The sequence below is a fragment of the Muscardinus avellanarius genome, assembly GCF_963383645.1.
Source record: "Muscardinus avellanarius genome assembly, chromosome: 11".
In the NCBI taxonomy this organism is placed as follows: domain Eukaryota; kingdom Metazoa; phylum Chordata; class Mammalia; order Rodentia; family Gliridae; genus Muscardinus; species Muscardinus avellanarius.
In genome coordinates, this window is record NC_137797.1 from 101,369,762 (window position 1) to 101,441,850 (window position 72,089).

At 44.2% G+C, this 72,089-nt stretch overlaps 1 protein-coding gene across 1 annotated transcript; it reads right to left on the reverse strand.

Annotated features, from left to right (window-relative positions):
* Positions 1-6,329: 6,329 nt before the first annotated feature.
* Positions 6,330-58,240, reverse strand: LOC308270312 (alpha-2-macroglobulin-like; the record flags this gene model as incomplete). The annotated part of the gene is made up of 34 exons (XM_080706116.1): positions 58,096-58,240; positions 57,881-57,933; positions 55,531-55,551; positions 55,098-55,266; positions 54,128-54,212; positions 51,392-51,512; positions 50,337-50,451; positions 49,882-49,991; positions 47,308-47,469; positions 42,738-42,965; positions 41,996-42,059; positions 38,511-38,653; positions 37,790-37,939; positions 34,097-34,261; positions 33,087-33,180; positions 32,232-32,355; positions 29,452-29,680; positions 28,483-28,609; positions 27,042-27,163; positions 26,420-26,471; positions 22,767-22,850; positions 22,092-22,268; positions 21,011-21,098; positions 19,479-19,635; positions 18,612-18,686; positions 17,789-17,969; positions 14,399-14,622; positions 13,437-13,655; positions 12,960-13,087; positions 11,371-11,461; positions 9,921-9,989; positions 7,676-7,778; positions 6,456-6,497; positions 6,330-6,400 (listed from the first exon to the last, which is right to left on the reverse strand). The coding sequence occupies exons 1-34, from the start codon at positions 58,223-58,225 to the stop codon at positions 6,330-6,332; spliced, it is 4,173 nt and encodes a 1,390-aa protein (XP_080562242.1). The 5' UTR covers positions 58,226-58,240.
* Positions 58,241-72,089: the final 13,849 nt, after the last annotated feature.

Here is a 72,089-nt window from a genome sequence, read left to right on the forward strand (position 1 = left end):
GATGGCGACTGCGTAACGTCACATGGTGTAATGTCACAAGATGGCGACCAAGATGGCGACTGTGATGTCATCAGGGAGCGACTATGCGCCATCACAAAATGGTGGCTGGCAGGAAAATGGCAGCTGATGGGGGGGAGCATTTGGAGGGATGGAATGCAGGGGGAAAAAGCCTGGACTTAAAGACTTCCGACCTAGCCGGGTGTAGTGGCGCACGCTTGTAATCCCAGCATTCAGGAGGCTGAGACCTGGAGGATCGCGGTTCGCAGACAGCCTCAGCTACTTAGTGAGGCCCTCTGCAACTCAGTGAGACCCGGTTTCAAAATAAAGAATAAAAAAAAGGGCAGGGGGTATAGCTTGGGGGTCATAAGCCCCTGGGTTCCATCCCCAGACCTGCAAAAAAAAAAAAAAAAAAAAAAAAAAAAGACTTCCGACCATTTACCAGACCACTTACAAAGTTGTTAACCATTCTTGGGCCACCTCAACCCATTACCCAACTCGTATCAAGGCCAGACAGATGCTCAGGGCAGAAGTCCTCTGCTAGTTTGGAGGTTTGACTTCCCATAATTAGTTCGTGGGTGAAAACAAAGAACAGAAAACAGGCGTCCCCATTTTCCTGATCAATCGTTTGGAAACGGAGGTTAAGAGATTGGAAAAGACGTCTCCATCCCTTCTCAAAAACCGGAGGATGACCTGGTCATCTGGAGGGTGGTCCCAGTGGACCGGGGGACAGTGGGTCACCAAGCGCTTGGATTTTGGGGTCCTAGTGGACCGGAAGACCCAAGTCCGGAACCCGCTAACCAAGGGAAGGAGAGGGAGCTTAAGGGAGTGAAGTGTTGCTGGCCAGTGCTGGCTGCGGCAGAAGTGCTGAGAAGCTGCTGGGGGCGTAGTGGAGCCAGGGCACGCGGCGCCTGTGCCTGGTGTGGGTGGCACTGGTGGCTGGCACAGGCGGAATCAAACGGTGGCATGCAGGTGGCGTGGCTTGCCGGGCCCGCGGTGTGTAAACAAAATGGTTTCCAGGCACATGGCAGATGCTGAGGCCGGGCCATGGGGCACACCGCCCAGCAAACTGGCTTTGGGGCAGGTAGAATGGAGCGGTGGCAGTGAGTGTTGCTACGCCTGCAAGTCAAGCCTAGCCAGGGTGACTGTGGTGGACGCCGAGGCCGGGCCGTGAACCAGAGGTTCTGGTGGTGACCAGAGCCGAGCTGGAATGGTGGTTGTGGGAGGTCCAAGTGGCAGCTGGAGGTCCTGGCCTGCGCAGGCGGTCGGCAGGCAGAGCAGGTGCCAGCACCCCTCAAAGAGCCTGGCTTGGGGTGGGTAGAACTGGCGGCCTGGCAGCCGGTAGAGCCTGCATGCTGTGGCAGTGGTGGCTGTGGTGGTGGCAGTGGGCGCAGCCACAGCTGCAAGTTGAGCACCAGTGCAGGACCTCACGGTCAAGCTGCTGGCGGGTCAGAGAGTCCAGGGCTCAAAAAGAGAGAAAAAAAGGGGGGCCCTAAACTGCTCCTGGGGTCGGTACCAGAATGTTAGGTTGAAAATAGAATTTGGGGGTTTAGGAGGGAGGTAAAAACACCACCCGGGTTATCAGAGACTGCTGCTTTATTCGGACCCGGCACCCTCCGGAGAGTCAGCCGGCTGTGGGGGTAGAGACCGACGGGCCACGCGTCTGGACAGTTGCGCATAGTCTTGATCGGCTGGCTGAGTCACGTGGCGGATTGGAGGCACTGATGTTTTATAGGCATGCCGATTCTCTCGCGACATCTCCAGCATCGCGATGTTTGGAGTCTCCAGGCACCTGGAGTCTCGCGATATCTCCGCTTCTGGCTTCCGGGCTTCTGCTGCGAGATCACTCGGGGGAGGGACCCAACTTATCAACGGGGTCTTGTAGCCGGGCGTGGTTGTGCACGCTCGTACTCCCAGTATTTGGGAGGCTGAGACAGGAGGATCACACAGGTTTGAAGTTAGCCTCAGTTACTTAATAAGGCTCTCAGCAATTTAGTGAAATCCTGTTTCCAAATAAAATATAAAAAAGGTCTGGGAGTGTAGCCCAGAGGGAGAAGGCCCCTGGGTTCCATCCCCAGGAACGTGTGCGCACACACACACAAGTAGCTGAGGCTGTCTGCAAAGAATGATCCTCCTGTCACAGCCTCCCAAATGCTGGCTGGTTCCGTTCTTTTTTTTTTTTTTTTTTTGGTGACACTGAGGGTGGAATTTAGGGGCTTTTCTACCTCTGGGCTATACTCCCAGACCTATTTTACACTTTATTTGGAAACAGAGTCTCACTAAGTTACTGAGAGCCTCACTAAGTAGCTGAGGCTGGCTTTGAGCCTGCGCGATCCTCCTGTGTCAGCCTCCCAAGCGCTGGGATTACAGGCATGCACCACCACGCCCGGCAGGCTTCATTCTTGAAGAATAGTATTTTTTTTGCAATACTGGGGATGGAATCCAGGGCATTCTACCTCTGAGATACACCTCTAGCCTGATTTTTTTATTCTTTATTTTGAAACAGAGTCTCACTAAGTTGCTGAGGGCCTCACTAAGTATCTGAGGCTGGTGGTGAACCTGGATCCTCCGGTTTCAGCCTCCCAATTACTGGGATTACAAGCCTGCGCCACCACACCCGGTTTGAAGAGTAGTATTGAGTTTGCCTAGGGGCAGGCATCTCAGCTTCTTCACACCGGAGGTCTCTGAGGTGAAAGGCTCTTGCTAGGAAGGAACTTGCTCTCACAGCAGCAATTTGAGGGCAATAAAGGGCTTTATTTGCATAACAGTGCTGAGATGGAGATGGCTGTGTTTGGGAGGGGAGGAAGCTTCTGGCATCCAGGCCAGAGCGTTAAAATAAAAGCTAGGGGGAAGTGATGTTCAAGGTGGAAGAAGCTCTCATTGCATATACAAACCTAGAGAGCTAATAATAATAATGCAAGAAAACTGCTCAGCGCCTTTGGCAATATGGAGGTCATGGCTCTATTCTTCACTGGTGTGAGGATGACAGACAGGAGGTCTCTGCAGGCTGACAGATGAAATAGGAGTTAAAGAAGTGGAAACGATTTAGAAGATTCTTTTACATGGTTTGGTTGGCAGGAAGGAAGAAGATAATATCGAAACAGTTATAGGTAGGGTCACTATGTTTTCAAATTTGCATAGGAGAGAGCAGCCATATTCATAACTGGGGGCAAAGAAATTAGTTGAAAGAGGTAAGTTAAAAATGCATGCAGGCCGGGCGAGGTGGTGCACTCCTGTAATCCCAGTATTTTGGGGGCTTGAGACAGGAGGATCACAGGTTCAGGGCCAGCCTCAGGAACTTCCTGAGACCCTCTGCAACTTAATGAGACCTGTTTCAAAATAACAAATGAAATAGAGAGGGGGGTGTAGCTTGGAGGTAGAATATCCCCAGTTTCAATCCCCAGTAACACACACACACACACACACACACACACACACACACACACACACAAAGGCAGGAGAGAGGATGTTTCATATACCAAAAGCCTCGAGGCCGCAGGTAAATATGAAACTCAACATACAACTGGAAGAGATACCTTGAGGAGATGGAGGAAGAACAGGTGTTGATTCTATGTAAGTGACAGGGAAGAAAAAGTGGGTGAACTTCATTTTCTCAAGGGAATGAAAGACAAGGTCCTGTGCTAAGAATAAGAAAGAAAGTGTTAGGTTGCGGGGTCAATAGAGAGCAGAATTTCGGGGTCATCGCGCAGGGAAGAGAGGTCAGGCACTGTAGGAGGCCACGTGCAGCGTGGTGTCTGGGACTGTGCGGCTGGCGTGGTTGAGTCCATGCTGCCGAAGCCCCACCCAGCCTGTGCGTCACGGACACCTCGAGGGGCGGGGCTGATGACGCAAACGTGCGCAATCCTAGGAGACGGAAGTAGATGAGAAGCCCAGGGAGTAGGGCCCCCAGGCGAGGAGCGCGTGGTGGGTGGGACAGGAGGGAAGAGACCCAAGCCCTGAGCATCTTTGTGCCTACATCCTCTTTCTCCACAGTAGATCTCAATTTTCCTTTCCTTTCCTTTCCTCTCCTTTCCTTTCTTCTCCTCCTCCTCCTCCTCCTCCTCCTCCTCCTCCTCCTCCTCCTCCTCCTCCTCCTCCTCCTTTTTTTTTTTGTGGTACTAGGGGTTGAATCCAGAGATGTTCTACCTCTGAGTTACTGTCTCATCCCTATTTTATTTTATATTTGGAGACAGGGACTTGCTAAGTGGCTGAGGGTGTCACTGAATGGCTGAGGCTAGTCCCAAATCTGCAATCCTTCTGTCTCAGGCTCCCGAGTCCTGGGATTCCAGCCCTACCAGGACCGGCTTCACTCTGTCATTCTTTATGGTACCACACTGCTGCAGACTGGGTGTGACCTCATGAAATGTATATGGCAGCATATTGAGAACTGGGCTTTATTAGGAATATATATATATATATATATATATATATATATATATATATATATGAATATATATTTGGAATATGTAGAGAATATTTGGAATGTATATAAAATATGTTATTGGGAATATATATGTGTGTGTATATATATAATTTTTTTTTCTAGTACTGGAAATTGTTGAACCCAGGGGCGTTTTACCACTGAGCTACACCCCAGCCCTATTTTTTATTCTTTACTTTATTTTACTTTTTTGCAGTACTGGGAATGGAACCCAGGGGCATTCTACCTCTGAGCAACACTTCCAACCCTATTTTTTATTCTTTATTTTGAAACAGGGTCTCACTGAGTTGCAGAGGGCCTCATTAAGTATCTGAAGCTTTCCATGAACCATCATCCTCCTGTCTCAGCCTCCCAAGTACTGGGATTACAAGTGTATGACACCACTCCCAGTTGAACCCAGTGGCACTAGAGATTGAACCCAGTGGCATTCTACCTCCGAGCTACCCCCACCCCCAGCCTTTTTTTTTAATTTTGAAAAAGGATCTCACTAACTTTCTGAGGCTGGCCTCAAACCTATGATCCTCCTGTTTTAGCCTCCGGAGTACTGGGATTATAGGTATTCTCCAGTGAATCTTTGGGAAGTAATTAGGTCATGGGAGTGGAACCCTATGAATGGGATTAGTGTCGTGTGTGTGTGTGTGTGTGTGTGTGTGTGTGTGTGTGTGTGTGTGTTACTAGGGGTGGAACCCAGTGGCTTGGAAACAGAGCCTCACTAAGTAGCTGAGGCTGGCTTCGAACCTGAGTGATCCTTCTGTCTCAGCCTCCCAAGTACTGGTATTGTAAGTGTGCACCACTATGCCTGGCTCAAGTTCCTTTCCTTCCTTCCTCCTTCCTCTTTCTCTCTCTCTCTCTCTCTTTCTTTCTTTCTCTTTCTTTCTTTTTCTTTCTTCTCTTTCATTTTTTTGTGGGTCTAAGGATGGAACCCAGGAGCATTCTACCTTTGAGCTACACCCCCTGCCCTATTTTTTATTCTTTATTTTGAAACAGGGTTTCACTAAGTTGCAGAGGGCCTCACTATATTTAGCTGAGGCTGGCTGCGAACCACAATCCTCCTGTCTCAGCCTCCCAAGTGCTGGGATAACAAGCATGTGCCACCACGCCCGGCTTCAAGGTTCTTTAATAAAGTAGCAGCACTCAGACTTTTTTACCCTCTGCTGCCACCATGTGGTGTTTTTTCTTAGTGCACACAAAAAGGTACCAGAGCTTCTGATAAAGGACCATGTCTGGGGACAAATGGAGGGGACCCACGGGCGGCCTACCTCCTTTTTTTTTGTGGTTCTGTGGGTGGAACCCAGGGGCTTTCTACCTCCGGGCTATACTCCAAGACCTATTTTTATATTTTATTTTGAAACAGGGTCTCACTAAGTTGCTGAGAGCCTCACTAAGTAGCCGAGGCTGGCTTCGAACCTGCGCCATCCTCCTGTTTCAGCCTCCCAAGCACAGGGATTACAAGCGTGCACCACCAGGCCCTGATTACCATTACTTTTTATCACAAGATTCTACTTGAGCTCATATGGAAACATAAAAAAAAATTGAATGAACGAGGAAAACGATAAAGATTGGTAAGAAATTGTTTATTAAGTTTTTAGAGATACAAAACCAGGTTTTTTCTTCTTTTTTCTGTGAAGTCCTGAGAAAAGGAACTGAACAAAGCATCTATGTGGGCCTCAGGCGTTTCCATGATCTGTAACAGAAAAAAAATAAAATTAAGATGGATCTGAACCTCCATGATGGAGATATTTCTTCCCTTCCGCCCGGGTAGAACAGTGTCTAGAAAACTCGATCAGCGTAGGCAGAAATGGGGTCTATTCCTGGTCATCGTCCGCTAAGCAGCTCTATGAACTGTGTGGGGTTGGACAGAGTCATGGGTCCCCCAGACACGCGTGTTCCCCTACGCTAAGATGCAGCCTGAGCAACCGGTCACTGCTGAAGAACATTCGATCAGAATTTGACGAAGGGGCCCTGCGGCACAGAGCAGAGGAATTCGGTGCATTCTGGAGGGTGCAAAGTGGCTTACCCCTGCTGCACGGAGCACTGTACTCAGCAACTGCAAAGTCATCTGAAAAGACAAAGATCACGGGGTGAAGTCCAGGAAGGAGTCTGTTGGGGGGAGAGCTGCTTCGGGCTGGAGACGCCAGCGGCGTTCACCGGACGCCTTGCTCGCTGACCCCCATCATGCAGGAGGTTGCGTTTTCTTTTGCCCCAAACATCCCTAAAGACAGTTCAGATGTCGTACTTGCTTAATTCCCATATTATTTTATGGTTGGTTTATCTGACAAAAAGAAAGCTAAATTCCTATAGCCGTCTTTTTTTTTTTTTTTTTTGTGGTACTGAGGATTGAACCTGGGGGAATTCTATTCCATGTCACACCCCCCAGACATATTTTATTTTTATTTGGGAACAGGGAGGGTCTCTCATTAAGTTGCAGAGGGTCTGCTAAGTAGCTGAGGCTGGCCTAGACCTGTGATCCCACGTCTCAGCCTCCCAAGTACTGGGATTACAGGCATGCACCACACCCAGTTTACAGCTGCCTTTTTAAAGCAGTTGATTTGTTTAAAATGCAGGTAGTTTCTACTACATAGGTAGAGAAGACAGATATATATATATATATATGCATATATATGCATGCATATATGTCTGATATATATATTGCATGCATATATGTCTGATATATATATTGCATGCATATATGTCTGATATATATATTGCATGTATATATAGCAGTACTGGGGATTAAACCCAGGGTCATTTGACCTCCAAGCTATACTCCCTGCCCTATTTTTTTATTCTTTATTTTGAAACAGGGTCTCATTAAGTTGCAGAGGGCCTCCCTAAGTAGCTGAGGCTGTCTGCAAACCGTGATCCTCCAGTCTCAACCTCCTGAATGCTGGGATTGCAAGCATGCGCCACCACGCCAGGTTTATTCTTTGTTTTTGAAATAGAAATAGTCTATAATAGTGTAGAAATAGTCTAATATTCTATTCTATAGAATAGTCTCACTGACTTTCAGAGGGCCTCACTAAGTAGCTGAGGCTGGCCGCGAACCCCGATCCTCCTGTCTCAGCCTCCCAAGTGCTGGGATGACAAGTGTGCGCCACCACGCCCGGCTGAGAATCAGATTTGACAGAGACAAAATGGAGTGATAGGAGAATTGAGTGCAATATCCCACGCCCATCTCTCCTCTCTGAGTTTCTGCCATGGGGGTTTATTTTCCGCGTGTAAGTCGCGGGCACTCACCCGTCTCGTAGTAATCGTAGACTTTCACAATGGCTGACTTCAGGTCTCTTACTGGAATATCTTGCACAACCGTGAAGGACAAGCTCAGAGGCTGCTCTGACACCTAGAGAAAAGAAAAGTTAGGTGACCTTCCAGGGAGCCTTCTTTTGTTTCGAATAGATGCAAATTAACATTTGGCTGGTTATTTTTTGGGGGGGAAGGAGAACTTTATCAACAGCATACTTCAGGGGTCTGAAGTTGTAAGAGAAAGCCCTCAGGATAGAAGTGAATTTCTCCACATTCTTTCTTCCTTTTTTGTTTTGGTACTTGGGATTCAACTCAGGGGCATTCTACCTTTAAGCTACACCCCAGCCCTTAAAAAAAAATTTTTTTTTTAAAGACAGGGTCTTGCTAAGTTGCTGAGAGCCTTGTTGAACTGCTGAGGCCAGCCTCTAACCTACAATCTTCATGTCTCGGCCTCTCAAGGACTGGGATTACATGCATGTGCCACCATGCCTGGTCCCAAATCATTTTTGTTTTTTTGCAGTACTGGGGATGGAACCCAGGGGCTTTCTACCTCCAAGATACACCCCCAGCCTGCCTCCCTCCCTTCCTTCCTTCCTTCCTTCTCTCCTTCCCTCCCTCCCTCCCTCCCTCTCTCTCTTTCTTTTTCTTTCTTTCTTTCTGGTACTGGGGGTAGAACCCAGAGGCTTTCTACCTCTGGGTTACACCCCCAGATCTATTTTATATTTTATTTGGAAACAGGGTCTCACTAAGTTGCTGAGAGCCTCGCTAAGTAGCTGAGGCTGGCTTCGAATGTGTGTGATCCTCCTGTCTCAGACACCTCCCAAGTGCTGGAATTACAAGTGTGCGCCACCATGCCCGGCTATTTTTTATTTTGAAACAGGGTCTCTTTGAGTTGCTAAGGGCCTCACTAAGTAGTAGCTATCGCTGGCCTAGAACTGCGATCCTCCTGTCTCAGCCTCCCACATGCTGGGATTACAAGCGTGAACTGCCATGCCCGGCAAAATAATTTCTTAAATAAATAACACAATCAATACCAGCTCATGGCTCTTTTTACTATATGCTTTTTTGTGGGATAACCAGCTGTGTCATTTTTAAAATAAAAATGGGGCTAAGGTGGAAAAAAACCCATGTAGACTGAAAAAAATAATCAGAGATTTGGTACAATTCTGCTTCTCCTTCTTACAAAAGTAGTTGTGTAGACTCTAAGTGGTATATAAAAGATGGTTCACTGCCCTTTTAAGTTTTGTAAAAATTTTAAACTTTATTTCCTATCAATATAGGTGTGAAATAAACCAGGCCACAATATTTATCTACAAAATCATATTTGTTTATTGGTGGACTGGCTTTTATTACTTTGGGGTTCAAGTTTTTGCTGAAATCATCAGTATCCCCCCCCCCCCTTTTTTTTTAACTGCTAAGAGGGAAGCTGATAGAAGACTTGATTAATCCCAATGGTTGCTTCTCTACATTATTTAGTGTCTTCTAAATAACTTACAGACACAATAAAAACATTTTGTGGAGAATCACTTGCTTATAGGGTCACAGAAATATTCATGTCCAAATACTACCCTAAGACAATTTTTTTGTGTGTGTGGCACTGGAGATTGAGCTCAGGGGCATTCTACCTCCAAGCTACACCTTCAGCCCTATTTTTTTTTTTTTTAAATTTTGAAACAGCATCTCTCTAGGTTGACAAGAGTCTCACTACTTGCTGAGGCTGTCCTAGAATATACAATCCTCCTGCCTCAGCCTCCTAAGTACTGGGATTACAGGTGTGCATCACTGTGCCAGACCGTCATAATCCATTTCTACTCATAATTTCAGATGAACTACAAAGGGGAAGAGAACATTCAGTGAAATTAGTATTAGAATTATCAAATTCCAAGCCGGGGTGTGGTGGCGCAGGTTTGTAATCTCGGCATTTGGGAGGAGGAGACAGGAAGATCGCAGGTTCAAGGCCAGCCTCAGCTACTACTTAGTGAGGCCCTTTGCAACTCAGTGAGACCCTGTTGCAAAAAAAAAAAAAAAAAAAGAATAAAAAATAGGGGTTGGGGAGATAGCTTGGAGGTAGAAGTCCCCTGGGTTCCAGCCCCAGTACCACAAAAAGGAAAAAAAAAGAAAAAAAGAAAAGGAATTTTCAAATTCCTAGTTGAGAGAACACATCCCTGCAGGGAGTGCGCTTTACCTCCCTGCAAGATCACCATCGGTGTCCTTGGCACCTAGCCTGCAGGCTTCTTACCTCATCCAGGTAAATCAGGATGTGGTTGTTGCTGACTTCGGTCCGGTTCACATGGCTGTGTCTTTCAAGCTGTAGACAATTAAAATACCATGAATGTTAAGAAAGAGATGAAAGCCCTGGGTGATCCAGAAAAATCATATAAATAATTCTTTTATTTAAGTAATTCTTTTAAACACTTTTTAAGAAAAATGAGTAAAAATACGGATACAGTAAAACTAAAAATGAAAAGCAATTTGGATGAAGAGTTTAATATTTGTATGGTGTCCGACCCCTGTGCGAAGTTGATTTATATGAAGAAAATGGAATTGAATGTCATAAACTTGGGAATACTCAGACTTCAAGATTCAATTCTTTTCTTTTCTTTTTGGTCCTGGGGCTTGAACTCAGGGATAGGATATTTTACCTCCGAGCTACACCCCCCCAGCCCATCTTATGTTTTGTTTTGAAACAGGGTCTCATTAGGTTGCTGATGTCTCTAGCTGGGTTGCTGAGGCTGGTCTGGAACCTGTGAGCCTCCTGTCTCAACCTCTTGAGAACTGGGTACAGGCATGTGCCACCACGTCTGGCAAGATTCAGTCCTTTATGGCATATGAAGGTATCACTACCAGGTTTTCTAGCATGTTTTTTCTCCTCTTTTAGAAGAAGAAATAGGATGGAGTAGGGAGGAAACCAAGAGATGCTGTACGCATAGATGAATAAATCACTTTGAATCTCACTATGATATATATGTTATATTATATATGTGATATATATAATCACATTGGACTAATACAATTCTAAGAAAGAATACAAAGAAATAATTCAATTCTTATTCAAAACCTTATGAAGGAGCTTTTTTTTTGGCTTGATCTGACTTCAGAACCACCTTATTTTCTCTTAACTCCTGTAACGGCAGTCTGTGCCAATACACACTTTTCCTATTTTCTTTGTTTTTTTTTTTTTTTTTTTTTCAATACTGGGAATGGAACCCAGGGACATTCGACCTCTGAGTTACACCCTCTGCCTTATTTTTTTATTCTTTATTTTGAAACAGGGTCTCACTGAGTTGCAGAGGGCCACACTAAGTAGCTGAGGCTGTCCGCAAACCGCGATCCTCCGGTCTCAGCCTCCCGAATGCTGGGATTCCAAGCATGCGCCACCACGCCCGGCTCCTATATTCTTAAGGCTTCATGTTCATGTGCTTTATCTTCCTGAGAGTCTAAGCTCTATGCAAGCAGGAGCCTGCTAGTGTATCTCCGGCTATCTCTGCTATTCCCCCAGTAATACTTGCTTCTAGCAAATGGCATATACATGCAAACATGTTAAATTATATTTCTGAGTTTGAAGAAAGTGTACATCTATAACAGAGATTGATTTCATAATGTTTCAATAGTTGTACTGTCTTATCTGGGGAGACATAACCTAGTAAATAAAATAAGGAATCCTGTTTTAGGGCTATAAACGGACCTACCGTCTTCACTGTTGGTTTCAGGGGGATGAAGCCAGACACCATCTTCACATCCACGATTGCCATATTGGAAGCAGGACGGCTCCCTGTGTAACTGAGGAGTCAGGGAAGGCAGGCGTCAGGGTTTTCTGTGTTGTTAAATATTTTCTTTTCTATGCCCTCATTAAGTACTTATATAAGGTACATATAGTTCTTTCAAATGCTTCAGAGAAATGGCTGTGTATAGAATTTTTCTTTTTTTTTTTTTTGCAGTCTGGGGATGGAACCCAGGGGCATTCGACCTCCGAGCTACACCCCCAGCCCTATTTTTTATTCTTTATTTTGAAACAAGCTCTCACTGAGTTGCAGAGGGCTTCACTAAGTAGTTGAGGCTGTCCGTGAACCACCATCTTCCTGTCTCAGCCTCCTAAATGCTGGGATTACAAGTTGCACCACCGCGCCTGGTTTATGTATTAGAATTTTTACGGAACCCGTTAAAGCCATAGAGGTTACCCTTCTCCAGTCAGAATTTGAATGTGTGGACTTGAAGGCTCTGCTCTTTAGAGATACTCTCCAACTGAAGGCCTCTGAACTGTTCCGATTGTTTCTTACAGATCCTTATTTATCCTTTTTCCCCCCTGAAAAGTACCCCTGAGCAAGCTATACTATTTTCATGAATAGATACTTGTTTTTGGTAAGGTGTGAAGCTACGTAAATATTACTGCATATGAATGCATTTTTCTTTAAAACTGATTTTATTGTGTTTAAGTCGAGATTCATTTATTACTATTATTTATTATTATTACTAAGAGTCACTACTTCTTTCTCTCCAAAAGTTTCAAGGTTTTTTTTTTTTTCTTCTCTGTCCTGAATGGACCAAGAATAATATTTTATCACCCTGGAAGGAATTAGGTCATAGTGATGGGGTCATACTTTTATTTTTATTTTATTTTTTTAATTTTTGGTATTGAGGGTTGAACCCAGAGACATTTCACTTGTGGGCTACACCCCCAGCCATATTTTTTATTCTTTATTTTGAAAAAAGGTATCACTAAATTGCAGAGAGCCTCACTAAGTAGCTGGGGCTGCCCCCCCACCCCCGAACTTTCAATCCTCCTGTCTCAGCCTCCCAAGTACTGGGATCACTACACCTGGCTAAATTCTGTTTTTATTGAGAGGTGGTATTAACCTTTAAATAATGAGGTTGGATTAGGCGGGAATGGAAGATGTAAACCCCATCACTGAAAAATTCTATTGCATCAACTTAAAATAATACATTGTATTTATTTATTTATTTATTTATTTGCACTGGGAATTGAACCTTGTGGCATTCTACCTCCAAGGTACACTCCCAGCCCTTTTTATTTTTATCTTTTTATTTTGAACAGGGTCTTGCTAAGTTGCTGAGCCTAGCTTCGAACCTGTGATCCTCCTGTCTCAGCCTCTTGAGTACTGAAACTACAGGCATGTGTCATCCCACCCAGAAAGTACACTGCCTTTTAAATAAATGCAGTGCGGCCAGTCACGGTTACACCATTCAACATACTGAGTCATCTCCGAGAGGAGATGGGTTGTTACTCCCAGAACTAGGTCTCTGAATCAGAAGGTCTCACCTGACATTCAGCCAGACCTGGAAAGTCTTGTGGGCTTTGGTTCCATCACAAATTCTGGGCAGAGTCCGCACCTCTAAAGCAAATGGGAACTCTTCCTTTTCTGGGAGAATATTGTATTTCAAGGATGTCTGTGAAACATGAAAGATAATAATCTGTTTTTCATCCTTCCTCTGAATTACTCTCGAGCTCCTAGACTTTGCTTTTCCTTTGCTTACGGAGTTGGGAACATTTATTTATTTATTTATTTGCGGTACTGGGGATGGAACCCAGGGGCATTCTACCTCCGAGCTACACCCCCAGCCCTATTTTTTAGTCTTTATTTTGAAACAGGGTCTCACTGAGTTGCAAAGAGCCTCACTTATTAGTTGAAGCTGTCCACGAACCGCGATCCTCCCGTCTCAGCCTCCCCAATGCTGGGATTTCCAAGTGAGAACGGCCGGCCCGGCAGACTCCTGTCTGCTTCCCCCGGGGCCTCACCTGGAGGTAGACGCAGCCTCCGCCGGTCACCCTGGCGCTGTACTCGCCGGGCACCCTGGGCAAGGACAGCCGCTGCAGCAGCAGGCGGTTGCCGCTGTCCACCTGGAATTCCCGGGAAAACGTGTCCGCAGCCTGGATGGTCACCTGCGCCGCCTTCCCAGATCTGGTAAAAGTAGCCGCTCCGTATTCGGACAGCGCATGGAGCGCCACCACTGTGTCCTGAAGGAGAGGATGGACGGAGAAAGCCCTTTAAACTCCTGATGAGCCAGGGCGAGGGCACGGGGCGGTGAGAGGGAGTGTGGCCTGTGTCCGCTTGATAAGGATGCCAACGTGGCTCTGTGATTGCTGGGTTTGGGGTAGAGGTCCTGTGAACTTTTTATTATTATTATTATTAATTATTATTATTATTATTATTATTATTTTGTGGGGTCTGGGGATAGAACCCAGGGGCATTCTACCTCTGAGCTACGCCCCCAGCCATATTTTTTATTCTTTTTTTTTTTTTTGAAACAGGGTCTTACTAAGTTGCAGAGGGCCTCACTAAGTAGCTGAGGCTGTTTTCGAACCACGATCCTCCTGTCTCAGCTTCCCGAATGCTGGGATTACAAGCCTGTGCCACCGCGCCTGCCTCCTTCCTTCCTTCCTTCGTCTAACCTTCTCTTCCTTCCTAATCGAACCCACAGGCATTCTACCTCTGTGCTACACTCCCAGCCCTATTTAATTTTTTTAAAATTTGGAAACAGGGGCTCCATAAATTGCGGAATCTAGCCTCAACCCTGTGAGCCTCCCGTCTCGTCCTCCCAAGTCCTGGGATTATAAGCGTGCGCCAACTTGCCCAGTTGGTGTTTCCTTTCGCCCTCCTTGAGGTCTCATTATCCCCGTGTGCTAATGACCTTCCAAGCTATTATCTTCTTCATTTACTTTTCTCTCGTGTTTGTGGTCTATTTAGACCTTTTTTCTACCTGGGTGGACGCGAACCCGCCGCGGGCGTTCTGTTGCTTTATGAGCCATTTGACAATGCGCACGGCGGACGCGAGGTCCTCAGAGGTCGGGGCGGGCTGGGCGGTGAGGTACGCCAGGAGCACGTAGGCCGTCATCTCCACCTCCGCAGAGGGCGCCTGCGGTTGGTACCAAAGCCCTCCTGGGGCCTTGGGTTTCTGAGGTCGTGTCCAGTGGACAGAATCATCTGGGTGCAAGAAAAAAATATTTATAAGCGAGTACGTATTCATATTTAGCTTAAGACAAATCACCCAGGCTGCATCTGAAGTGAGGGGTGTATTCTAATCATATATATAATTTTGTGGTACTGGGTATGAAACCCAGGGGCATTCTACCCCCGAGCTATATCCCTGGCCCTATTTTTTATTCTTTATTTTGAAACAGGATCTGATTGAGTTGCAAAGGGCCTAAGTAGCTGAGGCTGTTCACGAACTGCGATCCTCCTGTCTCAGCCTCCTGAATGCTGGGATTACAAGCGTGCGCCACCACGCCCGGCTTCATCATAGTAGATCAAGCCTTATGGGGATGCCTCCTTGATCATAAATCTGACCTTGGAGTGTTTCCACCCACCTAAGGCAGTGATGTTGCCCGAATCAGAAGCCCTTGACAGCCCGTGACCGTCTTTTTGTGTGTGTTTATGTGGTCCTGGGGATGTAATCTACTCTGGGTTTACCTCCAAGCTACACTCCCAGACCTTTTAAACTTTCTTATTTTATTATTATTTTTTGGAAACAGGGTTTTGGTAAGTTGCTAAGGACCTTGCTAAGTTTTCTCGGGCTGGCTTTGCACCTCTGACCCCCGTCTCACCCTCTCATGGACTGGGATTTCAAGCGTGCCCCGCCATGCCGGCTGGCTGCTCTGTTTTCTAACCCTTGCTGAGTTGGGCTGGGGAGGAAGTGGTGTTTGGGCAAGTCCTCCCCTTGCTGGTGGCTACTCTCTGTTTGGGATGTTATTTTGGCCCTGTCTGGAATGCCTTCGATTTCCTGTGAAGCCCGGCCTTAGTGGTTTCTCATGAGGATCCCAGACGACATGAAATAACGGAGTTCACGCTCACTAGATGAATCAACACCGTAGCAACCCTTTAAGGTATCCAAAGCCAACATGGCGTGAGACAGTGGGGACTGATAGTCACTGCCGGCCCAAGTCGACTTCCCATTGGGAGCAATCTGGCAGTAGTCAGAGGAGACGCTGCGTCCCCTGTTATCAGTCATCTGACTTCTCAGAGAATAAGTTCAAGAACTCAGCCATTGGGAGACAGGCACAGGGATGGATACTCAACGGTAGCCAAGTTACCAATAGCAAAGGATGCCAAGAGCCAGGAGGAGGAGCTAGGCATGTAAATTACGGCCTTGTTCTCTATTGTACAACCGTGAACACGAATGGACCGCAGATACGGCGCGTGCACGGCGCGTGCACGGACACGCTCCTTAGCACCATGTCGAACGTGGAGGAGACCAGGACGAGTACAAGAGCCAAGCGGCTGACACAGCTCCGGATACCGCGTATCCAAAGCTAAAAACTGGGTGCCCCGTGAAACCCGTGGGAATGTTGAACGCCACTGAGGGATGGACAACAAAAATATAAGGAAATCCATAGAAGTTGTAATAGTAAGTTCAGGACAGTGATTGCCTCTGGGGGTAGAAATGGAACTGGGGGTGATACCGAGGGTCGAACCCTTGGGTGCTCTATCACGGAGCTTTATCTCCAGACCAATTGTACTTTTTTCTTTCGAGTCAGGGGTCTTGATAAGTTGAGGCTGGCCTCGAACTTGTGATCCTCCTGCTTCAGCCTTCAAGGTCTCTGGGATTACAGGCACGTGACGCCGTGCCCAGCCACGGGGGATTTTATTCTATTTTCCTGACTTGGTCATATTTTATTTCTTATACTGGGGGGGGGGAGTTATATAGATCTAATTATTCTTTCTGCTTCTTTTTGTCTATCTGAAACATTTTCCCAATACATCTAAAATATTTAAGGGCACTGTCAAAGAATAAAGGTAGAATATATATGTATATATATACAAATATGTATATACATATATACATATATATATATAAAACCCACGTATACATACATATTACACACATATATTCCATTTGTTTCTACATTTCATATAGAGAGTACAGAATATGTATACACATATATATGTATATTACATATATATTCTAAAATGTGTGTGTGTGTGTGTGTGTGTGTGTGTGTGTGTGTGTGTGTGTTGGCCCTGGAGGTTGATACCAGGGGCATTCCGTCTCTGTTCTACACCGACAGATCTATTTTATTTTTACTTGAAACAGGGTCTTGATAGCTTAATGATAGTCTCACTACTTGCTGAGGCTGTCCTCCAGCCTGTGATCCTCCTGCCTCAGCCTCCCAAGTACTGGAATTAAGGGTGTGTGTCACCATGACTAGTGAATATATTTTACTGGACATTTTATTGTCTGTATTCTATTTTCTATTTCTTTGACCCCTCCTCCAGACCAGAGCATAGGTAGAAGTATTTTACAAACATGAGTAGACTGGGCAGCGTTATCAGTCTCATCAAACATGTTAAAATACCATAATTTACTCATATGGTTACTTCATCTTTCCCATGTTTAAGATGAAATGATGCCTTGAGTCAGGGTTGGATATGTGTTAGCAACTGATGTCTTAATAATAATAGCAAGAACTTTTATATTTATTTATTTATTTTTGAGGAGCTGGCAGTGGAACCCATGGCCATTCTACCTCCAAGCTACATACCCAATTCTATTTTTTATTCTTCATTTTGAAACAGACTCTCCCTAAGTTGCACAGGATCTCACTAAGTAGCTGAGGCTGTCCTCGAACCATGATCCTCCTGTCTCAGTCTCCCAAGTGCTGGGATTAAAAGCGTGTGCCACCACGCCCGGCTGAAATATATATTTCAGACTATCACGACCACTCTAATCTATCAATATTAGATAAAAGAAGATGCTGGGCGTGGTGGCGCACGCTTGTAATCCCAGTGCTTGGGAGGTGGAGACAGAAGATCCGGGTTTGTGGCCGGCCTCAGCAGTTTAGTGAGGCCCTCTGCAACTTAGAGAGAACCTGTTTCAAAATAAAGAATAAAAAAATTGGGCTGGGGGTGTCGCTCAGAGGTAGAATGTCCCTGGGTTCCATCCCCAGTACTGAAAAAAAAAAAAAAAGTTGGGAATGCAGCTCAGGGGTAAGATGCCCCTGGGTTCTATCTCAGAGTGAGCGCGTGCACACACGCACACACGCACGTACCAAAGGGGCCAGGCTTGCAAGAGGCAAGCGTGGGGAAGCTTTGCAGTGCAGTTCTTGATATAGATCACGTAGTGGGGCAAAAAAAGATCTCAGGAGGTGCTCACCTTCTTTCACGGCCTCCTCCTCAAGGGACGCGAGGATTTCCTTCCTCGTGTCCTGGTGACCCGCCAGGGCGAACGCGTAGGCCAGCAGCGCCTTGGTGTAGACGTGGCCGCCCTGGGTACCTTCCTTTGCTGACTTCCAGGCAGAATCCAGGCAGAACAGGGCATTGCGGACCACAGGATGCTGCGATGGAGAACAAGAAGGGGACCGAGCGGGGTGAACGGGGGCGCTAGCAGGGATGATGAGCGGAGAGAAAGGAGGTTTCTAAAAGCACGTGCCCATCTAGTCCTCATTCCCATGGACGCAGGGAATACTGTGGTATTTGTGGCACTGGGGATGCAACCCAGGGGCATTCTACCGCCAAGCTACACCCCCAGCCCTATTTTTGATTCTTTTTTATTTTGAAAACAGGTCTCACTGCGTTGCAAAGGGCTTCACTAAGTAGTAGCTGAGGCTGTCTTTGAACCACGATCCTCCTCTCTCAGCCTCCCAAAGGCCGGGATTACAAGCGTGCGCCACCACGCCCTGCTAGTATTCTTGTTCTGCTATTTTCGTTTTTAAAAGAAAAGAGTATAGTCTATTTAGAATTAATTTGGGGGGGGAGTGGGGATAAAAGTAGGAGAGATGCTGCCTCGGGGGATCACTGGGAAGGTGTCCACCTCTGTGAATGGATTGGCAAGATTCTCTGTTGAGCGGGAGATCACTGGCATTGCAGAAAGGAAGATCTGGCCTCGGCTTTCCCAGAGGCTGGTATTGTAGACAGCAGGGAAGTGGAGGTGTTGCATCCAGACCCATCCTTTAGCAGGGGCGAGCGGTGGTACCCACCGTGACTTGCAGCGGGATCTCCAGAAGGGCGATGGTGATGTAGGCGGAGAGGGTCACTTCGTCCTCTACTCCTCCCTGTGAATACAGAAGAGGAAGAGGCCCGAATCAGTCAACTTCTGGGATGCTGCTGGCCAATCAAGTCTCTCTATTCTGCGGCATCATGGAGTTTGTCCTTCATCCCACCCATCCCTGAGGGGTAAGCTCTCATGGCCACGCCACATCCCCTCTCTTTCTTGGCGCTATCCAGGTTTTAAGTTCTTCTGAAACTGCCTGTCAGGAATTTCTATATCACCATTTCCTCTCTTCATGCGTACATGTCTGTACACACGTTTTTTTTTTACCCCAATATGATATATGAATATAATGTACTCATAAAATTAAAAAAAAAGAACTCAAGGAAGAGAAACTATAGATAAGCAAATAAGGCAAGCTAACTGAGGGGATGGGAGGGGGAAGAGGGAAATTTCCTAGTGTACATAATATACATTCACAATCATATCAAAGTCAATCAGTAAGCCAAGCATGAGAAGGACGACTATCTTGTATCCCATTAAGATGTACGACTATCATGGACCAATAAAAATTATTAAAAATTTTTTTTGTAGTACTGGGGATGGAACCCAGGGGCATTCTATCTCCGAGCTACACCCCCAGCCCTGTTTTTTTATTCTTTATTTTGAACAGGGTCTCACTGAGTTGCAAAGGGCTTCACTAAGTAGCTGAGGCTGTCCTCGAACCGCAGTCCTCCTGTCTCAGCCTCCCGAATGCTGGGATTACAAGCGTGCACCACCACGCCTGGCTTTCATTTTTTTTTTTTTTTTTTAGGTCTCATCCTGGACACATGAAGACTAGCCCAGAATGAGTCACCTTGATGGCGTTGTTGAGCAGTGACCCGGAGCTCCTGAAACAGCCGTCATCCTTCTGCTTCTGGGAGAGCCAGATGAGGGCTTGGTTGATGTGCGTTTCATCGATGTATATGTATTTTTGGGCCTGGGCAAAAGACTTCAGTACAAAGGCTGTGAGCCTGCAGAGAGAGAAGTGATGATGTTTATGGCATTTGATGATTTTTATAGGCATTTCCCAGAAACAGGCTTACCTAAGACACTCCTTACATGGAAGAGTCACCCAGCAGGAACCTGGTGGACTTAGAGCTCCCGTCTCCTTTACTATCTTTGATTCATCTGCTAAATCTAGCATTTCTTTGTTTATTCACTTTCTTTTGCCACTGGGAGTCTGCACACTTCTGACTTACGTGTTTTTCTTAGTTATTTCAGGAGAAAGGCGTTTAAACCTCTCTCTCTCTCTTAGAGTTTTCTTTCTGTAGCTGGCAGAATCTTCTCAGATGCAGCTCCTAATATGCACTAAGTTTTTCTAATTTGCTTTGCTGCAGGGACTAAGGAAAATAATGTTGTGAGTATGGAGGTGCCCATCTGTAAGACCGGAACTTGGGAGGCCGAGGCAGGAGGCTCACAGGTCAGAGGCCAGCCTCAGCTACTTATTGAGACTCTTCAACAACCTAGCAAGAAAGATCTCATTTCAAATTAAAAAAAAATACAAAAAGTTTTAGGGGGAGTTGTTTGGAGGTAGAATGTCCCTGGGTTCAGTCCCTAGTACCAAAATGACAAAAAACAAACAACCTTCCCAGAGGTTTCATATCTCCATCTTCTGAAAAATTTCCTTCTTTATTTTTTATTTTTATATTTTTATATTTATTTATTTATTTATTTATTTATTTATTTATTTACGGGTTTGAGGATGGAACCCAGGGGCATTCAACCTCCGAGCTACACCCCCGGCCCTATTTTTTATTTTTTATTTTGAAACTTGGGTCTCACTGCAGAGGGCCTCACTAAGTAGCTGAGGCTGTCTGAGAACCACAATCCTCTTGTCTCAGAATCCCGAATGCTGGGATTAAAAGCGTGCGCCACCACGCCTGGCTAGCTAACATGGTTTATCTGAAGGTTATAATCAATGGTCATATCACTTAAAAACTCATGGTCAGCCGGGCGACCCAGTTTCAGAATAAAGAATAAAAAAAGTAGGGCAGGGGTGTAGCTCTGAGGTCGAATGGCCCTGGGTTCCATCCTCAGACCCACACAAAAAAACCCCCAAACTCATGGTCATGTGAAATATTTTAGAAAGAACACGTTGGTGTATTTTTTCGCAGGATGGATTCCGGGCATAAGTGTACCTTACTTGTATTTGAATATTAGCTACTCTGCCTGTTACGTTGCTAATCTTGGTGTATTTATCTAGCACCACCCACTGTAGGCTTAATAAGACATGTCTTGACAAGGTTGCTGTGAATATAATTGTGGTAACACATGTGAAAGAGCTGACATAAAAATTAAAAATTGAAAAAAAAAAATAAGAGCTTGGAAAAACCATCCTTTCCTTACCAGGTATTGCCCTGAGTCCTGTCATGCTTCTCCCCAAAGGTGCTGTAGGACCCGTCCTGGTGCTTGTAGTTTAGCTGTCTTTGGTAACCTGGAGGGAAAGGTTCATGAAACAACACGGCAGCCTTAATGTGCATGTGGAGGGCGGAGAAATTATTCAAGTGCTTTGGCTTCTCTTGTGTCTTTTCCTAAATCAATCAATCAATCAATCAATCAATGTATCTATCATATCTCTCTCTCTCCCTCTCTCTCTCTCATTCTCTCTTTCTTTCTTTCTTTCTTTCTTTCTTTCTTTCTTTCTTCTTTCTTTCTTTCTTTCTTCCTTTTTTTTTGGTGATACTGGGGATGGAACCCAGGGGCATTCTGCCTCCGAGAGACACCCCCAGCCCTATTTTTGATTCTTTATTTTGAAACCAGGTCTCACTGAGTTGCAAAGGGCCTCACTAAATAGTAGGTGAGGCTGTCCTCAAACCCTCCTGTCTCAGCCTCTCAAATGCTGGGATTACAAGTGTATGCCACCACGCCCGGTTCTATTTTTTATTTTTGAAACAGGGTCTCACTGAGTTGCAAAGGGCCTCCCTCCGTAGCCGAGGCTGTCTGCAAACCGCAAGCCTCCTGTCTTTCTCTAAATTTCTATGTCATATGTTAGAAGGCTCTAAACGTTTAATGTCCTAAACATTTAATTGGAGGTCAGAGAGTAGACAGTTTCCTTGACATTAGTGATCCTAGTATTTTTTTCCCCCCAGTACTGGGTATGGAACCCAGGGGCATTCTACCTCTGAGTGACACCCACAGCTCTATTTTTGATTCTTTATTTGGAAACAGGGTCTCACTGAGTTGCAAAGGGCCTCACTAAGTAGCTGAGGCTGTCCGCGAACCGCGATCCTCCGGTCTCAGCCTCCCGAATGCTGGGATGACAAGCGTGCACTGCCACGCCCAGCGATCCTAGTATTTTTTGATTCTCGTAGCTGTCATAGCAGGGCAGGCCACTGTAGAGCAGTATTGGTAAACAAGTCAAGTCCATTGGGAAACCCAATGGGAATAAAATATGGTCGGCTCTCCACTCATTCATTCAGGGACTCACCGGTGTTGAGATAGCCAATAGCCTTGGCCTGGATCTCTGGAGGCAGCTGCCGTGTTTCATTTAGATAGTCCAGGACATAGATGTTAGGGGCAAAGAGAACCATATTCTGTTCTCCACAGCCATAGGGCATCTGGAGGAGGTTCTGGGTATTTTGCATGGCTGATCCTAATATGTCTCCTAGGGAACGGGAAAGAAGGAAAATTATTAACTTTAGGGATTAGCTGAAGTATTAAAAGGAAAAAAGTAATTAGCTAAGGTTAAAAAAATTATGTTTTTTTTTTTTTTAAAATGGTGAGTCTTCCTGGGACGAAAGTTTAATTAGAAGCAAAAAAATAAGCCCTGAGAAAGACATATGAAGAAGCCGAAGCTGTATTTGTTATTATATTTTTATTTTTTATTTTTGGTGGTACTGGGGTTCCCGGAAGCCCTTCTACCTCCGGGCTACACTCCCAGACCTATTTTTTTACATTTTTATTTGGAAACAGGGTCTCCTAAGCCAGCGCACGCGGCTGGCTTCGAACCTGCGCGATCCTCCTGTCTCCGCCTCCCAAGCGCGGGGATGACAAGCGTGCGCCACCACGCCCGGCTGATTTGTATTTGTTATTTTTAATAAATAATTATTGAAAACATACGATAGACACTGTTAATTCCAGATCCCCAGGGATGGACACTCACCTAAGACTGAGATGGAGGCTCGGGCAGAGTCTGGTACCACATTTGGCGGCAGTTTCAGAGAGAATTGCTCAGCTACCTCCCCACCTGCAGGAAGAAACAAGCAGCCATCTGAAATGATTTCTGCAGCGCATCCTCTGAAGAGCCTTATGATCCACAGGTGAGGCTTATGTTTTATGAAAAGCTGTCCCTCTTTTTTTTTTATGGTATTGGGGATTGAACCCAGAGACATTCTACCCCTGAGCTATACCCCCGGTCCTTTTTATTTTTAGTGTATTTTATTTTATTTTTTGTGGTGCTGGAGATTGAACTCAGGGGCATTCTACCTCTAAGCTATACCCCCAACCCAACTTTATTTTTTACTTGGAAACAGGGTTTTTCTAAGTTGCTATGGCTGGCTTTAAACCCGTGATCCTCCTGTCTCAGCCTCCCAAGTACTGAGATTACAAGCATGCACCACCATATTCAGCTTATTTTTAATTTTTTTTTAATGGTACTGGGGATGGAACCCAGCGGCTTTCTACCTCTGGACTATACTCCCAGACCTATATTTTTATACTTTATTTGGAAACAGGGTCTCACTAAGTTGCTGAGAGCCTCACTAAGTATCTGAGGCTGGCTTTGAACCTGTGCGATCCTCCTGTCTCAGCCTCCCCAACGCTGGGATTACAAGCGTGCACCATCACGCCCAGTTCTTATTTTTAATTTTGAAGTAGGGTTTCACTAAGTTGCCTAGGCTAGCCTTGAACCTGTGATCCTCTTATCACAACCTCTCAAGTAATGGGATTATAGGTGTATGCCAGCATGCCTGGCTTTGGTTTTTTTTTTTTTTTTTTGTTACCAGAGGACTGGTACCTCAAATGTAAAGACAACAATGGAAATACACAAGGCATACAAAAAAATTAGGGAATGATATCACCTCCAAAAGAAACTAACATCACTCCCTAAATAAAGCCCCCAAGTTAAGATCTATGAAATGACTGACAAATAATTCAAAACACTCCTTTTAAAAGGTTCAGTGGAAGCCGGGCGTGGTGGTGGTGCACGCTTGTAATGTCAGCATTTGGGAGGCTGAGACAGGAGGATCATGGCTTGTGGACAGCCTCAGCTACTTAGTGAGGCTCTTTGCACTTCAGTGAGACACTGTTTCAAAATAAAAGATAATAATAATAAAAAAATAAATAGGGCTGGGGGTGGAGCTCCGAGGTAGAATGCCCCTGGGTACTGCAAAGAAAAAGAAATGCCCCAGTACTGCAAAGAAAAAGAAAAGGTTCAGTGAATTACAAAACTACATGACGGAAAATTAAGTGAAATCTCCAAAGAAGTTTGACAGAAACAATTAAAAAAAGAAAGAGCAGGGCGTGGTGGCGTACACTTCTAATCCCTGCACTTGGGAGGCTGACACAGGAGGATCGCACAGGTTCGAAGCCAGCCTCAGCTACTTAGTGAGGCTCTCGGCAATTTAGTGAGACCCTGTTTCCAAATAAAATATATAAAAAATAGGTCTGAGAGTATAGCCAGGGGTAGAAAGCCCCTGGGTTCCATCCCCAGTGCTACAAATAAATAAATAAATAAATAAATAAGTCCTAGAGAGGAAGAATACAGTGCTTGAACCGAAACACTGGACAGAAAGCTTCACTAGCAGACTTGATGAAACAGAACTGGTGAGCTTGAAGGCAGAGCATTTGAAGTGACTCATAAAAAAGAAGAAAAAGGAAAAGGAATGAAGAAATCATGTGGGAGTCATGTGATTCCATCACGAGGCCAAAATTCACAAAGATAACTTCCAGAAGGAGAAAAAAAGGAACAGGTCAGCCGGGCGTGGCGGTGCACACTTATAATCCCGACTTTGGCATTGGGGAGGCTGAGACAGGAGGATACTGGTTCTCAGCCAGCCTCAGCCACTTAGTGAGGCCCTCTGCAACTCAGTGAGGCCTTGAGTCAAAATAAAGAATAAAACGATAGGGCTGGGTGTGTAGCTCAGAGGTAGAATGTTCCTGGGTTCAATCCCCGGTACTGCAAAATAGAAAAAAGAAAAAGAAAAAGAAAAGGAAAGGTAAACACAACTGAGAAGTCTTTAACCTGATTAACTGAGATTAAAAGAGAGAAACCTGGAATAGGACTGGAAAGGAAAGAGGAGGTATTGCATCTGAAACTACAGGAATAAAAAGGACCATAAGATACTATTATAAACAGTTATACACCAGTAAGTCAGAGAGCTTGAAGACACTGTTCCATTTCTGGGCACATAAAACCTATCAAGATTGATGCATAAAGAAATGGAAAATCAGAACAGAATAACAATGTGTAAAAACACTGAATTGGTAATAAAAAGTCTCCTACTAGAGAAAAGTACAGAACCTGAAGGTTTTGCCACTGAATTCCATCAAGTATTTAAAAACTAAAACCAATCCTAAAAGTTTTCAGAACTATTAAAGAGGAGGGAATACTTCCAAATGTTTTTATGATACCTGCATTATCCAAATCAGTCAAAGGATTATCAGGAAATAAAAATATCTGCCAATTTTTTTTATTAACATGATGTAACAATTCTCAATAATATATGGGAATGGCTAAAAAAAGCAAGCAAAAGGCACTTTTGTATAACTATGTGGATAATTAAACTTAATAAATTTAAATGTAAAATAAGCCTATAAAACCAATGAGCTATGTTTTTAGGACACATTTTATATAGTAAATCTGGGCAATATAAAAATATAGTAATCATAAATTAGTTAAAAGAGCAAGGCAAAGGACATAACATGTGTGATGCTGATCTGACATTGATTTGGGATTAGAACACACTGTGTTGATAAATTGCTCAGTGCAGTAAATTTCAGCAATTGTTTTTGATCAGACTGGAAGGTTTCTTACCAAGATAAAGTGGTATCTTCTACTCTAAGCTTAAGTCACTTCTCAAATGATTGATAAGGCCTTCAGCACAGATTGGCATCAAATATATACTAATATCATGATGGTAAAGGCCATGGTACCTTTTAATCCTTGGGAAATATCACAGGGTCATCAAGTGCTCTTGCAGATGTAAAATCCAATGTTAAAGTGGCCCGAATCGGGCCCTCCAGATGTTGTATGAGGAATTATTTACGGAAGTGTTCATTTTGATTCTATCTACTGTCTACCCATACCCACAACATACACAGGTAGAAAGATGTGTTGGTGTCTGCACGTGTATTATGAGATATGAGGAATCCGAATGCGCGGGATGGGGACATCCTCCTGATCAAAGTGCCCAGCTGCTTTGACAACCAGCTTCCTCTTCATTTTATCAGTGTCGATGGTACTTTAGATCCTACCCTCATAGGGAAAGTGAAGAAATAATATGAAAAAATTCTTTGGATTTCACATGTTACACAAACTCTAGTAAATGTTATATATATTTACAATTTTTATTTTCTCTTCCTTTTGTGGGACTGGGAATTGAACCCAGGGGCATTCTACCTCTGGGCTACACCCCAGCTTTTTAAATTTTTTGTTTTGAAACAGGGTCTGGCTAAGTTGCTTAGGGTCTCGCTAAGTTGCTGAGGCTGTCCTGGAACCTGTGATCCTCCTGTCGCGGCTTCTCAGGTACTGGCTCTATGTGTGGGCCACCAGGCCTGGTAGAGTCACTGGCGTTTTAATGACAATATTTCTCTTACCTGATGGGCAGAGTAGGGAGTTGATTGCTACTTCCGCCTCCAATCCTTCCGGCTGTAGGCAAAAGAAACAACATTAGAGGTGAGACTAGACTTTTAGGACCTGTGTACTGATAGGGGAGCAACAGATTTCTGAATAATAAAGAGAAGGATTTGACCTATGCTATATGAATACAGTTTGTAAGTATAAGCAACTATAGGGGAAAAGAGTTGATGGATGAGAATGTGAGGGAAAATACAGAAAATAAATCATGAGAGACAGAGGGACAGACAGACAGAGACAGGGATGATAGATTGAGGTAGACAGGGAGAGAGAAGGAAACTGTGAAATCTTCTTCTTCTTCTTCTTCTTCTTCTTCTTCTTCTTCTTCTTCTTCTTCTTCTTCTTCTTCTTCTTCTCCTCCTCCTCCTCCTCCTCCTCCTCCTCCTCCTCCTCCTCCTCCACCTCCTCTTCCTTTTCCTCTTCCTCCTCCTCTTTTTCCTTCTTTCCATTCATGTATGTTACAGATATCATTATGGATACCATATATTATTTAGCAATTCTTACCAAAAAGCTAGCATTCTAATCGCATTTACCATTGTGTTTTGTGACCCAATGTGGCCTCTCAAATGGTGGCTTACTTACTTCCACCAACAGGGGCTTGATGACTGTGTCTTTCTTTCCATACTCGGGGACCACGGCTTCTTCATCCCCACAGAGCTCTTGAGACTCCAGCGCCTCTGCACTCACAGTGAAATTCACATCTCCTAAAAGTTAAAAAAGAAAAGTCAGTAGAGAGAAGTATTACGTTCCCCGTCCTCCATGCTTCCAAACTCAAGATCTGCCACGTTTAACCTCTGTAAGGAGCAGGGATGAAAGCCTCCTGATACTGAGACCCTCCCAAAGTGGAGATGAAGGAGGGAAAGTGAGGGTATCCTTCTAAGCATGCTAGGATGGAGGGCAAAGAAAATCCTTTAACATCTGGAAGTCTTTGTCCAAGGAAAGGAGCACAGGCTCTAAGAATCCCACTGAGACCTAGGTTGGTTCCACATTTTGGCTATTACAAATTGTGCTGCTATGAACATGGGTATGCATATGTTGCTGTAGTTCTCTGATTTCAACCCATTTGGACAAATACTCAGGAGTGATATAGCTGGATCATATGGTGGATCCATTCCCAGTTTTCTAATCTCCACACCGATCTCCATAGCAGCCGAACTAGTTTGCACTCCCACCAAGAGTGTAAAAGAGTTCCTCTTTCCCCACACCCTCGCCAGCATTTGTTGTTATTTGACTTCTTTATGCTTGCCACTCTGATTGGGGTTAGATGGAATCTCAGCGTAGTTTTGATTTGCATCTCCCTGATGGCCAGTGATGTTGAACATCTTTTCATGTATCTATTGGCCATTTGTGTCTCTTCTTTTGTGAAGTGTCTATTCAGTTCAGTTGCCCATTTCTAGATTGTTTTTTTTTTTTGGCTAGTGTAGAGTCTTTTGAGCTCTTTGTATGTTCTGTATATTAGCCCTCTATCAGAGTGGTGTCTGATAAAGACTAGATCTCCATAAACAGATGAATGGATTACAAAATGATGGGAAATACACACAGTGGAATTCTACTCAGCTATAAAGAAGAACAAAATCATGTCATTCGCAAGATGGAAAGACCTGGAGAACATTATGTTAAGTGAGACCAGCCAAGCACAGAAAGAAGGGACATATGTTTTCTCTAATATGCCCAAACTAGGGAGTATTAGGAAAACCAGAGGGACTCCAGATAATAGAGGGGAAGCCTGAGCAAAGCTGAAAGGGAAGGGTAGGAGACGAAGAAGGCTGAGGTTTATTAATGGAGGAGCTACATCTGAATATGTGTAAACGTATGAATGCAGCATGGTCAACCTGGACACTCATTGTTGGGAGACAAGAAGGGGAAGTGGTGGGGCGAGAGGTCACCAAGCACAGTCTGAATGTATGCCATTTTCAGTATGAGCCACATAAAAATAAAAGTAAAAATAATAAAAAAAAAGAATCCCACAGAGACATACCATTTGTGTGTGTAGATCTAGAGACCCTAGGATCCTGTCCCTTACCTAATGACTTTGGGGTTACTGCCCAGGACACAGTTTGCCGCCCATTCCTACAGATGCAGTGAGAGTCTTGTTCCTTCTCCACGGAGACAGCTAGGAATGAGGGAGAAGGTTGCAGCTGTACACGGACCTGAAACCACACAGTAAACACCGGGATTGAGAAGCAAGACACTAGAAGGATCGTAGATTTGAAATGAAGTGTACTGAAGGAGGGGGCCTAATATGAGAGATTATATGAACATCCGGGACCTTTAGGACTTTGAGGTGAGCCTGACAGCTAAATCATGGTAATCTGGGGGTAGCTTGCTTCTCCCCGGGGTGGGACCAGGGGAGAGGAAAGGGAGGGAGGGCACTTTGCTTGTATGAGCTTTCCTTCTTTGGCCTGGAGATGTGGCCCTTCTCAGCTTTCCCAGGGCCTGGGTATACAAAATAGATAAATAGTTATGGTCTCTGCCGAGATAATATGCTCAGATACAATTTTCAAAATGAGATTTAGTATAATGAATGAAGTTGGAAAAGTATTATATAAGAAGGTAGTAGCTGAATCTTGGAGGATCTGAAATGAGAAGGAAGAACACTGGCATCTGTTGTCCATGTTAGAAATCTTTTTTTGTTTTTTCCCAGTGCAGGGGACTGAACTCAGGGCCTCATACTTGCTAGGCAAGTGCTCTATGGCTGAGCTACACCTCTAGCTCACATTAGACCTCTTTAGATAAGTCGAGCAATCTAATTTTAGAGGGTTTAAGTAAGGACTAGAAACTTGTTTTGACAATGTGCTACTTAGATAAGTCAGCGACTATAATACATATATCAAATGAATAACTCTCTGATAGTATTCTCCTTTTATGGGTCACATCATCTATGTATGTATGTATGTATGTATGTATGTATGTATGTATCTATCTATCTATCTATCTATCTATCTATCTATCATCATTATCATCATTAGCTTTGTTTCTAAGAGATCTTTACCCGGATGCACTGGGGAAGGTAGCTCAGCACGGTGGCCTTGAGCGTAAAGGCCTCTCCACGGACCACAGAGTAGGGCATTGTGAGCTCCACGAAGAAGGGCTGGAAGGCTTGGAGGGAGGCGACGGGAGAGAGGCCCAGGCCCGAGTCGCTGGACAGGCAGAGGGCCCCCGCCTTCCACTCGGTGATGGTGTCAGGCACGGTTTGTTCTACTTCGGCCACACCTGAGGAACTGGGAGGACGGCAGTGTGGGGAAGAGAAAAGAAGCAGGTAGATAAATCCTCCCGAGGAAGAGAGTTCTTAAAGTCACCCCATTGTCATGACTTGAATGCATTCAAAAGAAACACCAATAAAGAAGAGTCTAAGACTCGACATGGAAAATGATAAGCTCTTCCAACGCTTTTTTCTTTCTTCTTTTTTAATTTTTTTTGCAGTACTGGGGATGAAACCCAGGGACATTCTACCTCCGAGCTACACTCCCATCCCTATTTTTCTTTATATTTTTGAAACAGGGTCTCACTGAGTTGCAGAGGGCTTCACTAAGTAGCTGAGGCTGTCCACGAACTGTGATCCTCTTGTCTCAGCCTCCCAAAAGCTGGGATTACAAGTGCACACCAGCACACCTGGCTCTTATTATTTATTTTTTGAAACACGGTCTGAGTTGCCGAGGGCCTAAGTAGCTGAGGCCGTCTTTGAGCCGCGATCCTCCTTTCTCAGCATCTGAAGCACTGTGACTACAAGCGTGTAACCCCACGCCCGGCTCCGACTCGCTTTTCAATTCTAGTCCACGTCAGAATCTCATGTAGATAGATAGTTGTATAATTTTTATAGATAGTACAGTTATAAGCTAAATATGTAATTTGGGATTGCCTTTTCGTTCTCTATAATTTTTATTGCTACTACTACTGTGTATAGTTGGCCTGATGGAATCTATGCTTAACTCAAGATTGCTGACCTTAGTTGTTGACCAGCGAGGTGCTTGGTTATATTTAGTCCTTATGCCCACTTAATTCTGATTCAATTAGATTAGTGAGACTTTATAACGGAAATATTCATATTAAAGCTTTCCTGAAAACAGCAAAGAGCTACCTGAAAATAAAAACTTGGATATCGAAAATTTAGCAAATAACTTCCAGTTTCTCCCTGAAAGAGGCTTTCTACACACTTTTCCAGTTATTGCCTGAGGGTTGGGCTCTAACTGGCCTCATCAGAGAGCAGAAAGGCCAGGTGAACACTGAATTTCATGGATGCTGAAAGGGAGTGTGGGTATTTCTCATATCTTCTAGCCCTGGCTGGCTTCAGTGGTAAAGTTTTTCTGCAACTTCTTTCTGGAAGAAACCCATCACTGCCTCAAGCAGCTCCTACCTCGGTCTCACTGCTGTATCATCTACGTCTGGGAGTGAGTGGCGCTTGTATTTGCATGTCCTCTAAGATGACAGAGGAAAAAAAAAGAGGTGGCTTTGAATGGATGTGTGGACGCTTTCACTGGCTTGCTCCTTGGGACTGGTGTTAAGAGAACAAGCAAAAACTTCAACACGTCAGCTTTACTATATATAAATTATATCCGGGCGTGGTGGCACATGCTTGTAATCCCAGCTTTTGGGAGGCAGAGATTGGAGGATCGCGGTTCATGGACAGCCTCAGCTACTTAGTGAGGCCCTCGGCAACTCAGTGAGACCCAGTTCCAAAAAAAAAAAAAAAAAAAAAAGAAAAATAGGGATGGGGGTGTAACTCAGAGGTAGAATGTCCCTGGGTTCCATCCCTTGTACCGCAAAAAAAAAAAATCTCTCTCTATACATATATACACATATGATAAATAATTATTTAGCCTTAGAAAGGATTATCCGACTGGGCGTGGGGGCACACACTTGTAATGCCAGCATTTGGGAGGCTGAGACAGGAGGATCTGTGCTCGTGGACAGCCTCAGCTACTTAGCGAGGCCCTTTGTGAACTCACTGAGACCCTGTTTCGAAATAAAGGATAAAAAAATAGGGCTAGGGTGTAGCTCGGAGGGAGAATGACCCTGGGTTCCATCCCCACTACTGCAAATAAATAAATAGAAATAAACAAAGTAAGAAAGAAATTTGGAAGACTTCAATTGATGCTATGTATAGACAGGTGATTATCAATGCCAATCTCAATATCTCTAAGAGGAAAGGGAGGCGCAGAGAGGGAGCCTGGGAGAAACTCAGCAAGTCCCTCTCCCACGGTATGTATGTCCCGATCACTCTCAACTTCTCTATGACATACGTTACCAACAAAATGTTGTAAAATGTACCAACAATGTTGCAATGTACCAACAAAAGTTATTAAAAAAGAGGAAGAAATGTGCTAGGAGAATAGGTTTTAAGATCTCTTAACACACACACAGTAATGATGTGAGGTTGTGGCTATGTTAATTTACTTGACTGTGGTAATCATTTCTTTTCTTTTCTTTTTTTTTTTTTTTTTGGTACTGGGGTTTCTGGAAGCCCTTCTACCTCCGGGCTACACTCCCAGACCTATTTTTACATTTTTATTTGGAAACAGGGTCTCCTAAGCCAGCGCGCGCGGCTGGCTTCGAACCTGCGCGATCCTCCTGTCTCTGCCTCCCAAGCGTGGGGATGACAAGAGTGCTCCACCACGCCCGGCTTGTGGTAATCATTTCACTTGTGTGTGTGTATACAGAAAAACATCATGTTGTATATCTTCAGTGCATACGATAAATAAGAAAAATTAGCTAGGCATGAAACCTCATGAGGGTTCTAGATTACTGCCTCTTATTACAGAAGGAGTTACTTACTCTACCACCACCAAGTCCCAGATCCACGTCTCAGGGAAGTACTTTCGCACCGTCTCTTTGGGAGGCTGTGAAACGTGCCTCATCCTCATGTGGTCTAGGCTTGCGCCAAGCGCAGCTGGCTCTGCTGTGGGAGACAGGGGGCAGGAAACACCGGGGCAAGGCTCAGGAGAGGTTCATGAGTGCGGCCAAAGAAATAAACGAGTCAGCGGAGTCGAGGGCGCTTGTCCAGCTGGGGAAAGCTTTGTGAGAGAGGTGATTTTTTTTTTTTTTTTAGCTGATCCTGAAATATAAGAATAAACTAAGCTGGGGAAGAGAGTCCCAGGCAGAGAACCCAGAGACCTCGGCAGCTAGTCTTGGGTTGTCTGTGGAGCAGAAGGACTCTTTCTGCAGAGTCCTGCGAGGCTACTGCCCTTTGAGATGAGTGGAAAAACTTATAGCTTGGGGTGGGGACTGGGGGAATGAAGTCCAGGGTGCCATCCCTGTGTTCCTTTGTGAGAGCGAAGAAAAACTGGAACAGATACTGTGATGGAGGTTTTGAGAAACATTTCACAGGAATAAAAGGATCAACGATAACAAGGCTCTTGTCCAGGGATATCAGAGGACCTGAGCTAGGTTCTCTCACTCCTTCTTTTGGTGGTGTGCTGGTAAATACTTATCAGCCAGTTCTCTGGGAGAAATATTCTCACACGCACGCACGCACGCGCACACACACACACACACACACACACGCACACACACACAAGCTTAATATTTCCGAATCACAAATCCTTTTTGTCAATTTTTATCACATCTTATCTTTCGGACAATTCTTTCATTTGGCTTAATATTAAAAGCAATAAGTTATTATAATGTTACCTGCGTATCGAAAATTAGCTTCATGTACAGGAAACTGCACACATAATTTGGGTTTATGAATCTCTGAGTTGGTGAATACTTTTAAGCCCATATCCTGGAAAGGAAATTATCTTTTCAGTACACATATATTATAAGATATATATATATAAGAAAATACTTCTTTTCACTGAATTAAATGAACAATACAAGCTCTCGAATATTAGATTTTCAGTAGTCTCATGTGTAGATGGATGACTAATATAATTATGGGGATAATTTAATCTTTTTCCTTTAAACTCTTATTTTTTTGGTGGTACTGGGGTTCCTGGCAACCCTTCTACCTCTGGGCTACACTCCCAGACACCTATTTTTTTGTATTTTTATTTGGAAACAGGGTCTCTTAAGCCAGTGCGGCTGGCTTCGAACCTGCGCGATCCTCCTGTCTCGCCTCCCAAGTGCGGGGATTACAAGCGTGCGCCACCACGCCCGGCTTCCTTTCAACTCTTTTGTTAGTGTCGGGCGTGGTGGCGCACGCTTGTAATCCCAGTCTTGGGAGACTGAGACAGGAGGATTGCGCAGGTCTGAAGCCAGCCTCAGCTACTTAGTGAGGCTCTAGGCAACTTAGTGAGACCCTGTTTCTAATAAAATATAAAAATAGGTCTGGGAGTGTAGCCCAGAGGTAGATAGCCTCTGGGTTCCATCCCTAGTACCACACACACACACACACAGACACACACACACACACACACACACACACACCCCTCTTTTGATAGTAATTATTTTATATAACATATATTTGTAAATATCACAAGCAATGAATTTTATCAGAAAAGAAAATGTAATAGTCCAAAAAATCCCAGTCCAGGTTCCAGTCTAGAAACAGATCTGCTGTTGCTGGTGGCAGATGAGTGTGGAGAAGTCACCTGACTTCCTCTTCTGTTCACCTCAACCATGATAAGACAGCATTAAATCATTTTAAAAGAAGTATTTTACAAACCTTAAGGACCAGTTACTCGACATAAGGAATTTACCTGCAGGAGGCCATACATATCTTTTTCATCTGAATTTGGTGCCGGGGAATACAGGACTCCATCGATATAGACGTCCCGGGGACTGACGCAGTCTTCACTTGTTTCTTCCTGATGCACGCCTCCAGGGAAGCCTGTGAGATCCTTTACTGGCAGCAGCTGATAAACCTGCACCAACACAAAGGACACAGGGGACACTTACTTGTAGCTCATTTTTTTAAGTGCAAAGGGGAAAGAGTGAGCATAATTACCACCAGTCACTGAGTATCCTCATTTCTTTCATAATTGATAGAGCAGCTTCGAATCATTTTCCCTATGCAGTGATTTCATTTTGAAGATTTTTAATGGTTTTAGGGAAAGAAACCCCAAGTCCGCCAATATATTAATCAAGGGTCATAATACTGGGTTACACCATTCATAGACAAACGCTAGGCTCAGTGCTGTAATGAAACTGGGTGCTGCTCTGTGTGAGACATTGCAGGACCCGATGGGACGAGAGAATGAAATGATGCCTCTGCTGGTTTACCACGGGACTCAGGAGATGACCCAGATAATGGGCATCCATTCAACACAGGCACATGAATAAGTACTGCATGCATCCGCTACGAAGGACAGCAGAGTATTTCTTTTCTTTTCTTTTTTCTTTTTTTCGGTACTAGGGATGGAACCCAGGGGCATTCTACCTCTGAGCTACACCCCTAGCCCTATTTTTTATTCTTTATTTCAAAACAGGGTCTCACTGAGTTGCAGAGGGCCTCACTAAGTAGGTGAAGCTGTCCTCGAACCCCGTTTCTCCTGTCTCAGCCTCCCAAATGCTGGGATTACAAGCGTGCATCCACGCCCAGCTCTCCTGCTTTATTTTTTAATAAATTAGATATTAACTACCTGCCTTATCTATTCACTAGAGTTGTTATAATAATAAAATGAAAGTCAAGCGTGGTGGTGCACGCTTGTAATCCTCGCGCTTGGGAGGCTGAGACAGGAGGATCGCACAGGTTAGAAGCCAGCCTCAGCTACTTAGTGAGGCTCTCAGAAACTTAGTGAGACCCTGTTTCCAAATAAAATAGAAAATAGGTCTGGGAGTATAGCCCGAAGGTAGAAAGTCTCTGGGTTCTACCCCCAGTACCACCAAAAAAAAAATATAATAATAAAATGACTCTTTGAGAACTATAGTTATATGTATAGCAGCACTGTTATTTTTCTACATATTTATTGGTTTCTACTATTGAAATGTACCTACTAATTCCTTTAAAAGTATTCTTATATTTTTAACTAAAATACCATTGAGAAGGGTCAACAAGTAAGAAACAGTTTCTTTTCTTTTCTTTCTTTCTTTTTTTTTTTTTTTTTTGTAGTACTGGGGATAAAACCCAGGGACATTCTGCCTCTGAGCTACACCCTCAGCCCTATTTTTTATTCTTTATTTTGAAACAGGGTCTCACTGAGTTGCAGAGGGCCTCACTAAGTAGCTGAGGCTGGCTGTGAACTGGGATCCTCCTGTCTCAGCCACCCAAATGTTGTGATTACCAGCGGGCGCCACCACACCTGGCGAAACATTTTCTTATACGTTTCTAATTTAGGGAAGTAAAAATATAAATTTCTCTTTGTAAATGTGAGTAGAGGAAACTTCAGTAGAAAGTGACTGTAGTTGACCCCATACTGAAAAGGTGATGAGATGAACACACTTCTATTAGTACATGTTGTTAAGAATTAAGGATAAGCCGGGCATGGTGGCACACACTTGTAATCCCAGCGCTTGGGAGGCTGAGACAGGAGGATCGCGCAGGTTAGAAGCCAGCCTCAGCTACTTAGTGAGGCTCTCAGCAACTTAGTGAGACCCTATTTCCAAATAAAGTATAAAATAGGTTTGGGAGTATAGCCCGGAGGTAGAAGAGCCCCTGGGTTCCACCCCCAGTACCACAAAAAAGAAAAACAAAAGAATTAAGGATCATACTATACTTTTTACTATTCCTGTCACTGGCTCCGGATTTTAAAATATTTTAGGGCTGGGGAATGTAACCTAGTGGGAGAACCCTTGCCCTGGGTTCAATCCCCTGCACAGTAAACATTATTTGTTAATGTCAGTTATACAGTAATTCATTTTTCCTAGTTCTTAGTCATCAGAGACAATATACATCTTCCTTCAGCTTGAGACATCCATTTGTTCAAGCCTATCATTCTTATGAACACAGAAATATGAAACATTACTTAGTCTTTGCAGGATTAATGCAGGCAAATATATCATTTTTGTTAGGCTCTTCAAAATGATAAAATTTAAGCCGGGCGTGGTGGCACATGCTTGTAATAGCAGCATGTGGGAGATTGAGATTGGAGGATCGTGGTTCATGTACAGCTTCAGCTACTTAGTGAGGCCCTTTGCAACTCAGTGAGACCCTGTTTCAAATAAAGAATAAAAAATAGGCTTGGGAGTGTAGCTTGGAGGTAGAATGCCTCTGGGTTTCATCCTCAGTACTTAAAAAATATGATAAAATTTGTTTGAAAATTCACATGACTAGTTTCATGAAGTTCTGGGATTCACAGGCTTTAGATAGTATATGGTTTCTTTTATATTATATAAGTAAAAGTTATGGTCTTCCCTGATTCCTCAGAATGAACACTCCCTTTTATTTTACATCTGTTTCTCTCTTTTGTCATTTTCCACAATCTGCCTTGTATTATTTCCAGCATTGTATATGTGGTTGCCTTGACACAATGCAAAATGATTTGCTTTGCCTTGCGGTCTGGAGCAAGAACCTTAATATATCTGAATTATAACTTCCTTTTGCCCATTTTTTTTTTTTTTTGTGTGTGGTACTGGTAATTAAACCCAAGGGGGAAATAGGATATTTCTTTTTTTAATTTTAATTTTTTTTTTTGGTGGTACTGGGAATGGAACCCAGTGGCCTTCTACCTCCGGGCCACACTCCCAGACCTATTTTATATATTTTTTATTTGGAAACAGGGTCTCTTAAGCCAGCAGAGGCTGGCTTTGAACCTGCGTGATCCTCATGTCTCAGCCTCCCAAGCGCAGGGATTACAAGCATGCACCACAACGCCCGGCTCTGGAAACAGGGTCTTTCTAAGTTACTGAAGCTAGACTCGAACCTGTAATCCTCCTGTCTCAACCTTCCAGGTATTGGGATTACAGGTGTATACCACCACACCTGAATCTTTTGAGCCAATTTTATTTAAAAAAATCTATTTGGTTCAATATATTTAAGCAATGCATTTTTTTTTTTTTTTGGTGGTGGTACTGGGGTTCCTGGAAGCCCTTCTACCTCCGGGCTACACTCCCAGACCTATTTTAACATTTTATTTGGAAACAGGGTCTCCTAAGCGTGGCTGGCTTCGAACCTGTGCGATCCTCCTGTCTCTGCCTCCCAAGCGCGGGGATTACAAGCGTGCGCCACCACGCCCGGCTTAAGCAATGCATTTTTATATTAATGTTTTTTCTTATCTGCTGAAGCTAGTAGTGTGAATGGGAGGAGAGAGCGAGGGGGAGAGGGAGAGGAAGAGAGAGAAAGGATATGAGAGAGGATATAAGCAATTATGTTTCTCATGCAAGAAAAGTGCATGTGTCAAAGCTCACAACTATGAACCTGCAGAACAATATAATCCTGAGAGACCATGTGCCGTGGGAGCGTTTCTCGGGTCTCCTGTGCCTGATCCCTCCTGACCCCAGGGCCCGACACTCACGGAGGATGCGGAGAGCTCGGCCTCGGGCTTCAGGAGCAGCACGCTCTGGTCCACGGCTCTCAGGGCGCAGAGGGAGTGCGGGGAAGCCGTGACGCGCAGCTGGGTGTGGGAGGCTGGGAGGCTCTGTGCGGGGCTGAAGCTCAAGCCCACCTGTGAGAATGGGGGGCCAGAGTCAGAATAACAAACTTCCGGGGTTTGCCCTGCGGTCGCCTGCGTTTCGGGGTGCCCTCACTTAGGTGCACAACTCCTTCTTTTGCGGTCCTGTGAGTCCTTCAGGCCTCTGTACTTCCCTGCAACCTTGAAGATTTAGTGGAATCATTATTAATAACCTCTAGTTAAATGACCCAGGTCCAGGGGGTTCTACTGTCCATGGAAGATGGGGTGCTCATTAACTTCGGGTGGAGTGCAAGTGGGGCTAAGTGCTCCCGTGTTTTCGTTCTGGCGATTTGTAATCCTTGTAAAAGACGTGTGTGCATGGTTCCTGGCCTTTCGGTATACTATAATGGAGCAAAGTATTCCAAACTGTGCCCTACATGAAGGACAGTGCTGTGGAGATGTTGCAGGATGTCAGGGCTTGGAGTGACGCTGCCGTTGCCTCTCTGGACAGCCTCGGGGGAACGCGTTTGACCCTCCGGCCTCGATGCTCAGGAGCCTAAAGCACGTGATGATGACAGCAACAGATGGTTCTGAGTGCCGACATTTGCCGACAGGGAGCACCCACCTTGTTGGCCAGGCAGTTTTCAACCTCGTATTTCTCAGAATCGCCAACCATTTCCCCATCGGGCAGGATGGTATAGATGAACATCCGGGCAATGGGAGCCAAGTCTAAGTCCACAGGGATATCCACGGAGAAGTGGCCCTTCACTGGAGCACAGGGAGGATGAGAGGCAGGCCCGGGTTAGACCCTCCCCAGAGCTGAAAGAAGGCCATCCTGTCCCCAAAGCCATTTGAGAACCTGGTCTGATTAATGACGGCTTCTAGTGTGTATAATAAACAGTGCCCGTAATAAATTGATGTCTGCACTCAAAAACTCCAAGGTTTAGGAAAGAACTTTATAAAAAAAAGCCCTCTCTCCTATATAAAGCATATATTTACTGCTCAACAATTTTAAGCTTTAGGTGACCTGCATAAGGTTCTGATGCTACCCTAAGGGCTCAGAGACATCTCCTTAGCTACCATTTGATTTAGACTTCACACAGAAGAAGGAAATAGAGCCTGAAATGAAGAGATACATAGTGAGCCGGGCATAGCGGCGCACGCTTGTAAACCCAGCATTTAGGAGGCTGAGACCTGAGGATCGCGGTTCGCGGACAGCTTCAGCTACTTACTGAGGCCCTTTGCAACTCAGTGAGACCCAGTTTCAAAATAAAGAATAAAAAATAGGGCCGGGGGTGTGCCTCGGAGGTAGAATGCCCCTGGGTTCCATCTCCAGTACAAAAAAAAAAAAAGAGATGCATAGTAAGAGTTTAATACATTGTATGCTTATAATATCCTCTCTGCCCTTCTATGGAGCAAATATCCTATCCTTCCCAGCTTAAGAGAAAGCCTATTTTCTTTGGGGATTTTTAAAAAATACCTGTGTAGATTATTTAGAGGTTGCATTAAATGTCCCTAAGTTAGCCTGGTATGGAGGAGGTGCACACCTGTAATTTCAGCACTTAGGAGGCGGAGTCAGGAGGATCACAGGTTCAAGACTAGCCTCAGCAATGCAGTGAGACTCTCAACAACCTAGTGAGACTCTATTTCCAAACCAAAATAAATAAATAAATAAATAAATAAATAAATAAATAAGTAAAAAGGCTTGAGGGTCCAGCTTAGAGGAAGAACGCTCCTTGGTTCAATTCCTAGCATCTCCCTTTCCCCATAAAAAAGTTCTTCAGTTCCATTATGATGCTTCGATGTTGGTAAAAAGAGGCAGAATGTTTGCTTTTTATGGGGAAGGGGATGTACTACGAACCAAGGGGTGCTCTACCTTTTTGGTAATTCTTTGCTTAGACTCTTCCAGTAGAAGAAAAGAGAACTTCAAAGGGATATTGCAGATACCAGCTACAGCCACGCCCTCTCGGCATCTGCATGTAAATTCTTATTCATGCAGTCCACAGGCAAAATCTCAAAGTGAGAAATAGCCCCGAGAGAAGGTGTGATCGCTGGCTGAAAGTACTCTCCACTTTTAGATATCCTTTCATAACTATTATTCTTCTAGTATTCTTTTAACTCCCCACATGAATTGCTCGGGTGGTGTAAGATCAGGACTGTGAGAGAAACTGAGTCCGTGGAGAATAAAATTTCTGGTAATTTGTCCAAACCTCTAAATGTCCTTGGCTTTGTTCAGATGGTAAAAGAACTTAGTTAGAGATTAGATGCAGTGGCAGCATTCCAGTCAGTAATTACAAAAGCAGATTTCCTCTCAATCTCTGACCTTCAACCTAAACAATAACTAACCTAGAGGGGGAGGCGACCCGATGCCTCCATTTACCTCTCTTTGTGATCCTGCCCAGATACGGGAAGACAAACGTTGGGTGTAACATCAAAGCAACCCAGTTTATGAGCAACTAATACTGCCCAATACAATGGAGCTGAAGGCTAGGAAGATTCTTGACCTTTACACCCAGTATGAGCCCTGCCCGAGATGGGAGGGGCGCCACGTGGCCCAGGAAAGGATATTGCAAAGGGTCTGGGACAGGAATATGGATTATTTATAAGATGAATAGGTTTCTAATACGCCTATCGTTTGGGGAAAAGTGTTTCACAGCTAAGGAAGTATATCTGACAACTAAATCTAAAAACTACATGGTATTTTTGGTGTTTGTCTGCCAAACAGTGTTGTGAGTTTGCTTAAGCTTTCAGATTTTAGAAGGTAAGATGGCAACACCTGAAGAAACTCTATCACATCCACCTGAATCACCACATCTCCCCACGCTTGCCATACGGACTGAGCCCAAAAGATGGAAAGTTCCAAGAAAGTTAAAGAAGATTCCCCGAGAGGCCTCCAAGCCTTGGGCGTGCCCGTTTCTTCTGGAAGATTGCCCTTTGGAACTGCTAATCTCTTGAAAGCCGAAAGCCCAGACCAGTTTTTTTTTTTTACCTTTGTTTACATGTCATTCACTATTGTTTTACAGTGATTGCATTCCCCTCCTTTTCTCTTATTATTAACTTTACTGGTGAAGGGTATAAATTTTTCGGGGTTCTTGTAATAAAGTGTCATTAGCTCAAAAAGCTCTTGTCCATATCAGATTCTTTCTAGAAAGTGCCACCACTAGGAACTTAAAGAAATTTAGTTCCTAGAAGGGAAAGAATCGCTGCAGATAAGAGGCTGCAGTACCTCACCCTATCCTTCCCCATCTTTTCTGAGATTCTCGACCGAGAGTGGACGCACGCCCCATTTGGACTGAGTTGGTTTATGGCAGGATATATTGGTCCATATTTGTTAATAGGGAGAGTCTCAATCTATGATACAAGTACCCAATTTAATCATCAATAATCATAGCTACTTTCAAAGGAGAAATAAGATATTTATAAATCTTACTTCTTATAAGATTTATTTATTTATTTATTGCAGGTCTGGGGATGGAACCCAGGGGCATTCAACCTCTGAGCTACACCCCTTGCTTTTTTTTTTATTCTTTATTTTGAAACCAGGTCTCACTGAGTTGCAGAGGGCCTCACTAAGTAGCTGAGGCTGTCCATGAACCGTGATCCTCTGGTCTCAGCCTCCCGAATGCTGGGATTACAAGCGTGCGCCACCACGCCCGGCTTCTTATAAAATTTATAATGGCTTATATCAATGATTCAGGCCAAGACATAGTGTGTGTGTGTGTGTGTGTGTGTGTGTGTGTGTATGTGTGTGTGTGTGTGGTGTGTGTGTGTGTGTGTGTGTGTGTGTGTGTATAAGCCCCAAACTTAACCTTTCTCCTTCTCCCTGCTTTAATACAATTCTGACATGTCTCCCATTGGAGAAGAGAGCCCATAAACATGGTTCAAAAATTTGGAATAAGCCTAGAGTCTACACTACAACACAGATACTTTAAGTGTTTGAAACAGAAAATGCTGGAGGAAAAAACACAAGATATTGCTTTCCCTCCCCTGGACTTCCTATTTATTATGATGAGATGCAAATAATCTCTACCCGGGAGTACAGCTATTTCCGTAGTGTAAGGTCAAAAGGGCCAGAATGGGGCAGAATGTGCAGGTTATAGAAATACGTACTGTCTCCCTGCCCCACAGGCAGCGCATGAGTCCCAGTTCGGACGATGCCTCCCTTTGCCATTATCTGAAAAAAAAAAAAAAAAAAAAAGAGCAATTTTATCCTAGTATTGATCTTACCCCAATCTTGACTTCCATGCCAAGTGTGTGTGTGTGTGTGTGTGTGTGTGTGTGTGTGTGTGGTAACACTGGGATTGAACCCAGGGGCATTCTACTTCTGAGCTACCTCCCCAGCCCTATTTTGTTTTTTTATTTGGAAGCAGGGTCTCACTAAGTTGTGGAGGGCCTCGCTCTAAGTGGCTGAGGCTGGCCATGAACCTGCAATCCTCCTGTCTCAGCCTCCCAAGTCCTGGGATTACAGGCACATGTTACTGAGGGTTGAACCCAAGGGCATTCTACTTCCAGGCTGCACCCCCAGTCCCATTTTTTAATTCATTATTTTGAAATAGGGTCTCACTAAGTTGCGGAGGGCCTCACTAAGTAGCTGAGGCTGGCCACAAAGCTGAGATCCTCCTGTCTTAGCCTCCCAAGTACTGGGATGACAAGCATGCACCGCCACGTCCGGCTTTCATATGCTTGATTTATTGAGTCCCTGCTGGCAATAATTAGACCCAAGGGAAATTAAATCTTCAAGAGGAACATGGATAAGAAGTCAAACAGTAATGTCCAAAAAACTATCTGAGTTGCCCCACAGGGAACTTGCCCCCATCTGCAGAGGGGGCAAGGCAGTGATCTCCCTTCTTACCAGGTAATAGAAGACAAGTTTCTTCAGCTCCTTCAGGGCCTGTCTATTCAGAGTATAATGCGCCCGCAGGGTCTGAGTTTGGCCACAGGGCAGTTGACCAGGCACAGGCTCAAGGCGGACGTAGCTCTTGCTTCGGGAGAAAATGACACTGGCTGTGTGGTAAGCGTCTTCATTTTCTTCTGATATCCACTGGTGGCTGTAACAGTGACTCCTATCCTTGTGTTTGACCTAGCGAATTAGAAAATTGATAGTATTTCATAGATGATATATAAAAATCAATGTCTTTACCCACTGCACAAGTTTACTGGCCCATGTTCATAGGTAGTTGACATCTTTTGCTTTATAGTCAAAAGAGAGAAAGGCCCCTTATTCTCTTTCTCTGGATGCAATGCACCCAGAGTTTCTGCCTTTATGCTGCAGACTGTCCTGGGTTTGGTATTTAATATATCTAATGAGGGTAAAAAGAGGCATTCCAGCTGGGCGTGGCGGAGCATGCGTGTCAGTCCAGTACTTGACAGGCTGAGACAGGAGGATTGCAGGTTCACGATCAGCCTCAGTGACGTAGTGAGGCTCTCTGCAATTTAGTGAGGCCTCGTTTCAAGATAAAAAATAAAAAAATAGGGCCAGGCGTGGTGGCGCATGATGGTAATCACAGTACTTGGGAGGCTGAGACAGGAGAATCCGGGTTCTCAGCCAGTCTCAGCTACTTAGTGATGCCCTCTGCAACTTATTGAGGCCCTGTTTCAAAAAAAGAAAGAATAGGCTGGCGTGGTGGCGCATGCTTGTAATCCCTGTGCTTGGGAGCCGGAGACAGGAGGATCGCGCTGGTTTGAAGCCAGCCGCGCTGGTTTAAGAGACCCTGTTTCCAATTAAAAATATAAAATGGGTCTGTGAGTGTAGCCTGGAGGTAGAAGGGTTTCCAGGAACCCCAGTACCACCAAAAAAAAAAAAAAAATTAAAAAAAAAATATATATATATAATAAAAATAAAAAATGTGGCTGGAGATGTAGCTCAGAGGTTCAATGCCCCTGGGTTCAATCCCCAGTTGTAAGAAAGAAAGAAAGAAAGAAAGAAGAAAGAAAGAAAGAAAGATCCCTTGCTCTGACTAGTTTACTTATAAATGATGTTGGGTACTTTTCCTATTCAAGCAGAGACACAGAAACCATAAAATCTCATTTAGGAAAAGAAATAATCTCTAGAAATTGAAGAAATGTGCTTTATAAAATAGCTACCCCTTTGTTGATGCGTTTCAGTTGGGCAGTCTGAATAAGGGAAATATTGCAACCTTTAGGGGCTGAAAAACTTTCTGAAAAAGTGTTCTGAAGAATAAAGAAATAATCTCTAGAAACTGAAGAAATGTGCTTTATAAAATAGCTACCCCTTTGTTGATGGGTTTCAGTTGGGCAGTCTGAATAAGGGAAATATTGCAACCTTTAGGGGCTGAAAAACTTTCTGAAAAACTGTTCTGAAGAGTTAAGTTGGGGAAGGAGCTGAAGCCTGCCTTCTGGGGGCTGTCTTAGGCTGTTTATTTTTAATGCTTAATGTGGCTCTGGCGTGTGCGTGCGTGCGTGCGTGCGTGCGTGCGTGTGTGTGTGTGTGTGTTGCTAAGTACTGAACCCAGGGGCATTCTACCGCTGCGCTACATCCTCAGCCTGTTTTACTTTTTATTTGTGTCTGGGTAACTACTGTTGTGTCTCCATCCTAGTGTCTCAGCCTCCCAAGCACTAGGATTACACCTAGAACCGCGCCCAGCTGGTTGTGGAACCTGAGGCTATCTCTCTCTGAGTTGTATTTCCAACCTTTCAGAACTCGGACATTGCTGCTGAGCTCCTTCCAATGTTCTCCTGCCCTCGTCCCCAGTTCCCAGCTTGTGGAAGCGAATCCCACACTTTTCAGTGTTATGTCCTAGCAATAATATATGTGATCATCAAAACCAGGGAGCACTTGAAAATAAATAATATTTAGTCAAGACTAGCCTAGTGCCTGGTACATTGAAAGCATTCAAGATACCTCTTAGTTGATAAATATATAAGCATGCAAGTTCTAGTTACTAGAGACTTTTAAGCCATCTATTCAAAGCTGAATCAATAAAATATATTACTTATCCTTTCTTTACGTAATAACATAAAAACTCCTAAGAGGCAGAAGGTTTCCATCACTAGGATGATACAATGTTCACTGTGTAGTCATATAATTATAAACCTACTTTTTTTCTGCCCGGCGTGGTGGTGCACACTTATAATCCCAGCATTCAAGAGGCTGAGACTGGAGGATCGCGATTTGTGGACAGCCTCAGTTACTTAGTGAGATCCTCTGTAACTTAGTGAGACCCTGTTTCAAAATTAAAAAAAAAAAAATAGGGCACGGGGTGTAGCTCAGAGGTCGAATGGCCCTGGGTTCCATTCCCAGACCCGCCAAAAAAAAAAAACCAAAACCTACTTTTTCATCTTTATTTATGTATAGACTGCCCATTATACAAAATAATTTGTATGGGTAGAAATAGACTGTCTGGAAAAAAATTGGAATAGAAGGACAAAAAAATAAGACAAATTATGGAGTATATAGTTCTGAAACTGAATGCTGATTATGTGGAGATAGACGTTTATAATCAAAGTATGTCTGAGTTCAAGGGGGCTCAGTAAGGGCTTCAAAGCCATCACAAGGGTCAAGCAGTCATATTTCCCCCCACTCTACAAGTAAATATAGAATGTTTAGAGGTTCATCTAGTTATTTGCTCTTGGTGTAGGTTTCAGTCAGTATATTTATCCAGTTTATTTGATTTTGACTTTGGAATCTGTATCTTAAAAAAGTGACTAAGCCGGGTGTGGTGGCGCACGCTTGTAATCCCAGCATTCGGGAGGCTGAGACCTGAGGATCGCGGTTCGCGGACAGCCTCAGCGACTTAGTGAGGCCCTCTGCAACTCAGTGAGACCCGGTTTCAAAATAAAGAATAAAAAATAGGGCAGGGGGTGTAGCTCGGAGGTCAAATGCCCCTGGGTTCCATCCCCAGACCCGAAAAAAAAAAAAAGTGACTAAAAACCACACAACATAAAATTCCCATCTTCATCATGTTTTGGGGGTGTGCACATGTGTGGGCACACTCGTGTGTGCTTCGGTGGTGTTAAGGAGCTCTGCTGTGCTAAGCAGCTCCAGACTTTTGCATTAACTAAATCTCGACATCTGCCAGGCGTGGTGGCGCACACTTGTAATCCCCGCACTTGGGAGGCGGAGACAGGAGGATCGCGCAGGTTTGAAGCCAGCTGTGCGCGCTGGCTAAGGAGACCCTGTTTCTAAATAAAAATATAAAATAGGTCTGGGAGTGTAGCCCGGAGGTAGAAGGGCTTCCAGGAACCCCAGTACCAAAAAAAAAAAAAAAAAAAAAAAAAAAAATCTCGACATTCACCTGAGCATTCCAGTCCCTGGCAATCGCTATTCAACTGTCATTTCTCTGACTTTTGATGAGTTAGAAGCTTCATATTAGTGAAATAACTGAGTTGCAGAGGGCCTCACTAAGTAGCTGAGGCTGTCTGTGAACCAGTATCCTCCGGTCTCAGCCTCCCAAATGCTGGGATTACAAGCGTGTGCCACTGAGCCCGGCCCAGTGTTTGTCTTTATTGGTGACTGGCTTATTTCACTTAACATGCTGTCCTCAGAGTATTCATATTGTATCATGTTACAGGATTTCCTTCTTTCCTAGGACTGCATAATATTTTATTGGCTATATATTTTATTGGATACATATTCTATTGTCTATACACATATACATATGTATGCCGGTTTCTTTTGTTTGCCTCTGGGTTCAATTCCTGGTACCTCAAAAAAATTAAATTTTAACAGATACATAAACACAACATAGTCGAGTGTGTTTATGGGGTACCTGAGATGTTTTGTTACCTGTCTACCTTGTGTAATGTGTATTGCAGGTTGAACGTATCTATTTCCTCAAACATTTATCATTTCTGTATGATGGAAACAGCAAAAACCCTTGCTTTCAGCTTTGAAAAAGGTGTGTTATCAGTATTATCATCACCCTGCAGTGGAATAAAATGATTATTGCTATATATTGGAAGTAAGATTTTTCAGTGTTTTACAGTGAAGCACTTTACATTCCCAACCATATTGCTAGAGTAAGACCCCCACATTTAACTCCAACAATACATTGATTATTTTTATAAAAAAATTAAAATTTGAGCCGGGCGTGGTGGCGCACGCTTGTAATCCCCGCGCTTGGGAGGCGGAGACAGGAGGATGGCGCTGGTTCGGAGCCAGCCACACTCGCTTAAGAGACCCTGTTTCCACATAAAAATGTTAAAAAATAGGTCTGGGAGTGTAGCCCGTGGGAGTGTATACCGGTGGTAGAAGGGCTTCCAGGAACCCCAGTACCACCAAAAAATAAAAAAAAAAAAAAAGAAAAAAAAATTAAAATTTGACCTTAAGGAGGTATCCTATTTCTAGACTTCCCCTCCCCCCTCCATAGGGCTCAATGCAATTTGGAAAGCTTATCTCCTGGAGGTCAAAAGTTTGATCTCAAGGACACCTTACGGCCTTGGTTTCTTCTTTCCAAACTTACCTGAACGTTCAGGGAGGTGCCCGTGATGTTGGTGGTGTCGATGGAGAACTGCACCAGGCCGCGCTCGTCCGTGGTAGCGTTTGAGTGATAGTTAGCTTCGTTGGCTGTGATGAAGACCATTTTGTTCGGCAGAGGGGCACCTTTCCCGTCCTCTAGACGCGCCTGAAGGTGAAGCGGTACGGATCAGTTCTAAGGATGACGGGGCCCAAATGGCTGGACATTTTTTGCCGCCGGAGCATCACCAAGCCTTCTAGAATGTACTCCGCTTCCTCGACTCTAGGCCCTCCGTCTTAAATCCTCCCCAGCCTAAGCTTCATAACATTCCCATGAAGAACATGACGCGCAATGACGGCACACTGAGGTCTACACAGCTGCCTCCTCAGACGTCTGCAAACAGACCCTCTGCACACCTGCTTTTGATTGAGAAATCACAGTAGAAGATAAGTTTTGTAGGTCCGTGAAAAAATTCATACTTTTAAAATTTGATAATATTTTTCTTTTCTTTTTATGGTGCTGGGGATGGAACCCAGGGGCATTCTACCTCCGAGCTATACCCCCGGTTTGATTTTTTATTTTTATTATTATTTGCAGTACTGGGGATGGAACCCAGGGGAATTGCACCTCCAAGCTACACCCCCCCAATCCTATGTTTAAGTCTTTTTATCTTAAATCTTAAATCTTTATCTTAAATCTTAATCTTATTTATTTATTTATTTATTTATTTATTTATTTATTTATTTTTGGTGGTACTGGGGTCCCCGGAGACCCTTCTACCTCTGGGTTACACTTCCAGACCTATTTTTAGTTTTTTTTTTTTATTTGAAAACAGGGTCTCTTAAGCCAGCGTGGCTGGCTTTGAACCTGCGCGATCCTCCTGTCTCTGCCTCCCAAGCGCGGGGATTACAAGCGTGCACGCCTGGCTAGTCTTTTTATTTTTTGAAACAGAATCATATGGAGTTGTGAAGGATCTCGCTAAGCAGCGGAGGCTGTCTGTGAACCGCAATTCCCTGGTCTCCCAAATGCTGGGATTACAAGCATGCACCACCACACCCACCCCTATTCTTTATTTTTGAAACAGGGGCTCACTAAGTTGCGGAGGGCCTAAGTAGCTGATATTGGCCATGAACACAGATCCTTCTGTCTCAGCCTCCCAAGTTCTGGGACTACAAGCGTGCACCGCCATGCCCAGCTAAAATTTGATAATCTTAAATAGCATTATATTATTATCATTATTATTATATTGTTATTATTATTTGTGGTACAGGGATTGAACCCAGGGCCACTCATGTCTGAGCTATACTACCAGCTCTTTTCATTCTGAAACAGGGTCTCACTGAGTTACAGAGGGCCTCACTAAGTAGCTGAGGCTGGCCATAATCCGTGATCCTCCAGTCTCAGCCTCCCAAATACTGGGATTACAAGCATGCGCCACCATGCCCAGCTAGTTTTTATTTTTTGTTTTTGAAACAGGATCACACCGAGTTGCGAGTTGCAAGGGGCCTTGCTAAGTAGCTGAGGCTGTCTGCGAACCACAGTCCTCTGGCCTCAGCCTCCCACATGCTGGGATTACAAGCGTGCGCCACCACGTCTGGCCATGCCTGACTTTAAATAGCATTTTAGGCCTATATTTACTGTTTTTAAAAACACACTTGCTATCCAAATTAGCATAAAAATAATATTTATGAAATAAATGTGAGGTATAACAGAATTTTTGATAATTCAAAATAAAAAGTAAAACCATCTCTGTCTCCTTCCATACGAAATTAGTTAGAAAGAGAATGTAACTGCTCACTATGAATTTTGAGATTCTTGTGAGAAAATGTCATAAACATCTGAAATGTTTAGTAAACCCGGAAGAGACTGAGTGACATTGTACAACGCTGTCTCAAAAGTGAACAAAGGAAAAACCAAAGAGAAAACCCTACTAGTTTTAAGAGGGCTTTAGGATGATGTTAGATTCCAAGTACAAATTTAAGATGAATAGATTGAATTCTCTCTCTCTCTCTCTCTCTCTCTCTCTCTCTTTCCCTTCTTCCCTCTCTCTATCTCCCTCTCTCTCGTTAGTATTAAAGACTGAACCCAGGACATCTGAACAACATTCCTAGCCCTATCTTTATATTTATTTATTAATTTTTCAGCACTGGGGATGGAATCCAGTGACATTATACCTCTGAGCTCCACCCCCAGCCTTATTTTTTATTCTTTATTTTGAAACCGGGTCTCACTGAGTTGCAGAGGGCCTCACTAAGTAGCTGAGGCCGTCCGCGAACCACGATCCTCCGGTCTCAGCCTCCCGAATGCTGGGATGACAAGCGTGCGCCACCGCGCCCAATTTTTATTTTGCAACAGGGCCTGGCTGGATTGCTAAGGTGGCCTTTGAAATGGATCCTCGTGTCCCAGCCTCCCAAGCACTGGGGTTACGGTCACGTGCCACCACACCAAGATGAATAGGTCTGTCCTGGGATTTGATGCTTTTGATTTTCTCTTCTACCTTTGGTCAATAGATAACACTAACCATTAATGATTGATCAGAAACCATACATGGCTTGACTAGCGAAATTCAAAATACCCCACCTTCCCAAAGAATGGGATCCCTTTTCTAAAGTAGGTGTCCACAGTCACAAATGAGACTTTGGTTATGGTTCTTGAGATTTGACTGGACCCTCTTCCAGTTATTTCCACATCTGAAAAAAGAAGAAAACAAGTTCAGTTCCTTGGAAGGATCAAGCTCAAGTACTTCTTCTTTTTTTTTTTTTGGTGGTGGTACTGGGGTTCCTGGAAGCCCTTCTACCTCCGGGCTCCACTCCCAGACCTATTTTTTAAAATTTGGAAACAGGGTCTCCTAAACCAGCGCGGCTGGCTTCGAACCTGCGATCCTCCTGTCTCCGCCTCCCAAGCGCGGGGATTACAAGCGTGCGCCACCACGCCCGGCGCTCGAGTACTTCTTACGCTCCCTCCTCCCGTACAGTCCACAGCTTGGCTGAGGAAGCCAAGGCCCGCTGTCCTCCCATAGCCGGGGGTGCACACACCAGTTCCTTCCTCTCGGATCTTGGCCTCCACCTCCAACTCCATTTCATACTCCTGCCTCTTCAGCTGGAAAGCCTTGGTGTTTACTTGGCGAAAGAAGCAACCCTGGCTGTTTAGCTAAAGAGTGGAAAAAAAAATACAGAATTGTAACCTGTGCTGTCTTGGATGAATTGGTTAATCTGCGAGCAGGTAATGGATTTTTTTTTGAGGGATTACATACTCTAGGCATTTTCTAGAAGGACTTAATATATACTACCCAGGGACTAATTATCAGTACACTTTATAATAATATCTTCTGTATAATTCTTTGGTATCTGAAATTCGCTAGGAGGAATGAGAAATGGATCAGTTCTTTCTTTCTTTTTTCTTTTTTCCTTGCAGGTCTGGGGATGGAACCCAGGGGCATTCGACCTCTGAGTGACATCCCCAGCCCTATTTTTTTTTCTTTATTTTCAAAAAGGGTCTCACTGAGTTGTGAAGGGCCTCACTAAGTAGCTGAGGCTGTCCACGAACTGCGATCCTCCAGTCTCAGCCTCCCCAATGCTGGGATTACAAGCGTGCGTCACCACGCCCGGCTCAATGATTGTTTTTTTTTTTTTTTTGGGGGGGGAGGGTAATTTCACTGTAGCAGACAGCTAACTTTTTTTTTTTTTTTTTTACCAAAGTCTGGGTCCCCCTCCCATAGAAGAAAGAAGTGGCTGGGACCTGGCTGCCCCTCTGAGGACTGTCCCACTGCGCTGGCACCTAGATGGGCCATGTGACAGGTTGTCACTCATAGGGAGAGAAAGCAGAGGGTTGCCTTCCCAGCCCAGGTGATGAAAAAGATGAGAATCTCCTTCCCCCTTTCACAGAAGCGCAAACCCCAGGAGCCTTTGGACGACTCCATTTCCATTGCTCGGGGATGCCCACCGCGGGACACGGCATCCTATTGTGCCAGCCACTGACCGACAAGTGAAAATCCCAATGTCTAGCATGCCTCTTCCGCATGGTTCCCTCCCTGGGTTCCCACCCCGCTGCTGCTGGTCACTGTGCCCCAAGAAGCACGGGCGCCACCTACCTGCTCACTGAACTGCTCACAGAAACCCTCTGATTCTTCACCAAAGCAGTGGGAAGGGTTGCTGTACTTCCTGCAGATGCTCACGGTCACGAGTCCTGGGACAGGCTTCCCGTACGTGTATCTGTCATGAGCACGTGGCGAATGAAGGATGGGACAGCGGACACCCGCCATGCCACCTACCCATCCTCCCTCTTCTTTTTTGGTACTGGGGATGGAACCCAGGGGCTTTTCTACCCCCCAGGCTACACTCCCAGACCTATTTTATACTTTATTTGGAAACAGGGTCTCACTAAGTTGCTGAGAGCCTCACTAGTAGCTGAGGCTGGCTTCGAACCTGCGCGATCCTCCTGTCTCGGCCTCCCAAGAGCTGGGATTACAAGCCTGCGACACCACGCCCGGCTCTCTCTCTTTGTTACTGGGAATGGCCCTCAGGAGCATTTTACCTCTGAGCTATACTCCTAGCCCTTTTAAATTTTCATTTCGAAACAGGGTCTCACTAAGTTGCTGCGGGCCTCGCTAAGATTCTGAGGCTGGCTACAGCTCTGTCTCAGCCTCCCAGATACTGATGACAGGTGTGCACCTCCACAGCTGGCTTTGCTTTCCTCTTAGCAACTGTACATTCACCCTCTGTACTCCTCTCTGCTCCTGCAGGGTTCGAATGATGTTGAGAACAAGACACCCGAGCAATGACTCTTCTACCTGGCAAATCTCCGGGGCTGCAAGGTACCAGGTTGTTCTTTTCTCATGTCTGGTTTTTCTTATTTTTTTACATTTTATTTATTTATTTATTTATTTATTTATTTATTTATTTATTTATATTTTAATTTTTTATGGTACTGGGGATGGAATCCAGAAGCATTCGACCTCCGAGCTATACCCCCAGCCCTATTTTTAGTGTTTATTTTGAAACAGGGTCTTACTGAGTTGCAAAGGGCCTCACTAAGTAGTAGCTGAGGCTGTCTGCAAACCCGAATCCTCCTGTCTCAGCCTCCCGAATGCTGGGATTACAAGTGTGAGCTACCACGCCTGGCTCTTTTTTTTTACATTTTAATATTATCTTAAGAATGTCTTTTTTTATTATAAGATATAAACATATTCTAGCTGGGTGAATGCCTGCAATCCCAGGTTTGAGGACAGCCTCAGCAAGTAGTGAGACTCTCATCAACCTAGAGAGATGCTGCTTCCAAATAAAAAAAAAGCTGGGAATACAGCTTGGAGGTAGAAGGCTCCTGGGTTCCATCCTCAGTACCAGAAAAACAAAAACACACTCTTAAAGAAAAAACAGACCAATAAAAACAAAACAAGCAAAATGAAAATGAGTAGAAGAAATGAACATTCAAAACTCTGTAGAAAGCCAGGTGTAGTGGCACAGGCTTGTAATACCAGTACTTGGGAAGCTAAGAGGATAGCAGGTTTGTGGCCAGCCTCAGCTACTTAGTGAGGTCTGCCGCAGCTTAGTGAGACCCTGTTTCAAAATAAAAAGAATAAAAAAAAAATAGGGCTGAGGGTGTAGCTTGGAGGTAGAATGCCCCTGGGTTCAATCCTCAGTGTCACACACACACACACACACACACACACACACCCCCAAACCATAACCAAAACCCAAAACCAAACCAAACCAAACAAACAAAAGCAACTCCCCCAAAACTCTGTAGGAGCCAGGCATCATGGCACATGCCTGTAGTCTCAATACTTGGGAGGCTGATACAGGAGGATTGCAGGTTCGTGGCAGCGTCAGCAATTCAGTGAGGACCTCAGCAACTTAGCGAGACCCTGTTTCCAATAAAAACTAAAATTAGGCTTTGGGTGTAGCTCAGAGGCAGAAGACCCTTGGGTTCAATCCTCAGTACCACCGAAAAACCAAAACAACAAGCAAAGAAACAAAGACACCCACCCACCAACCAAGCAACCAAATAAACAAACGTAGGAATCCAAACTACTAATGGAATCCTGACTCCCCACTATACATCTGTATTTGCACTGAGTTTTGTTTACTTTTATAGAAATAAAAATGGATGGGGGTATAGCTTAACGGTAGAATGCCCCTGGATTCAATTCCAACCACCACCACCACCACCACCACCACCACCACCACCACCACCACATCCCGGAAACGTGATTCCAGAGTCAAGAGGGTCCATGCCAGAAGTCATGCTCAATAAAAATGGCCTGACGTACAGTGTGAGCTCGGGGAGATTTTGGGTAGGTGCTCATTTCTACACATTCTGCATGCGAGCTGTTTTTGCACTATGCCTGCATGGCCCGGCAAATGATCTGTCAAGGGCTGAATTTCCTCTATTACGTATGGGCCATGTATTAATCACCTCTCTCATTTATGTTCTGTTATTTCTGGTTAGGCAAAGCCACTACCGATCAACACTATCCTGACGTGTGTGTGTGTGTGTGTGTGTGTGTGTGTGTGTGTGTGTGTGAGAGAGAGAGAGAGAGAGAGAGAGAGAGAGAGAGAGAGAGAGCGCTTTGTTACTGCAGTGTGAATCCTAGCAACATGGCCTCTCTGGAACAGTCCTGCACCCCATAAGAGTTGTAGCAGTGCTGATTAAGAATTGAAGGAAATTCAAAGGGAAAATGGAAAAGTAATGGAGAACATTCTAGAAATGGGGATGCTTCTCACAGAGGGTATTTGTGTAGCTACTCCCCTAGAGAGAGTAGCTACTCACCAAGTGGTGAGCCCCCTTTAAATATTTCTCCTCAAAATATGAAAACGCATCCACTCACCGGCCGCACACGGACACGCTCAGCTCTTGGTCCGCGATGGTGATCACCTTTGGCAGCGTAACTTGCACGTCGAACTTGGGAAGCACTGTTGGATGGTGATAAAGAAGGCTGGTGATGGATTTTCAACCGTGGGGCATCAACATCTTGAAGTTGTTGGTAATGAATCTCTAGTGATATTCCAAGGTGGTAAAAAGGGAGTGGGGCCCTCCATCCCATCTGTTTCTACCTTACTCTCAAATGGAGGTTTTGGTTGAGGACTATGGTAGATTACCATGACCTTATGGATGCCTAAAACAAGACTGCTTTATTTTGGATGCTAAACAGTGTTGCAGAATAATCTATATGGAATCTGAATTTACAGATCATTGTTCTTAGAAGTACTTAGTTCTAGCCAGTCGTGGAGGGACATGCTTGCAGTCTCAGTACTTGGGAGGCTGAGACAAGAAGATCACAGGTTCAAGGCCAGCCTCTGCAAGTAATGAGACTCTCATCAACCTAGCAAGACTCCTCCTCCTCCTCTTCTTCTTTTTCTCCTCCTCCTCCTCCTCCTCCTCCTCCTCCTCCTCCTCCTCCTCCTCCTTCTTTTCCTTCTCCTTCTCCTTCTTCTACTTTTTGATACTGGGGATGAAACCCAGGGCATTCTACCTTCAAGCTACATTCCCATCCTTATTTTTAATTCTTTATTTTGAAACAGGGTCTCACTGAGTTGCAAAGGGCCTCACTAATCTTTTTTAAAATAAAAATAAAATAGGGCTGGGAGTCAAGTTTGAAGGTAGAATACCCCTAGGTTCCACCCCAGTACTGCGCACACACACACACACACACACACACACACACACACACTACTTAATTCCATGCCAATCCCAATCTCACCCCTGGAAAATGGAAGAACTGTAGATGATCTCAGATTCTAGTCCCTAGAAGCTTAAATACAAAGAAAAAATGTCCCATGATCTTCCATGCTCCGTACCAAATTCCTCCACAGTGAAGGGGTGCTCGATGGTGCCACCTGATTCCTTCTGCACCACCACCTTGTAGGGGCCCAGGAGGGGCTCTGACGACAAGGGGAAGGACAGCTGCTTGAGGCCACTTTCCAACTGGAGGCCCTGCCATTGCATGATGCGATTTCTTTTGGAGTCCTGCAGATATATTAATTATAATTTACAGAAGTGCCCAGAGCATCAGAGACAATTAAAGGGAACCTCTACATATCCACAGAGTTGACAAGTGGGGTTGGGGTGAGAGGGGAGGAGAGGTGATGGGTTATAACCACGCAGTCCATGTGAGTTGGGAGATTTCGCCCTTCATGATGAATCACTGGAATTTGATAGGGACACCTCAAGAACATTTTCCTTTGAATGTATTGCTCTCTTTCTAATTATGGAATGTTTCATGTTGCTTACCAGAATGTACAGTAGTGGAATCTGAAAGACAAAAAAAAAAGGGCAGAGAGGGGTTTATAACTGTCCTCAAATATTTTCCAATTTGGACTTATATGGAAGTAATTCCCTATGTGTCTCGAGTCTATGATGACAGAGAAAAGTTCTAGGTTTAAAATTTACTGAAGTTTGAATTAATCTGCTTTAAGCAATTAACAAATAATTTTAAGAACTTACTAGACCATCCATAATCTATCTATCTACACACACACACACACACACACACACACACACACACACAATTGTCATTCATTGGGAAGGTGACTTACTAACATCAATTAAGAGCTTATAGAATCTCAGCAGAGACCACTCCTTGGCTATGCGGTCTTACAAACTGAGAAACAAAAACTTGTGAAACTAGAAGCGACCAAGCTTGAGTCCAGTTATTAATACAGGTCACAGAATTTTTAAGTAGTTCCAAGAAAAGAGGAGGCGTGAGAAGAGCTTCTCTATTCAATGTTTATTCATTTTTAAAGACAAATATTTACTCTGTAACTCCTCGTGTGTTGTGCATTGTTATAGATGTTGAGATCATAGCAATGCAAGAAAGATCCATATGTCTGTATCATGGAGGTTACATTCTAATAGAGATGCAAAGATTTTTAAAAACGTTATACTGCTGAATGTGGTGGCCCAAACCTTTAATCCCAGTACTTGGGAGGCTGAGACAGGAGGATCACAGTTTGGAGGATAGCCTCAGAAAGTAGTGAGACTCTCATCAAACTAGCGAGACCCTATTTCAGAATAAAAATAAAACAAGGCCGTGGGTGGAGCTCGGAGGCAGAATGCACCTGGGTTCAGTCCCTAGTGCCCCAAACAAAACACAACAAGACAACAACAAACCCTATATCTGGGTGTGGTGGTGCATGCCTGTAATCCTAGAGTTTTGGGGGCTGAGACAGGAGAATTGTAGGTTTGAGGCCAGCCTTAGCAATTTAGTGGGCCTTCAGCAATTTAGTGAGATCCTGCTAAAAAATAAAAAATAAAAAAATAAAAGGGCTGTGGGTATAGCTCAGAAGTAGAATGTTCCTGGTTTCAATGACTAGTACCAAAACAAAACAAGACAAACAACAGCAAAAAATATATAATATATAATTACATATAAGTAGAAATATAAAGCAATATTGAGCTGATGGGGTGATGAGTGTAGTACTTGATTTTGGATAGAGGAGGGAGGTAGAGACCGGGAGATGAGACTCGAGGTTATCACGGCCATCTTGCTTAAGGTGGAATTGGCCAGGTGGAAGGGATTCCAGAAGTGAGAAGTAATCTGGGTATATCTTAAGCCGATACGATTTTCTGGTGAGGTGCTTATAGAATCATTTTTAAAGACAGAGGTGGGCACGAGAGAGAGGGAGCAAGGGTTATTCCCACATCTATCACTTTAGGATCCAGAAGAGAAGGATTGCCTCTTTTTGAGATGATAAAATATGGTGAAGGAGTCGATTTGGGGAGAGAGGGAAGACTGGTTTATGTCTGCGTTACAAGAGAGTGATTTCTTAACACAGATACTGAGGGCTGACACCGAGGAGTAAAGAGATTACCTTCCTCTTCCATCAAAGAGATTTGGTAAATGTGTGTAGAAGAAGCTCATGTCTCTTGGGAGTTACTTGAGCTTAGGTTCTCTGGTAGTTTTTCTGTGTCTATTTTACGTATTTTTCTAATTTTCCAACTTGGAAACTAAAGAGGAAATTTAAGTGCAGGACAGCTGACTTGAACAGGCCTAGACAGAGAGTTACATATTCTCTTGACCTGGATTAAAGGTTTGTTTGCTTGCTTTTTTTTTTGTGTGTGGTACTGGGGATTGAAGCCAGGGGCATTCTACCTCAGAGCTACACCCCAACTCTATTTTTTATTTTTTGTTTCTCAGGGCCTCGCTGAATTAGGGCCTCACTAAGTCGCTGAGGCTGTCCGCGAACCACGATCCTCCTGTCTCAGACTCCCAAATGCTGGGATTACAAGTGTGCGCCACCACGCCCAGCTTGCTTGTTTGCTTTTGTTTTTGGTACTGGGAACTGACCTGAGGGGCCTTCTACCTTCCAGCTACAACCCCTGCTGTATTTTATTTTTTCAGTGAAACAGAGTCTTGATAAGCTGCAGAGGGTCTCACTAAGTTGCTGAGGCTGGTCTTGGACTTCCATGTCTCAACCTCCCATTGACTAATATTTTACATCTTGTGCTTAATGTAATTTCAGAAATGTCATGCTATGAGATCCTTCCTTTCCCTGGCCATCATTTCAACACAGAAAAGCTGTCCCCAACCCAATTTATAGAAATAACCATGATGTTATGTGTGTATTAATAAAAGACTCACCAACTCATTCAGGGGGTGGAAATTTTCATCCAGTGATACAACACGAAATTTCACTGAAACGGAAATATTTTTTGTGAGCCACGCAAATCCTCGACTGGAGCTACAACTTGCTAAGACAAACTATTAAGAAACCGGGTTACAGGGAGTTTGGGGGGCAGGGAGAGGAGGAAGATTCTTCCTTTCGGATGTTGTTCTGACTATAGACCTCTTCATACCTGTCTGCCCAGGTTTGTAGATGGGTTTGTCCGTCTGGACGAAGACCAGACTCTCTTCGTTTTTAACCAACACAGTGCTCCTCCTCTTGAATTCGTGAGTTGATCCTCTCACTTGCACAGTGAAGAACATCACCTCCTCACTGGATGTCACCCGGGGCACCTGAAATCCAGGCTGTCCTGAGAGCCCATCCAGTCTCTCAGGTCTTCTCCGTTCCCTGTTGGCTCCTGTCTGGACGTTTTGCCCTTCCTACTTAATTTCCCTCTCTCTTTCTCACCTGGGAATGTCCATTCGGGCAGGAATTACGTCTGCCATCTTCCAAATGGGAAGACAGAACACAAGGTAGAGAAAACGCGTTGGCAGGAAAGGTTCTAACTGAAAATCGCATCTTCACGCAGCTCAGATAACACAGATTCGGTTGTGCACTGAGCTTTGCCCAGCTGATTCAGTTTACTAAGAAGGCATTGTTGAAGCACGGGTTCCAGAGACTTTTTACTCCGGGCTATACTCCCAGACCCATTTTCTATTTTATTTGGAAACAGGGTCTCACTAAGTTGCTGAGAGCCTCACTAAGTAGCTGAGGCTGGCTTCCAACCTGCGCGATCCTCCTGTCTCAGCCTCCCAAGCGCGGGGATGACAAGCATGCGCCACCATGCCTGGCTGTAGAAGCACATCGTAAAGCTAGGAAACAAAACCCTATTTTATTGGCACTAGGCTGCAAATATCCCCATCTGGGCAACTCCGAAGAGCTATTGGACATCCGCTCGGGGTACTGTCTACATTTTTACTCTTAGAAAGGGTGTGATGTGTTCCTATCCATCTGCTCCTGGAAGCTCACACTGTTTTAATTCTCTTTGCATTATAATTTTTCTCCATTTGAATCCCCAGGAGAAGTCACATTTCCCCTTTGTCTAGTGTGCGGGATTATCTTTTTCCCTTGCTGGCTAGTAGAATTTTTTTTTTATTAAGTTCATAGTCAACCTGCCTATGAATATCTGTCTCCTTTGGTTGGAACTTCATACATTGAGCCTTGATTTCTGCTACTTAGTTGCAGCTTTCTAAAGCCTCATCCTGACAATACCAGCTCCCTAGGCCCTGACTAGTAACAGGATACGTTGAATGAATCAGACACACTCACCGTGAAGGAGGCGCAGTGGAACGTGTCCTTCTCCACCACCATGTCGGTGAAGAGGTTCCTGTTTCCCCTTAGAGACTCCAAAGAGGCGCTAATGGTCACTGTCTCATTCAGCTGGCTCAGAAGGAAGCAGCCCTTCTCAGGAGTCTCCGTGTGGAGCAGGGAGGGAACCAGCACCGTGTAGTGTCTGTGGATGCGGGAGTCCAGTTAGAGGAGAGTAAAGGAAGGGAGACATTGCTCTAACAGCACCGTTTCGTCTCACCATGAGAACACCCTGGTGAGCGTGAAGCTCCGCTGTGGATGGAAGGTGTGAGGTGCTTTCCCCCTCCCATCCGCCACGTCTGATTTGAGGACGGTCTTAAGCAGGTTAAACTTTGTAACTATACAGCACGCACACTTATAATCCCAGCATTTGAGAGGCCGAGACAGAAGGATCGCAGTTCGCGGCCAGCCTCAGCTACTTAGTGAGTCCCTTTGCAACTCAGTGAGACCCTGTTTCAAAATAAAGAATAAAAAAGAGGGCTGGGGGTGTAGCTCGAAGGTAGAATGCCCCTGGATTTCATTCCCCAATGCCACACACACACACAACTTTGTAGCTATACGTCACTTTAGGGAACCCCAATATGTGACCGTCTGAGTTCAAATAGAAAGATGTCAATTAATTATATTTGTTTATATTATAAATCTGTTATACTGTAGGGTGGAGCGAGCAGGTTCTCAGGAGCGTGGGCATAACAGAAACCATTCAAATTCCAAAACTTTTTTTAGACACCTATGCGCATTTGTGTGCGTTTGTGTGTTTGTTCGACAATAACATGGCAGGTACTTGCTTCTCCATTATGAGTATGGAATCTGAAACCCAAGGAAAGTGGGTCTTGAGAGTCTTAGTTGTGGCAAGTAATGAGTGAAATCTTGGTGTGTTACCTAGCCATGGACATCTGCATTTTATTTTATTTTATTTTTGTGCTAGTAGGGATGGAACCCAGGGTCTTTCTACCTCCGGGCTATACTCCCAGACCTATTTTACATTTTATTTGGAAACAGGGTCTCACTAAGTTTGCTGAGAGCCTAAGTAGCTGAGGCTGGCTTCGAACCTGCGCGATCCTCCTGTCTCAGCCTCCCAAGTATTGGGATTACAAGTTGAGGAGGGCTTCACTAAAGTAGCTGAGGCTGGCCGTAAACCTGTGATCCCCCTGTCTCAACCCTCCCAAGTACTGGGATTACAAGTATGTGCCACCATGCCTGGCTCCCAATGTCATTTATTTAAATAAAAACAATTTCTTTTTGTTGTGGTCAGAAATTTAATGTTTTCCTTTTTTATTCCTCCTTGAACTTGAATTTTCATGCCACTTAACAAACATAAGTATATCCTATGATTTCAGTGCTCTGAAATATATTATGGATCACTCTTACTTCTTACAAGTATATATACACATGTACATACATAAACACATATACGTGGGATATGACACATGGGTACATAAATAAAACTTTAACTTCTTTTATATGTGATATGATTATAAACTTTTACATACTAAGTATTTTCTTTTGATGGAGTTATTTTCAAAGATACTAGTATACAACTAATCAAAATAAAATAAATATATTACAAATTATGATTAATATAGATTAGATATAAAAATAATACTTTGGAAGTACATCTTTGATGAGAACAATGAGATTTTTGTCCAAAGTGAATTTATGTATCCATGGATGGATCGGTCCTTCCTTCCTTCCTTTTTTCCTCCCTCCCTCCCTTCCTCCCTCCCTCCCTCCCTTCCTTCCTTCCTTCCTTCCTTCCTTCCTTCTCTTTCTTCTCTCTCTCTCCTTCCTCCTTCCCTTCCTCTCCCTCCCTTCTTTGTACTATGTTACTGAGGATTGAATCCAGGGGCATTCTACCTCAGAGCTACATCCCCAGCCCTTTATATTTCTATTTATTTACTTATTTTTTGATACTGGGGATGGAACCCACAAGCATTCTTGTTACACCCCCAGCCCTTTTTTAAAATTCTTTATTTTGAAACAAGTTCTCACTAAGTTGCAGAGGACCTCACTATGTTGCTGAGGCTGGCCACTAACCTCCAGTCTCCGCCTCCCAAGTGCTGGGCTTACAAGCGTGCCCCACCACACCCGGCCTTTTTATTTGATTTTATTTTTTGTTTTGAAACAGGGTCTCCCTAGGTTTCTGAGGCTGGCCTCCAATCTGTGATCCTTCTGGTTTAACCTCCCAAGTACTGGGACTAGGAGTACGTGCCACCATGTCTAGCTTGTATGGATATTTTTTTATTTAAAGAATTAAACAGCCGGGTGTGGTTGGTGGCCCATGCTTGTAATCCCTGCGTTTGGGAGGCTGAGACAGGAGGATCACATGGGTTCGAAGCTAGCCTCAGCTACTTAGTGAGGCTTTCAGCAACTTAGAGAGACCCTGTTTCCAAATAAAATATTAAAAAAAAAAAGGTCTGGGAGTTTAGTCCAGAGGTAGAAAGCCTCTGGGTTCCACCCCTAGTACCACCAAAAAAAAAAAAAAAAAAAAAAAAAAAAAAAAGAATTAAACAAAGACTAGCATAAATTCTGGGACTATTTTTGCTTGTTCAGATATAAGTGCTAAGAAGAATTGTTCCCATAAAAGTGAGTGAATGGGAGGCCAAACCTGTGTCATTGCTGCCGAATCTGACAACCCCGGGATCGCATGCCCAGCCACCCATACTGTGCTAGCAAGAGCTGCTTCTAACCATAGACTAACTGGCGTTTCCTTGAGTTCTTCTGTCAATTTTGTTGAAACAACGAACCCATCACCACTTGATCTACAAAAGGACTTTCCAGTTTGTCATTTGAATCCTTTCTCAACATCAGCACCGGTATTTCAAACACCAGTATTTCTTTACTTGGCACCTATTTATTTATTATACCCCAGGACAATGCTCCCTGGTAAGATCTGGTTGAGAGAGAGGTTTATCTTTTTTTTTTTTTTAATGAAATAAAAGGTGGATCATTAAGAAAGCTGGGCGTGGTGGTGCATGCCTGTAATCCCAGTACTTAGGAGGTTGAGACAGGAGGATAGCAGGTTTGAGGCCAGTCTTTGCAATTTAGCAACGCCCTCAGTGATCTAAAGAGACCTTGTTTCAAGATAAAAAAAATTAAATAGGGGTGGGGGAGCTGGGCATGCTGGCGCACACTTGTAATCCCAGCATTGGGAGGCTGAGACCAGAGGATCACGGTTCGCGGTCAGTCTCAGCTACTTAGGGAGACTCTTTGCAACTCAGTGAGACCCTTTTTCAAATAAAGAATAAAAAGTAGGGCAGGGGGTGTAGCTCGGAGGTAGAATGCCCCTGGATTCCAACCCCAATACCACACACACAAAAAAATAGGAGCTCAGAGATAGAATGCCACTGGGTTTAATTCCTAGCAACACACACACACACACACACACACACACACACACACACACACACAGTCAATTTCTAGATCCCCTTACAAAGTCTTTGCATTGTACCCAGGAATTTAGAGATTGAAAGATCCAGTAAGTTAGAGGAAAGTGGCTAAGACGAGTGGAGAATAATTAAGCCGGATTCAGAATCTCCTGGCTGGAAGCAGAGATAAGGAGGCCGTTTCTTAGGGGAGACAGTGGCCCGCAGGAGAGTCTGAGATGAAGGCAGGGCGCTCACGGTTTTCCCGAGCTGGAGGCATCTGCGGGCAGGAGGCTGAGGAGGAGGAGGACAAGATGCGGATGAAGACGCTGGTTCCCCCTCATGATGCAGGACAACAGGGTCGCCGGGGAGACGAGCTCGGCGTGTCTCTGCTCCCTGCGCCCAGGCGTCCCCAGCTCTCCGCAGAGCGTCCGCCTTTATGCTGCTGTGTGCAAACAGGAAGTGTGTTCAGAAAGCGCATAAAGTTCTCTAAACAAAGCTGAGGTCTTTGAACATTGGCTGAAAGGGTCATTGATGGCCTCATTTCAGTCAAGGCTGATTCCTGGCAGGCTACACAGAATTCCCGGAGGGATAAAACCATATTCCCGTTAATGCTTATTTTTCTCTGGGTTTTGCTACAAGACACCCAATCAGCTTTTCAACTCAGTCTCTCCCACACCCCCCAGCTTGCAACAGGGTTCTCCTTCCCCTCCTTCTCCTTCTCCTTCTCCTTCTCCTTCTCCTTCTCCTTCTCCTTCTCCTTCTCCTCCTTCTCCTCCTTCTCCTTCTTCTCCTTTTTCTTTTTTTTTCTTTTTTTCTTTTTTTTTGCAGTACTGGGAATGGAACCCAGGGGCATTCTACCTCTGAGCTACACCCCCAGCCAGATTTTTCATTCTTTATTTTGAAACAGGGTCTCACGGAGTTGCCAAGGACCTCACTTACTAGCTGAGGCTGTCCTAGAACCGAGATACTCCTGTCTCAGCCTCCCTCTTTTTTTTCTTCTTCTCCTTTTGTTTTCTTCTCTCTTTTCTTCTTCTTCCTCTTCCTCCTCTTCCTTCTCCTCCACTACCTCTTTTTCCTCCTCCTCCTCCTCCTCCTCCTCCTCCTCCTCCTCCTCCTCCTCCTCCTCCTCTTCTCTTCTCACATCTCTTGTGTGACTCCTTGGCCAAGGGAGGCTGCAGTTTTAGCAATGCTGGGCTCCCAAAAAATGCATCTTCGCCCTTCAGGCCCGCTGTATCTGCCTTCCATGCAGAAGCTGTTTCAGGGCTCACTGGTTCTCTATTGAATGCCATTGGTGTGTTTAACCTTAGGGATACTTCTGCATTGCAAATGAAGGACGAGGAAGCACCTACAAGAACAATCATAGAAAATGGTTTTCGGTACTAAGAAAATGAAAAGGAGAAATAACCAGGCCTCAAAAGCAGCCTTTGCCCCACAGTGCCTGACAAGGACCACAATTGTCTTTGCCCTCTTCTGTACAAACAAATTTCCCTACTGCTGTCTGCATAGGATAATTCTCTTCACCTTTTGTGTGTGTGTGTGTGTGTGTGTGTGTGTGTGTGTGTGTGTGTGTGTGATACTGGGGATGGAACCTAGGGGCAGTCTACACCTCCAGCCCTATTTTTAAATCTTTATTTTAAAATAGTTCTCACTGAATTGCAAAGGACCTCACTAAGTAGCTGAGGTTGTCTGTGAACTGCGATCCTCCTGTCTCAGCCTCTCGAATGCTGGGATGACAAGCGTGCGCCACCACGCTGGGATCCTCTTCACTCTATGTCATAAAAAAACAAAAAACTTGATGAGCTCAGCCACTTTTCCATTCATTCATGCAGCTATCTGGTTATTTTGTAAGTATTTATTGATCTGTCTGGGGCTGAACACCATGGAAGATCCTAAAGATAGAAGGGTCATATAAGTGTAAAAAGAGATTATAAAACCTCTGGCAATATAAATAAAATAGTCACACTTTTGGGGAGAAGTTTAGAATGCATTGAGAACAGGGAAAAGGGATGCACACTCAAATTTGGGGTGTGGGAAAGGAAATTTGGGGAAGAAGCAACGTATAGATCAAACTCTAAAACATGAGTGGAGCACGCCTCTAATCCCAGTACTTGGGAGGCTGAGATGGGAGGATCTCAGGCTTGAAACCGGCCTTAGCAATTTTGTGAGACTCGCATCAATTTAGCTATAACTGCTTGAAAATATAATAGTGCTGGGGGTGTCGCGCGGAGGCAGAATGTCCCTGGGTTCAATCTCAGTACAAAAAAAGAAAAAAGGCAGAACAATAAGCAAGACACAGCCCGAGTCTCACCTCGAGATCATCTAAAGTCCTGGACATTCATTACTTTCTCTCCGCTAAGTCTTTGTATTTTGTGATCTGTTTGTTATAGTAGTACGCCTAGTATCCTTTCTTTTTCTTTATCACTTTTTCTATTTTAATCATCTCTATCTCAAGCGAGTGTCCAGGTCACAGTATAAAAATTACACACGGAAATGTGATTACAACATTGTTGACGGAAGCCGGCTGAACACCTGCAACATTTCTTATTAGAGATGAAAGTTAAATACCAGGAATGGCGCCAGTTTGCCCAGATCCAGCCCACTGGTCCAGACTAGAGAGTCACTAGCTGGCTGGTGGACCTGATGTCACGGAGATGGGTGATAATGCTCAGAATATGCAGAGAAGAGAGAAAGGCCCCAGGGAGAGGCATAGGGAGCACCTGTGCTGTGGTCTGGATCTGGAACATCCCCCAAACCTCATGTGTTGAAGCTGGGTCCCCAAGGCAGTGGTCCTGGGGGAGACTTTGGGGGGTGACTGGGTCATGTGGACTCTGACCTTGTCAATGAAATATCCCTAGTAATTTTCTTTTGTTTACCAGGAACTGAATCCAGCGGCATTCTACCTCCAAACTACACCTCTAGCCTATTATTTATTTATTTATTTATTTATTTATTTATTTATTTATTTATTTATTTTTTTGTGGTACTGGGGATTGTACCCAGGGTCATTCTACCTCTTAGCTACACCCCCAGCCCTATTTTTTATTCATTTTTTTCTTTCTTTTTGTGTGGTACTGGGGATGGAACTCAGGGGCTTTCTACTTCTGAGCTATACTCCCAGATTTTTTATATTTTATCTGGAAACAGTCTCATTAAGTTGCTGAGAGCCTCACTAAGTAGCTAAGGCTGGCTTCGAACCTGTGTGATCCTCCTGTCTCAGCTTCTCAAATGCTGGGTTTAGCCGGGCGTGGTGGCGCACGCTTGTAATCCCCGCGCTTGGGAGGCGGAGACAGGAGGATCGCGCAGGTTCGAAGCTAGCCGCGCGTGCTGGCTTAGGAGACCCTGTTTCCAAATAAAAATGTAAAAATAGGACTGGGAGTGTAGCCCGGAGATAGAAGGGCTTCCAGAAACCCCAGTACCACCAAAAAAAAAAAAAAAAAAAAAATGCTGGGTTTACAAGCATGCGCCACCATGCCGGGCTGAACCCTATATTTTAAACCTTATTACATGAGTGTAAATTAATCTTTATATTTTGAATCTTAATGGTCTGTTTCATATCCAATCTGGGCTTGTCGTAGGAAGAACACTCGAAAACAGTTTCAGGAAGAAAGCAAAATGGGTTAGACTACACGAGCAGCAAATCTTTGACAAAAAAATAGAGCATATAATGTGGGCAGGTTCTCCACTACTTTTAAGAACTTAGCAAATATTTACTGCCAGAGGCTGAGGCAGAGATGAGAGAAAAGAAAGTAAAGAGAAAACACAGTTCATGGAAAAAGCAGGGGGGCCAAGAACAGAGAAACATATGACATTGAGAACACCCAAAGAGGCTGACATGGTGGTGCAGGCTTGGAATCCCAGCATTCGGGAGGCTGAGACAGGAGGATCGTAGTTCGAGGACAGCCTCAGCTACTTAGTGAGGCCCTCTGCAACTTAGTGAGAACCTGTTTCAAAATAAAGAATAAAAAAATAGGGCTAAGGGCGTAGCTCGGGGGTAGAATGCCCCTGGGTTCCATCCCTAGTACTGAAAAAAAAAAGAAAAAAAGAAAAAGAAAGAAAGAAAGAAAGAAAGAAAGAAAGAAAGAAAGAAAAGCAATTAAAAATTGCCAATTTCAATCTCAAAGACTTGTGGAGTGAGAGGAGGGGGGACCCAGGGGTGAAGACTACAAGACTTGTGTGCATGCATTTTTCCAACACTCTGTACCCAATATGATGTAAAATTACAATATACCCAATTAAAAAAAAAGAATACAGGAGGGATATTTGGGAGTTGAGAAAAATGAGGAGGAAGATGATCCTTCATAAAAATAAATAAGAAAAAGTATTTTCTCCTTGTATTCCAATAGTGCTTGCCAGGAATTGAATATAACCTCTCAAATTGGATACTTCATTAATTGTATGCTTAGCGGTACTGCCTTGTGCCCTCTTAGCTAGTTTTAATTTTTTTTCACAGATTTATCTGTTAATTGTAATTATACATCATAGTGAGATTCAAGGTGGCACACCGTCATTTGCTGTTTTTCTCTTGGTAGTCCACGCCGTTTCCTCCTCCCCCCTTTGCGTATGTGTTATGTGATTGGATGTGATACTTTGATACTTTCATATACAGACATAGTATCTGAATATTTATACCGGCACCAAGCAGTTTTTATAACTGTACCCTTGCAATATATTTTTAAGTCAGAAAATATGAGTCCTTCAACTTGGTCCTTATTTCTTCAAAGAAAAGGAAAAGTAAGCCAGGCGTGGTGGCATATGCTTGTCATCCCGGTACGGGAAGCTGAAACAGGAGGATTGTCGGTTCAAGGACAGCCTCAGCTACTTAATGAAGCCTTCTGCAACTTAGTGAGACCTTGTTTCAAAATAAAGAATAAAAAAGCAGTACTGGAGGTATAGCTCAGAGGTAGAATGCCCTTGGGTTCAATCTTCAATACCATATGCTTGGGCAAACACACACACACGCATGCACGCACGCACGCACACACGCACACACGCACACACACATCCAAATAAGAGAAAATTGGAAGTATAACTCAGAGGTAGAGCCTACTCTGGGTTCAGTCCCCAACACCACACACACACAAGTTAATAAATCATATACTAAAGTCCAGTTTTTTTGGGGGGGGTTCCCAGGGGTCTCTACCTCCGGGCTATACTCCCAGACCTATTTTATATTTTATTTGGAAACAGGGTCTCACTAAGTTGCTGAGAGCCTCACTAAGTAGCTGAGGCTGGCCTCGAACCTGTGCGATCCTCCTGTCTCAGCCTCCCAAGTGCAGGGATTACAAGCGTGCGCCACCATGACTGGCACAGGTATTTTTGTTATTCTAATTATTACTTCAGTGAGTATCCTAGTCTAGGGAGTAGTCTCGAGGTAAATGATTACATATAGAAATACTAGCTCAAAGGATAAATACTAAGATATAATAAGTTCCACAAGGGAAAGATTTGGTTCATTGCTGTATCCCCCGTGTCCATAATAATAATAATACCTGGTTTGTGTTATATTTGAGCCAATCAATAAATATTGAAGTCGTGATGAAACATATATGTAAGTGATGAAAATTAAATATATGTGTGTGTTTATGTATATGTGCATATATATACATATACACATATAAATATAAAATGTATTTTTTGGTGGTACTGGGGATGGAACCCAGGAGCATTTTAACTCTGAGCTACACCCTCAGCCCTATGTTTTTTTTTTTTATTTTAAAACAGAGTCTCACTAAGTTGCAGAGGGCCTCACTAAGTAGCTGAAGCTGGCCACAAGCCTGTGATCTTCCTGTCTCAGCCTCCCAAGTGCTGGGATTACAAGCGTGCAGCACCATGCCCAGCTTATAAAATGTATTTTTACACACACACACACACACACACACACACACACACACATGAATTTTTATAATATATAATGGTTGAGCTATATCTCGGGAAGTCTGCAGGTGGTGTCTAGCTGTCTACGGCAGACACTATTCACATAGTACCTTCCTCTCCACCTGGCTGCAGGCCAGGAACATCTATTTAATACATCCTGGCCAATGATACAAGTGGAAAACTGCTAGTTGGGGCTAATGAGAAGGGCCTTTGTTTTTTTTAGTGGTACTGGTGATGGAACCCAAGGGTCTTCTACCTCCAGGCTACACTCCCAGACCTATTTTATATTTTTATTTGGAAACAGGGTCTCTTAAACCAGCTGAGGCTGGCTTCGAACCTGTGCGATCCTCCTGATGAGAAGGGCCTTTATTCTTCCTTAATAAAATAAAGAAATTTCAGGAGACATACTGCTGAACCTCCTTTCTTATCCTTTCTGCCTGGGAAGCAGGGCTGCTCCTTGCAAAGTCCTCCCTGTCTTGAGATGGCGAAGCGGCCAGCCTGGGGAAGAAGGCCGGCTTGCTGAGCAAGGCCAAAGGCTCAAGGGCCCCGGGTCCTCGCCAGCACACTGGGAATCTTGCATCAATTTTGCTGTATTGACCCATGGACTTTAGCATCGGTTTAAACAACTTTTAGTTGCTTTTCTGTTATTTATTGCCAGACAGATTCCTAGCTGGCTCACAAACAGATGCGAAGCATATTCTGGGTAGATAAATCAGGGTGACCAAAGGCATAGGATTATGGGTAATCCTCCGGGGATTACTGTAATGGGGTGTTAGGTAACGGGCAAGCGAGGAAGAAGTCCTGCCTGGCCAGGCCTTAGGAGCAAAAGTATAAAGAGAGTTGGAGTCTTGTACGTCAGATTTAACTACGTGAGCAGTTGTGTAGACATCGAAGTGAATCGAGCGTGGGGGAAGCAATGATCCCCTGGCAGGAACGTGGCACAGTTGTCAGAGGGGGGCGGTGCGGGAGTCGGGAGGCAATTCAGGGGCCCCTCAGTGCTTCAATGAGAGGCGATGAGGTTCCCCAGCGAGAGTTGTGAGAGGGAGAAAAATAGGAAATATAGTTGACTTAACTACCATTTTAATGTTAATAGGTATATTGGAGGAAAATACCAGCTAACTGTTTTTAATCACAGCTAAGACATCATAAATATAAAAGGCGTCATTATGAATGTGCTACTTAAGGAAGAAAATCTTAACCAAATGAACGATCATTTAGTGATTGCAAACACTCCCCGATTTCAGGGAAGTGAGAATAAAGGCATCTTAGAACCAACAAACCCCGGTAACAGAGAACACTCATGGATAGGATGTGCCAGGCAGTGTGCTGGCGCTTTGCCCTCATTACTTTGCTGCGGGCATTCAAAGCTGGATGTTTAATTCATTAATTAATTTTTTGTGGTGCCGGGGATGGAACCCGGCAGCATTCTACCTCTGAGCTATATCCCCAGCCCTATTTTTTTAAATTCATTTTTTCTTTCATTCTTTTTTTATGGTCCTAGAGATGGAACTCAGGAGCATTCTATCTCTGAGCTACACCCCCAGCCTGATTTTTAATTCTTTATTTTGAAACAGGGTCTCACTGAGTTGCAGAGGGCCTCACTAAATAGCTGAGGCTGGCTGCGAACCGTGATCCTCCTGTCTCAGCCTCCCGAATGCTGGGATTACAAGCGTGTGGCACCACACACACACACACACACACACACACACACACACACACACACACACACACACACACAGTTAAAATGACTCCAAATAAGGAACCTCATTATCCATTTGTAATCGTGGAGTAAAGCAAGAAAAACCAAAGTCAACATTAGTAAAAGGCAAGAAATGATCAAGATCACAACAGAGGGAAGTTGGATCAAGGGTAAAAGAATATAGAAGAATGAAACAAAGACGTGTTTTCTTTGAAAAGATAAAATCAACAAACCTTTAGCTGGAAAAATCAAGAAACAAAACAAAACCAACCAACGAACCAACCAACCAACCAAACAACAACATCGACAGCAAAAGAGAGAAGACCCAACGAAATAAAAGTAGAGGGAAAAGAAAAGCAGGAGCGCGGAGGCCACAGAAGATCTTCCAGGATTATTCTGAAAACTAAATATTAATTTATGGAAAACATAAGAGAAACGGGCAGATTTCTGGACACACAACCTGGCAAAATAGAACTGAAAGAAGCTGGGTAGACCACTAACAAGCTGTGAGCCTATGCCAGTGATCAAAGTCTCTCTGCCAAGGTAAGCCGGGACCAGATAGATGGCCTTACTGCCAAATCCCAGCATTTGGGAGGCGGAGACTGGAAGATGGCGGTTCGCCGACGGCCTCAGCTACTTAGCGAGGCCCTTGGCAGCTCAGTGAGACCCTGTTTCAAAAATAATAATAAAAAAAGACTAGCTGGGCGTGGTGGTGCACGCTTGTAATCCCAGCTCTTGGGAGGCTGAGACAGGGGAATCATGGTTTGCGGAAAGCCTTAGCTACTTAGTGAGGCCCTTTGCAACTCAGTGAGACCCTGTTTCAAAAGAAAGAATAAAAAATTGGGCAGGGGGTGTATCTTGGAGGTCAAACGCCTCTGGTTTCCATCCCCAGACCCGCAAAAAATATATAAATAAATTTAAAAAAGACTAAAATATAAGGCTGGGGGTGTAGTTCAGAGGTACAATGCTCCTGGGTTCCATTCACAGAATCCAAAAAAAAAAAAAAAGAAAAAAAGAAAAGATTTTGCAAACCATTCCGTAGAATGGAAACTGCCTCAGCCAGGTGTCTAGTCAGTAGTTCTCTCTCACCTGTCTAAAGCCAGGCTTACTCCAATAAGAGCCAGCTCTCTCTGTTCTCCCTTGCAGCCTCAAACCTTTGAAACTCAGTTCTTCTGGAGCTAGAAAAGTCAAGAAACAAAACCAACCAGCCAAACAACAGCAAGAACAACAATCTACGGTTAGCACAACACCTAACATCCATCCCGTGTCGCCTGCATCTTGACATCAGACACTACATCCCACTAAATATTAGACTCTCCTTGGATCTCTATTACAAGGTGACCATTTTAGAAACAGAAACATAATAATTGCATATATTAATGGACGACAGTGTGATGATGTTTTTGTGGTATGGGGATCAAACACTAGGGCATCTGCCTCTGCGCTACACTCCCCAGCCCTATTTTGTTTGTTTGTTTGTTTGTTTATTTATTTATTTTTGTGGTACTAGGGATGGATTTCAGGAGCATTGTACCTCCAAGCTATACCCCCAGCCCTCTTTTTTAGTCTTCTTAAAAAATTTTTGAAACAGGGTTTCACTGGGTTGCGAGGGCCTCGCTAAGTAGCCGTCGGTGAACCGCGATCCTCTGGTCTCTGGCTCCCGAATGCCACCATGCCTAGCTTGTTTTAAAATTTTTTTTTTCTAGTACTGGAAGTGGAACTCAGGGGCATTCTACCTCTGAGCTATACCTCGAGCCCTATTTTTTTTTCTTTATTTTGACACAGGGTCTCACTGAGTTGCAGAGGGCCTCACTAAGTAGCCAAGGCTGGCTGAGAACCCAGATCCTCCTGTCTCAGCCTCCCGAATGCTGGGATTAC